The 71,322-nt window shown below is 42.7% G+C and overlaps 4 protein-coding genes across 7 annotated transcripts in view; 2 read left to right on the top strand and 2 right to left on the bottom strand.

Moving 5' to 3' along the window:
• The first annotated feature begins 10,786 nt into the window (after positions 1 to 10,786).
• Positions 10,787 to 13,346, top strand: LOC118213710 (C-X-C chemokine receptor type 4-like). The gene is given in 4 exon segments (XM_035392760.1): positions 10,787 to 10,861; positions 11,166 to 11,243; positions 11,676 to 11,871; positions 11,874 to 13,346. Coding segments are annotated over 4 exon segments (1,173 nt in total). The 5' UTR covers positions 10,787 to 10,822; the 3' UTR covers positions 12,734 to 13,346.
• Positions 13,347 to 19,251: 5,905 nt separating this feature from the next.
• On the top strand, positions 19,252 to 40,652 carry dars1 (aspartyl-tRNA synthetase 1). The gene is made up of 18 exons (XM_035394305.1): positions 19,252 to 19,415; positions 21,860 to 21,965; positions 23,627 to 23,656; positions 24,186 to 24,243; positions 25,416 to 25,508; positions 26,874 to 26,976; positions 31,623 to 31,725; positions 31,971 to 32,051; positions 33,030 to 33,089; positions 34,933 to 35,044; positions 35,368 to 35,502; positions 36,396 to 36,543; positions 37,203 to 37,349; positions 38,798 to 38,840; positions 39,022 to 39,102; positions 39,206 to 39,317; positions 39,529 to 39,600; positions 40,116 to 40,652. The coding sequence occupies exons 1-18, from the start codon at positions 19,393 to 19,395 to the stop codon at positions 40,205 to 40,207; spliced, it is 1,599 nt and encodes a 532-aa protein (XP_035250196.1). The 5' UTR covers positions 19,252 to 19,392; the 3' UTR covers positions 40,208 to 40,652.
• Positions 40,653 to 43,356: 2,704 nt separating this feature from the next.
• Positions 43,357 to 52,726, bottom strand: LOC118213869 (protein lifeguard 3-like). The gene is made up of 12 exons (XM_035393080.1): positions 52,557 to 52,726; positions 50,409 to 50,756; positions 49,416 to 49,486; positions 48,561 to 48,625; positions 48,210 to 48,263; positions 47,816 to 47,866; positions 47,664 to 47,703; positions 47,439 to 47,476; positions 47,168 to 47,255; positions 45,958 to 46,053; positions 45,285 to 45,338; positions 43,357 to 45,201 (listed from the first exon to the last, which is right to left on the bottom strand). The coding sequence occupies exons 2-12, from the start codon at positions 50,722 to 50,724 to the stop codon at positions 45,046 to 45,048; spliced, it is 1,029 nt and encodes a 342-aa protein (XP_035248971.1). The 5' UTR covers positions 50,725 to 50,756; positions 52,557 to 52,726; the 3' UTR covers positions 43,357 to 45,045.
• Positions 52,727 to 60,381: 7,655 nt separating this feature from the next.
• si:ch1073-416j23.1 (rac GTPase-activating protein 1) overlaps positions 60,382 to 71,322 on the bottom strand; it is an 11,336-nt gene continuing 395 nt past the window's right edge. Inside the window, exons 2-18 of one of the 4 annotated variants that reach the window (XM_035392951.1) lie at positions 71,127 to 71,197; positions 69,601 to 69,686; positions 68,013 to 68,215; positions 67,791 to 67,927; positions 67,622 to 67,694; positions 67,369 to 67,422; positions 66,979 to 67,077; positions 66,047 to 66,188; positions 65,572 to 65,717; positions 65,249 to 65,413; positions 65,048 to 65,143; positions 63,876 to 64,074; positions 62,715 to 62,820; positions 62,111 to 62,243; positions 61,761 to 61,887; positions 61,025 to 61,136; positions 60,382 to 60,825 (exon numbers count right to left, since the gene is read on the bottom strand). In XM_035392951.1, coding sequence (XP_035248842.1) covers positions 60,771 to 60,825; positions 61,025 to 61,136; positions 61,761 to 61,887; positions 62,111 to 62,243; positions 62,715 to 62,820; positions 63,876 to 64,074; positions 65,048 to 65,143; positions 65,249 to 65,413; positions 65,572 to 65,717; positions 66,047 to 66,188; positions 66,979 to 67,077; positions 67,369 to 67,422; positions 67,622 to 67,694; positions 67,791 to 67,927; positions 68,013 to 68,215; positions 69,601 to 69,682 — 1,929 coding nt within the window. In that variant the 5' untranslated portion in view covers positions 69,683 to 69,686; positions 71,127 to 71,197 and the 3' untranslated portion in view covers positions 60,382 to 60,770. Of the gene's footprint in view, positions 60,826 to 61,024; positions 61,137 to 61,760; positions 61,888 to 62,110; positions 62,244 to 62,714; positions 62,821 to 63,875; positions 64,075 to 65,047; positions 65,144 to 65,248; positions 65,414 to 65,571; positions 65,718 to 66,046; positions 66,189 to 66,978; positions 67,078 to 67,368; positions 67,423 to 67,621; positions 67,695 to 67,790; positions 67,928 to 68,012; positions 68,216 to 69,600; positions 69,687 to 70,778; positions 70,864 to 71,126; positions 71,220 to 71,322 lie in introns of those variants that run through there. The other 3 variants (XM_035392953.1, XM_035392954.1, XM_035392952.1) reach the window with 3 other exon arrangements.

Genomic DNA, 71,322 nt, shown 5'->3' on the forward strand with positions numbered 1-71,322 from the left:
TACAGCTATAACATGCTTCTGGTAAAGTTCCTCATGGTTTACTACGGTGACAACAGATGCTAATTTGTTAATGCGCACCATCTACTGGAGTGCGTTTATTCTGCTTTTACTTCTGCAGCACTGTGTTCATTAAAATAAAAAAGGCGTCCAGGGGGATCCAAACACACAGTCTCTTGCTTCAGAGTCCGGGGCCACCACCACACCCAGGACAGCCAATGGTGTTCAGTGCTGCCAACACCACAGCAACTAGCAGTCTTCCATGGTGTGCATCGGTGTCAAACCCCTCTTCAATGGACACAGATAAGGGACTAGCGGAATGATCTTCTGCTTACATCCCAGCCAAACATACAAAGCTATTGACTCAAGCTGTCAAACTGCTTAAACAGACACTGGCATTAGCTCCAGCCACCTTTTTGTTTACCACTGCAAATTGAACTCTGCGGTGATATTTCAGACAACCTTAAAAAATAAAACCGCAGATCCTTTCACAAACATAATTTTAGGTACTTCTCAACCGTGGTGAATTGGAACATGACTAATTCCCTTATGTTGGTTCCCTTTTTTTGTTTCAGTTTGTTACAGTAATTATATTATAATGATACCAGAACTGTGCTTCACATAAAAATTGAAACAAAAAAAAAATAAAAATAAATAATGGATAGCATCATGATGCAGGATCCAGGACCCGGTGATAGAAATCATACCAGCTTTTGTCGATAAATGCAAACTGCATGACGTGCCCTGATATAAATGCCCAAAGGTATTTTAATAAATAAGTACAACAAAATATGCAAAAAACGATTTAGCATACAGGTGCTCAGTGAGCAGTGGGCCCAGCTACATGAACTGGACCAGTTTCTGCAATTGCCCTCAAGGAGAGGGTCAAGAAAAAAAACACCATACCAAGCAAAATATCTGAAATCGTACTAGTCTTTACTCAGAAAATGAGGGTTCAATTGTATTTTAATCACTGGGAAAATAAACCCAGAGGCAAAATAGAAAAGGGAAGGGAATACCCAGCAAAGCATGAGATCCTCATCTATATGGCCACAAAAACCAGAAGCTGAACTACTTGGGCAGTAAATACTATCACGGGGTGAAGGAAGGTCCCGTTTGCCCTCTCAACCCCCTCCCCAGCCAAAGATTCTCACGGGAAACATAAATTAGAACTTTAACGCTTTCACTTCGCAAAAAAAGAGAAAAAAACAACACAATTTACACGCAAGCCACCCCTCTTGTGCTCATCCCTGCTGAAAAGCTTTAATGCGACACTAGGCAATTAAGTGGCAATTACTCGAAACTGCATACACAAAATACGCTAAATAAACTCATTCAGCTTCATAGTTCAATGTATTTGGCCTCAGGAAAAGTGTGACATTTGGCTCAATTTGATCTAAGCACAGATATTTATCAGGCATCATTTGAGTAGCTCAGGGAAATTTGTCAGATTTCACACAAAATGAACTTTGTGGATTATGACTCGGAGATTATTGTATTGCAATATGCATTCTATGGAACTGATGGTAACATATTCCACTATCTGTAAACAAAACAACTGCGACGTCACCGAAGACGATACTTAAAAGGCAAACCTGTGAAAAAGAGCCTACCATTTTAACATGGCTCTGCTTTCTTCCCCCATTCATTCCTTCTCCCCCTTTTCTTTCTCCAACAGAAGTACTGTAAAGCAACTATTTGTTTTCTTCTGGCCTCCAGCAAGATCCTAATGTCACCAGATGCCAGACTTCAAGGCTCCAGACTAATGTCAGTAAGGATCCCCCTGGCTGGGAAGAGAGGGATACATCTCTACTTCGCTCTTAACTAGCATTAGGTCCACTCAACCCTCAACATGTCAGCATTAATACACTACATGACATATATTTTCTATTTTCAACACTCAACATGTCTCCTCACCTGTTTAGACAAGTAGAATGTTACTGTGAAAGGCCATGTCCTAAATTTTGCAGTGTGCTATTAGAATAATGATTAAACAGTTAGTTGTGATTGTCGTGCCTTGTTTTATAATCAAATTCATTCTAATATAGAATATATTTTTTTCCTCAGAGATTCAGTAAAAACCATAGGCTACTGGTGTTTTTAATCTAGAATTAAATCTTTATCGTCACTAAGGGGCAATTTGGTTGGAGCCAAATTAAAACAATCACTTGAAAATACACAAGACACAACAACACACACGGGAAGGAACACAATCATATAAAAAAGAAAAAATATATACATGCAGTCTGTTGTTGAAAAGTAGAAATTCTATTATTTTGTCAGTATTCATAACTCAGAATGAAGATGATCTCAAATGGGGCCTAAGAAGTTTTTGTTAGTAGTTCTGTATTTTCTCATTCGTGACGAGAAATGATTATTCGAACAAAGGCACATACAGTATTATGACAAGAAACTTAGTTAACACTAAACATATGTGACATAAAGTACTCCATTTTCCACACTAAAGAAAAAACAAAACAAAGAAACTTTCTAACATACTATTGTGACCCAAAGGTAAATATACTGCATTTTTTTTCATATACATCAAATTGAGCATTTAATTTGTTAGTTAAAAAAAGAATGCATAATCATTTAAAAAATCCCTCACCAAATAATAGCACTGACCCTTACTGCTGTAAATCTTGTTAACCCAATTATGGGGCTTCCCTCAAAGACTTAAATTCCCTTGTGACAATGCAGTGTATTTAAACGTAATCGGGAGGAATAACAGCAGGCTCTTTGCTTTCATCTCTCAGATTGCCGAGCCATATCAGCCTTCTTATTGACTATTGTTTTATGCAGGAGTGACTCATTGCTCAGAGAGAGAGAGGGAGCGCAATCGAGCTTTCACTGAAAGCATCTGTGGCCTCGCAAGCAGTCTCCAAGCACTCAGAGCGGACATTAATGCTATTCATTGTCCTCTTTCGTAGAAAGGTGCTTCCAAAGTGTTTTTTTTTCTGCATCCCTGAAAAAAAATGGCTAAAAGTAGGCAATACTTGGCAGCGCTGTAGGGGTTGGGGAACTGTGCTGATAACCAGAAGGCTCTTGGGTGAGGCAAGTCCATAAATCTGAATTTCTTCAGTGAATATCCAGTATGCATAAATGCAAATTGTTGTATGTGAAATATGCAAAAGGGGAACAATTCATAAAGCTGGGTAACATTTGTCAATGTAGTTCAACTACATAAGTTAGCAGTATGAATCATACTAAAGTAAAACAGTTGTAAAACTTAATAAGATACATTTACATTATCATGATACTTCATCTGACTTCAGTTAAATCTGAATTTATCAAAACAGCTGTGTTGAATAACTCCAGTCCAGACCTTGCATAACAGTGCCTCTTCTTCTTGCTCTTCTTAGTAGTATGAGTATTACTATTGCAAATAAAGCACAATAATCATTGATTTAATCTACTAATTTTCTATATTTAAAATGTTCCAAAGAGCTCAGACTGTTTCTCATGATGTAATTATATCTTAACACACCACTGACATTGGGAAACAGGGGCTGGGTTCAGTGGCTGGCAATTTGATGTACTTGCACCATTACAAATAAAACCGCAATTTAAATGTTATGAAAACAAGTACAAAGAAACCATAGCATATTTATCACATGAAGACATCACACCCCCTACCTACACATTCTAGCAAACAGCGAACTGCACTACTTTCCTAACTATTCGTATAGTTTGTTGGGGCTCCTAGTGAACTGTGAATACAGATTTCTCATTGATAATACGATAGCCCAGGGGAGTGTGTGCATAGTTGTTTTTTTGGGGAGGAGACTGCTCTTTTTCCCATCTTGCTTAAGGAGATGACTCTGTGTCAGGACATGTGGCCGCAATGGCATTTTTTCAGGGCAGAGACTGTCTGCTTCCTGTTTTCTGAGCTTAGAGCCAGAAATAAATATTCAGAAACGAGAACGGCAAGAGGTTCTCCAAACACTTATTCATAATATTTACAGTGGCTGCAATGTCAGTTTGCCTCCTTCATGACCACTGCTGATCCTCCGATAATGTAGAGTGATCCTTGATGGAACACATACATTCAAGCTTTTCTGGGTGCTGTCTTCTGGAAATGAACAATTGCTAATGAGTGCAAAAAGACCGGGAGAAACGTTCTTTGTTAAAGCAAGCCCTGTTATTACAGAATGCTGGAAATCAACAGCATGTGAGAACTTAGCCCAGTCTTAGAATGTCCTGGGGGCAAAAGGCCATCTTCGCACATTCAGGGCCTGCAATGTTGCAGAGAGCCAAATAGGACACGCATGCTGGACTGCACAAAGCTTCAGTGGAAGTAGACCATGCCATTTTTCCCCCACAGAGCCAACACTGCTAAGTGCAAGCATCACTGGAAATCAGTGGGGGACCCAGCGGATATTGGAAATGTCCTGACCCCAGTTAAAGCAACTTTTGTTTAAGCACAGTTGGATTAATCACCTTTCTTGAAATAGATAGCAAATTCACAGTATGCACTGTGACTGAAAAGTTCTTATGACGTCTCTGCACATCCTTGCATTTCTCCACACACAGCTGCTACAGTCACACATAAACCTTACTGTTTTTGGGCTCACACTTCGGATTCCTTTTCTTACTTTCTTGAAGTGAGAGTTCATAGTGAGGTCTATAAATTCATCCTGAGGACAGTAGCAAGTAATTGGAAAATGTCTGAACTCTTGTTGATGTGCCGTCTGAATATTAATTGACTGTACCAGCTACTCTTTCTCCATGTTGCGTTTAGATAACAAATATGTTTATGCAGAACTCGCGCTGAAAAACACAAGACAAGTCTGACAGCGTTCTGCGCAGCTGTCTGGTGCTTTTAAAACCTTCGCACAGCGACGCCTTTGGCAATTTGAATGTGCAGTTTGATTCATCTCTCAGGATATAGGTCGACAGCACCTGTGCGGTGGCCTCATTTAACAGAGATGTACCGAAAGTACTGATCCATGCTAAAAATGATCATCTAATCAGGTCCATTTGGCTGTGTGAAGTAGCAGCAGTCTCAGAACCTGTTACAGGTCCAAATTACAGGTGTCGCACATGGATAACTGCACCTTGAGCTATCAGTATAACTATTCAGCAGGTATCATGTAGGATATGGAAGAATGAGAGCTAATGAAGTCTTCTGGAATAAAAATATGTATGGTGAACTGGCACACACTCACCTTTTGGTCATTATCTAGAGCCGCGTTTCCACCGCAGGAACTATACCCCGGAACTAGGAACCTTTTGAGGAACTCAGTGCGTTTCCACCGCAGGAACTAGGGTCTAAATTTAGTTCTGGGGGCTTTGTTTTACCCCCCAAAACGTTCCTCCTCGGGGGGTAGTACTTTCCGAAAGTACAGGAACCTTTTGGGTGGAGCTTGCAGCGCTGAACATTTCTGATTGGTCGAGTACTCGTAGCATTTGTGTTGTATTTATTTTCCGCCATTACCCGCCATGTTTGAAAATATGCAGCGGCAAACCAATTTATTTTCATAATAACTTCAAATCAAACTTGTATGTTATGCGGCGCAGTAGCCTACTTTTGGTTATAGCCTGTCAACGTCTTGGAATTATAACGTGTGCTCTTCTGTTCTTTTCTTGCTTTAGTATTCGTTTTATAAAATGCTAAGCATTCGTGCTGGGACAGCATATTACGTAGGCTACCAAAACATTCAAACGGATTAATTCGGTTGCTGAATATTTTCTTCCGGATTTTCTTTGTTAGCCCGTTGTAATTGACTCAAAACGTTTGATACAGTTATGTGAGGTATGCGGTAGTTCTGCATAATTAACATTGGTGATACAGTACAAGCAAACTGGAAATCACCTTCCGCACTTTATCCGGGTAAAATAACAGGTTAATTCTAGTAATCTTCCCTTTAGCTTTTTCAGACTGCCGTAATTTTACTGCCATTTTTCAATTCCACGAAAAGACCAGGAAGACTATGGACTCATTTATGGTGCATGGTTCGCATCTGGAGGGCACACTTCGCTGCTCGGCTAGCAGTAACTTCGAAGGAAAGCAAACGGTGGCTGTACCACTACTAATTTACATTTTCACGCAAGTCCGAGTTTTCGTTCTATTCTTGTCATTTTGCGATTAGCCTATATGGAATTGACGACGAGAAAGTAATAAAACAGCAAATTGTTTACAACGTGTGCATGTTTTCTGCTGTTAATGAATGTGTTTGAGAGGATATATGAAAATCAATAAATACAAAAGTAACCATATATAGTCATTGTTGGTAACCCGTTGTATATAAGTGGAATAAACCCCTCCGGGCTGTCCCGGTTATTAGAAAATAATGTAGGCTACTTCGGTGGTAGTATGGGGTTACAGAAGAAATCATATGACAGATGGACCGACGACAACGTCAGTGGGCTAATTTGCCTAATCTTCGCGGTACTTTAGACCCCGGTGGAAACGCAGACAACCATTGGCTGAAGGAACCTTTTAGTTCCTGGTAAAGTAGTTCCTGGGACTGAAAGTTCCGGGTAATTTTGGTGGAAACGCGGCTTAGAAGAAGGTACGTCCTTCCCTCAGCCCTGTGTGTCTTGCAGATTTTATGCCAAAGTCATATTATGGATACCACTTGTTGCTATGATCTTCCAACCAATGAGGAGGGCGGAAGAGATTATGGAAGATAGGCAATGGCTTCATCCCCAAATCCAAGAAGGAAGTGTCAAAAGGCACCCTCCCAAGATAACGCCTTTGTCCTGAACTAGGGTCATTGTTCAAATCTTTTTCTTTTTTCTCCCCACAACCCAATCAAACCCAATTAAAACTTTCAGAACGAGCCTCGCCCAAGCTGTTAAAAATGTTTATGTGAAATTTGGGCCAAATCTGTTTCTTAATGTGGGTTTATCTACACTTACTACTAAATCCACACTTACTACTAGATTATCGTATTCCAGTTTGCAAGAAGCGATTTAACTTGTAAAAACATTTTAAGGCATGATTAGTGCAACTGTAGTGCAATGCAGGAGCATCATATAGACCCGCAAGCATGTGGCATCCAAGGAATTCCATCCTGATTAGCATCCTCGTTGTAAATACATGAGGGAACAGCAGAGGGACATAAGAGTATTGCCTGATGTTAAACGGCAGCAGACAAAGATTAGTGTTAGGTATTACAGCCCGGTGCAGACAAGCACACACACTCTCTCCTGAAACTCACAGGGCTAGCCACCACTTTTTTTATTTTGCAGGCAAAACGTTACGCTCACGCAAGCACTGAGTCAGAGATGGATGCTTTACGTGCAGTTTTGTGCAGACAGTCTGCAAATGCCTGATTAGTCAGAAGGTTTCTGGCTCACAATAAGACAGAAATCCCAAATCCCTCCCTCCCTCGCTGTGGCCAATTACGTGTCGCCTCGCCAGGCTGCCAGCCGTGGTTAACACGGGCAGGACCCGGATTTTATACTGGAACGTTTGGCCCATCAACACAAGAACGGTGCCGTAACACTATGAGCCACCCGCAGCAGCACCTGAGTTTGCTTCAGGATGAGTTTTGTCTTCTTATCACGATCTCGACCGCCATAACAAATTCCCCGCAACTTACAAACATTGAGAGGATTTTACAGATGCTGCTCGTGTGTGGCTCATTGTTTACCTCAACAGCATTGCATTACCGCGCCGAAATTATTGTTCTGAAACTTCACTTCGCTCAAAAACACCAGCTCCTGCGTGACTGCGCATGGGAAATGCCGCTCCTTCCAAACAGATTCCAAATACGGCGCTTCTACTTATTTAGCACCGATGCAGCGCCTATCAGCGAAGATCAGAAGCGTGCACATCATCAGAGAGAGAGCAGGCTGAAACAAGCGGGGCGGATTGCTAAACATCGCCAGGCTTCAAACAGCACACTTGAGAGAACACAGACCATTAGCGTACAGGGCAGGAGCGTGCAGATATGATCAGGGCAGATTTCAGATAAAGTGCTATGCATTCTGATGTATACCTACACACGCCTGGGTGTTCATACAAGTCTGGAAAGAGGCATTCGACCCGAACCTCCATATTGCAGGCACCTCCTGCATGAATGATAGGTATGCCATCATAATCATCGTACACTTTGTTCACAAATAATGAATATGTTGCCAAACAGAAGAAATAATAATACCATCCTTTTATAGTCATGGGTAACACATCATTTACGGTTTCAAAGCCTTTTCAGCTTCAGATTGCAGAACTGAAATGATGCTTCAAAATAAGATAAAAACAAATAATTGTTGAAAACAGATTACCTGCCAACCATGTTTCCTTTCATCAAAATAAAGTAATAATTCATTATCTGTGAATATATCTAAATGACTTCTCATCCATATAAGGTATATGCTAGATATCACAGCTAAAGAAACTCAAATATCGGTATGACGCTGCCCAGGGTATATAGTGTACCACCAGACTTCACGTTTGTACTGCATAAGGGCAACAGACTCACCTGCATCTGGTTATGCTGACATATCACGAATCGTGGTATTTGACGTGACATAAAAATGTATATATTTGCATAAAATGTATTTTCAATTATTCAACTGTTCTTAAAGTTGTACATAAGCTCATGAATTGGTTGCAGGTGGGAAAAATCAGTTAACTCCATCACGGGGCTTGACACACTTTCTCTTTATGTACACTGTATTTTTCTTTTACTTCGCTAATGCCAGTCTTCTTCTCCACTATTCACACTTTAGGCTCATAGTCAAATGCGGAATACTTTCCCTGTATTCAAGCTGCGGCGTTTTAACTGAAACCCAGATGCACGCAAAAGCACACACAGCAGCGGGACTCTGGGATTTATCATTAACTAGTGAGCTCTCTGATAACATGAAAGGTATTTTTCAAATTAAAAACTTTACTTAACATGCAAAATGGCAGACGCAAACATTCCCAATGGATGCTGCAGAAATGGTCTGTCACCATCCGAGCATACCTCTCATCTCATTTACATCTACAAGAGTGGGGTATTTGGCAGATAAATTAAGTGTTCTGAAGTGATCTATACAAACAATAGGCAGGCGCATGCCATCCTACAGCTGTTTGTAATTCAATGCCTGGTACTAGAAGATTAAACTACTTTTACTGATTACAGAGTGATGAGCTGGTAAAAGCAACTTTGTAAGGTAAACAGTCCTACATTTTCTATTGAGGTTCAGCCTGAATGTAAACTAATTAGAAATAAATGCTTTGGGACTCGTAAAATGGATGTTTTAACGGATGCATAACCACTCAGAAACGATGCATTCAACACTGAGTGCAACTCTCTCAATGCCAGTTTATAAGGTGTTTCAAAACAGAACTGTGTAATTAGGCATTGCACTTGTGCACAAATAAAAGCTGCATTTTTACCTTTTGGTAGTCGCTCCAGTACCTTTTCCTACGCACCGTAATTTCTCTCATTTTCAATAGATCCAGCCCCTTAGGATCTCTGCACTCTTGCAAAGGGAGAGGGAACTACAATATCACAGGCTTACATTTCAAGTGGAGGCTTTGGGCTCCACATAGTGAAGACTCTTCCTATTGTTTCTGACCTGCAGAAGGACTCCTGTTCAACATCCCCTCAACGGGGTACAAAAACACACATTTATACAGCACCTTGGCTCACCTAATGTAAATACTTTACATGAGTTTTAAAATTTAAAATCTTAAACCATACCCCCTATTTTATTTGTTTTCTAATAAGATTATGCAATGACAAATATTGGTTGCAACTAGCTATGTTTCTGCACTATTTGTTGCATAAATGTGTATGTATGCATTTATGTGAGCCCTAAGTTGCTCTGGATAAGAGATCTCATAAATGCCTAAATGTAAAATTTAAGGACCTTGCTCAAGGGTCACAAAAGCTGCAGCCAACCTTGGAATCAAATCCACAAGCACAGAATTATAAGCTAAACGTCCTAACCATTATAGGCTATTATATTGGCAACACAATATTTGAGCATTTTTAACAGAAAGTGCCAATAGCATTTCTGTTTTTGAAGGAGAGTTAAAATAATGGTTATCTTCACAAACAAAGTGTTTAAGATAGTGAATATTTAGAGGAATGCAATGAACACAGGCACCGGTAGGCTACCGCAAGATCACACCGACAACCACCACAAGTGCGTTCTGTAATCCTTTTTGTCATAATCACTCCTCATTTGAGGTGATATGGAGCATGACGACAGTGCTTTTAAAGTTCATCCCCCAAAATGAAATCGCACGTACACGAATCACTTCTATCCGGACCACTTATGCATATTTTAAGCACCACTAAGTCAGTACGCATTCTCGTACTATGCGGCACAAAGAACATGGTTCGCCACCGGCTTGTGGAGCTGTGGATGTCGCTCCTCTTTGAAAACCCAATTTAAAATTGATCATGCATGAAAAGTAGATATTAACGCACAAACACATATAAACACATAGTGCAGATGCGCTTCGTGTTATATGAAGCCGACAAAACAAAAATAAAACGGCGTGTACCAGCAGTAAATATTACTAAGGGCCAATCAACTGAGCACGTATGCAGTCGTGCGAGGAATCGTTTAAAATTCAGCCTACGAGGATGATGTGTTTGTTTAATGTCTGCGTCTCGTAAATGATTTACCAGAACAGGAAAACTCATCTTTAAAAGGTACTAGAAACGTAAATAGATTATATAGAACAAGGAAATAGCGCAGCCTTTCACACGCGTTTCCTGCAGGTATAGGACCAACCAAGCGGTCCGTTTCATTCAAATCCAGGTGCATAATTGTATTTAGAAAGATTACGCAGTTCTATGGCATTCCATGTCTAAAGTCACAAAATTCATATCACTATCTTGCATGAACGGAAAAGGAATGTCACGAGGGTATGGCTATATGTATTCATTTTGTGATCAGATCGAAAGAGGTACGTACAGATGTGCGCTCATTAATGCCCTACGTTTTGCAAACTCAAATAAGACAAACAAAACGCATACTTAATTCGAAAATACTTTGCAGATAACAGTTGTTGACTTTCAGTTAGCTACCAGAATCGCTTGATCTAAAAAAAAAAAAAAGAATAAAAACAGGAAAAACGTATTTAGGAAGAAACACCAGCTGTGGCGTAGCCCATGATACAAAAACACTCACTTCACACGTAAACAAACTCCTCCTTTGGGAGGGGTCCCGACGGAACTTGAAGTATTTAAAATCTTGCAGTTACTTCTTAGGTGTCCACACAAGAAACTTGCAGAGAGTTGTCCCGAAAGTGGAGAGACTCCTTTGCCCACATCATGTCTTATTTTGAAGTAAGTATGCCTTTGAAAGGTTGTGTAAAATACAATTATGTGAATATATCTTTGATTAAATTGACTTTTTTAAAGATTTATGTATGCTTAAGATGTAGTGAAGGAAGTTTAATGTATTCAATTTTTTAATTTATTTCAGTTTTGCTTAGTATCAGGCCTATGCTATTTATGATATTTCTAGAACGGTTCAATGTAAAGCTACAGCCTACGTTCTGTAACAAGTATTGCAGCAACAAATCATTAAAACGTTCGGTCGTTTTTTGAAGTTGTGATTTCTCTTTAGACATTGTAAGTCTAGGCAAGGGATCATTTACTATACATTCATATAATCGGACGCCTACGTTTTACGGGTGGTTTGTGAACTGGGCTATGCAACGAAATCCATCTTCGCTTTTCATTTAATTAATTTGCATTTTTTAAATTTCTTTTTAGCACATCGTGTTTGAGGATGAGTTCAACAGCTCTGAATCTGGATCAGGAGAATTTGAGGTCTTTTTGGAGGAACCCTGTGATCGAGCTCGCAACAGTGAATTTCAAAGGATCTTTCTACCGACGGTGTTTGGAATAATATTTGTTTTGGGCATCGTCGGCAATGGACTGGTAGTTGTGGTGATGGGCTACCAAAAAAGTCGAGAACTATGACCGACAAATATAGGCTTCACCTTTCTGTGGCAGATCTGCTGTTTGTCCTCACTCTGCCCTTCTGGGCTGTGGATGCCGCCAGCAGCTGGCATTTTGGAGGTTTCCTCTGTGTGGCTGTGCACATGATCTACACGGTCAACTTGTACAGCAGTGTACTGATTCTGGCCTTCATAAGCCTGGACAGGTACTTAGCAGTGGTGCATGCCACCAACAGCCAGGCTCCCAGGAAACTCCTGGTGGAGAGGGTGATCTACGTGGGCGTGTGGCTGCCTGCCACCCTCCTCACGGTGCCGGATCTGGTGTTCGCAAAAACGCAGGAGGCGGGCTCCAGGACCATGTGCATCCACATATACCCCCTGGAGACCAGCTCCATCTGGATGGCTGCGTTCCGGGTCCAGCACATCTTCGTGGGCTTCGTCATCCCGGGCCTGATCATCCTCATCTGCTACTGCATCATCATCGTCAAGCTGTCCCGGGGCTCCACGGGTCAGCAGAAGCGCAAGGCGCTGAAGACCACGGTCATCCTCATCGTGTGCTTCTTCAGCTGCTGGCTGCCCTACTGCGCCGGCATATCCGTGGACACCCTGATGATGCTGAACGTGGTCCCCCACAGCTGTGCCCTGGAGCAGAGTCTGCAGACCTGGATCTCCATCACCGAGGCCCTGGCCTACTTCCACTGCTGCCTAAACCCAATCCTCTACGCCTTCCTGGGAGTTAAGTTCAAGAAGTCTGCACGGAATGCATTGACTACCGGCAGGGGATCGAGTTTGAAAATACTTCCCAAAAAGAAAGGTGGACATTCATCAATCTCCACAGAATCTGAGTCTTCAAGCTTTCACTCTAGTTAACAGTGACTTATTATTTGGGGGGGCAATTCTGTTAGGGAGGCTTAAGCTTTCTTTGTACAAAATTGGGGGGGGGGGGGACTAGCCAACACGTTTAACTGTAAATAGTTCTGTTATAAAGTTGTTGTTTTTTAAATTTTAATTTCTGTTCTTTGGTCTGTTTTTATTTAAGATTTTCTATCTCTTAACATTCACCCAAGAACATGTGGAATGTTCAGGCAGAGCCTGTTGGCCATTGATTGGCCATGTCCTTTTTGTAAAATCTGTAAATACTGTATGGATGTCAAGCTAAGGCCACTTTTTAAATCAAGCACCGCAAAAGTCAACAAAGGAAATCAAGTACTGTTCAAGTGTGGTTGATCAAACAGGCAACACTTCTTCAAAGCTGTGGTCTAATTAAAGTGTCTTATATCCACTTTATGGCACGTGTGAATAATTAGTTGTTTACCCTACTTTGTATGTTAGCACTTGATTGTCTTATTCACTTAGAATCAGTTACTTTTTAACACAATAGTTGACCCAGTATGTTTGATGGAGAGGTTTTAGAAGAGTGCCCAAATCATTTCATAATGTCTGCTTTTACAACTCAAACATTCAGAATAAAATCCAAACCTAATGATTGTGTCAAGTGTTTTTTTTTCCCCCCCTTTCCCCTCGAAAAAACGAGGATTCATCTATACGCTGCCCTATAGAAATGTGACCGTCAGATTTGACCCGAAAGGGGGTTCCCCCATGTTTCCAGCATCTTTGCCAACTGTGCCATTCACAGTCATTTGGTGCACTGAGGCACAGAAGTTTAACCACAATTCAGATCCCCAAAGACATGCATTGTCGGGCTGGAAAGCCCATCTTCCGTACAGCTCACAATGAAACCAATGCTACCTTTTTAAGCACAGGCAGCAGGCATGGGAAAAAAAGGCATAGAGGTTTTCAAGCATGTTCATCAGTCTGTTTTTTTTAAATCAGCTTTATCTGCAGGAATGCAATATTCACCACATGTGTCTGTCACTATGTGGCTGGAAAAGAAACGGAATCACACTGCCCTCTGTCATGTTGCTGTGGTAACAGCATTTTTTTTTCTTTTGCTGTTGCACTAGCCCTGAAAAAAAATCACAACTTAAATTAATCTATATACTAATGGGATTGATATCGATATGATTGATGTCATTGCCCTCAACCTGAATGTGCTCATCTCTAATAGCCACAAGGAAATAAGTCAAATCTTTGATGAATATCAACAGTGCATTTGATGGTAAGCCCAGCAAGTCGTCACCACTGCAGTTGTCACATGAATATACAGATCAACTACCAAACAATGCAGCGTTAGCATTTCTTTAGACTTAAAAAGGTGTCAAGTCACACACTTATCAGGCTTAGATGGTGTCTATTGGACTACAGTGTTCCACTTGCTATTGTATTTCTGTAAGTGGTTGTAAAGAGGAGGAATGGCCAGGTGGCTTTCATTTGGAAATGCAGCATGAGGCTACTGTCAGTAGCACAAAAGCTCAGTGGTATGTCCGTGCAAATTTTTATGCTTATCGTTAAATCTCAATTGAAATCAGCAGTGGTCACTGCTGTACTCTTACAGTAGGACCAGATGCTTTGATCCCAGAACCAATCCAATTTAATGACTTTGTCTGAAGACCCTAGAAACATTTAGTATGATTTGCATGTAAAAGACACTCGATGCTGATATTTTCCCACCAAGATTATAAAATCTTTGAATGTGCAATGTATACGCTTATCTAATCAGACTGGTTTCCTTCCGGGAAAAACCCCAACCCTATTCTGAGAGATATTTTTCTGACTGCCAGTCTTGAGATTGCCCAGCCAATTGGTACCACTGCCTACTGTACAGAAACTATCCTGTTATCCTCTCGAATACAGCACAACACAAGTGCAAACCAACAGACATTGCATCGGAAGTAGCCTTGCTATAGCCAAGGGGAGGTCAATTTAACAAAGTTTCATATGGCTGGTATGAACACACCCGAACACAAAGACAAAAAAGAAAAGATAGACGCAACATGTGCTTAACAAGTGATAAATAAGTGAACTCCTGGTGCTACAAGGTGCGCTTGAAGAATAAGGCTCTCATGAAGAAGAAATTGGTATAAAAAAAAAAACTTCACTATTGCAAGTGAATTAAAAACGGCACAAAAATGGCAACCGGTTTCGACCACAAGGCTTCTTTAGGGCATGACTAGAAGAGAACTCAAATGGATCAACCCGATCATTTATATATGAAGTCATCACAATCGATTACACACCAATGGTAGGCTACATCATTTGACGTGGTTATCCAGTACAATGCATCATTTTACAAGGAATACATAAAAACAGTCTGAAATCAATTTCTTCAGGCCTGGATATACCATGGCATCAAGTCTAAAATCCAATAAGTTCCTCGCTGTAAAAGACTGTTTAACCGATCCCTGCCTCTGATTTACTACTCTATAAATTCAATGCCTTCAATAAGCTATCATTATTTGTATGTTTATCATTAAATGGCAAGCCATAAGACAATCTAAACTTTGTGTACTAATGGCATATATAGGAGACGTGATTATGAAGTGACTTCCCATTACATTACATTATAGACATTTAGCAGACGTTCTTATTCAGAGCGACTAACACAACTTTTAACATAGCATTTACATTGCATCCATTTACAGCTGGATATACATTCACGCAATGCAGGTTAAGTACATCGGGGATACAACAGCAGTGTACTACCCAGCAACCTTTAGGCTACAATAGCAGTTTCTTACTCATTACCCAACACTCCCTTCCCAAATATACACAGCTCATCTGTGCCTCATGAACATTATTTTCACATACGGCACTATGAAACAACAACAATGCTAAAAACATAGCTGCAAGCAGAAATACATGGGGTCCAAGCACACAGCAAACATTAAGCCAATTAAACTGCCAGTTTATAGTGCCCTGATAGTGCATTTCAAAAGGTAATTGTGTTGATCTGAGACATCAACATTGGACATCCTTGAAAGTTTGGTTAAATGTGTTGCCATCATATTGTGTAATTATTTTCATTGCGTAGGACTATGTGAAATCCTTTGGGATTTATAAGCATTTGTGTCATAAGCCAGGATAAAAAATCTGACTGCAGCCGAGTGTTTTGATGCATACTCTTTTTTTTTTTTTTTTTTTACTTTAGCACCTCCTATTGGCTGATTTTCAGGAAATTTTGCAGGCTGCGACAAGAGTGGAGACAGCACTTTTTGGAGGGAGCACTTTTGTATCATATTTCAAGCAGATTGGACAAACAGAGAGAAAAATGATATTGCTGAAATACTTAAACGTTTGATGAATTACTGTAGAACCCCATATTGGCCAATTCTCACCAAGTTTTGCATGCTAGTATGTGGTGACAAGAAGCACATATGTAGCAAATGTGAAGATGATTGGACCTCGTTAAGTCCATTTAATGTGTCCAGAATCTTGATTGGCTGATGTCAGCCATGTCCTTTTTGAAGGTTCATGTAGGGTCTGTCTGAACCTTTGGCCAATACACTGCCTACAAAATTTGAAATTATTTGGTTCATGAATTATGGCTGTTTTCATATTGCCCCTGCAATAGCACAACTTGAAACAAAACTGCCCATGCTTCTTTGGTTTGACATGCCAGACATGTATCCAGTTTCATGATGACCCGAATTTGCGCTTAAATGTTATTAGCAATTTTGTGATGCGCCAAACCTACATCAAGTTTTACTGGCTGTTCATTGATACAGATTTTAATGGATGTTGGTTTACAGAGGGTGTACACCACATTTCGTACAAATTGGTCAATTTTTGTAGGAGAAGAAGCATTTTAAGCTTTTTTAAAATATGCAAAATTGTAAAAACCCAGTATGGTGGACTTCAAGGGTCTTTGAGGCAGATTTGTTTGTTATGAGTCAGAGAATTTGAGGGAAAAAAAAACATTTTGATGGTAGACCAAACGGTATAAAAGTTACTGCCCAACAAATAGCTCCTTCCTATAGTGCCACTGTCAGGCAAATCTGGGTAAGTTTTCTTAACCGAGTGATTAGGAAAAGAAACTCACCAGCCAAATTTGGTTGCCCTATATGATCTGATAAAAAACATGTTTTGAACATACAAAAATGCCAAGTTACTCACACATACAAAGCACTTTAGGAAACACTGAGTAGCATTGCTTTGGAATACAGCTTATTTGATTTGTGTGAGGTAAGATTGCTAATATCATTTCTTGTAACTTGGCGTGATTTTGATTTCAATACTTTTAATGACAGACCTATATTTTGCCAGTTTGAATTAATGACTAATAGACAGTGCTTTGTATGTGTGAGTAACTTGGCATTTTTGTATGTTGAAAACCTGTTTTTCATCAGATTATACTTCCCAGTGTGCTTTTCTATCTTGTTGTGAGAGGTTGGAAGCTAAAGATATCAGCAAGACAGGAAATAACTAATGTTTGTGTCCATTAGCAATCAGCATTACCATCTAACTGAAGAATCTGTTGGCTTCACCACAACAGCATTGACTGAATTAGTTTGTAAGCTTATTATTATGAGGACATTTACCCAAGTTGAGCTTTGGCAAAGGGGTCTTACAAAATAATGATAATTTAAAAGTGTTTAAGGCGGTATTGTGAGATGGGGCCCTCAGTAACACAAAAGGTCTGAATTCCTATTAAGGTTTGCATTGTTTAGTACAGGAAGTGACCAGTAAGGCAGTTTCCTGCTTCAACAGCTCCTGAGAGTAATGCTACACACTCCAAGTTGCTAAAGTAAAGCCAGATCCCAAACAGGAGCATCTATATCAAACCAAACATTTATTTAACCTTTCAGTACTCTTTCCCAGTTTGGTATAAGCTTTTTTCACACCAAGATAAGAAAGAGTGTTTGTGTAGTCCACTTATTTTCCTGACATTGTAATTTGTGATCACAGCTCAGAAGTTGGCTACGTGAAAAAAAAATAAAACAGGTTTGGAGCATTATTGGCTAAAGTGTATCACAATTTCTTTTGTATCCACAATATGACACAATCAAGTTTTATTCACTCCCCAAATAAGATACATTACAGGAAGATAAAAGTGAAACTTTTTGATTATTTTTGGTGGACCCAGGGAAATAAATGCATAAATATTGTCATGGCTGCAGATGAACAAAGACAAGCAGGTCTTATTAAGTCAGTCTGTGAGCTATTGCAAAGGTCTAGACAGCAATAAAAACAGGCTATAACACTCCCACAGAGGTTGGTGAAATGTTATCATTATTATTATTGTTGTATATGGCATAGGACAACACACAGATACACTCACTGGGGTGCCACTTGAATTGCTTTAATTCCCAAGCATAATGTTAAACTACATTCCACTTTGCATGAGTACCTAGACTAGTCTAGTTAGCTAGGTAGCTTAATGATTGGACAGGCAAAATTAATGCTTTCGATACCGTAATGCAGAAAGGAGCGCCGGCTCATCAACATGGTTGACAAAGGCCGTCAGATCCGATTGCAACTGACAGAGATGTGAATGTTGTATGATGTATTCCAGAATCTGTACACTATACGTTCTTGCGCTTCGTTTTTCTCAGCATTTGGCAATTTTGTTAAAGTGTGTACAAATAACACAAAAGGCTAGCATAACTTAAAGTTGACAGCTGTCATCCAAAGCTGCCCAAAAAAACGGCACTAAAAATGGAGGAAATCAATGAAATGGGAAATTAATAATTTGAGAAAGTCACTGAACAACCTAAGGGCGGCACAATGGACCTTTCTGGGTGGAGTTTGCATGTTCTCCCCGCTTCCTCCCACAGTCCAAAGACATGCAGGTAGGTGAACTGGAGACTCTAAATTGCCCATATGTATGATTGTGAGAGTGAATGGTGTGTGTGCCCTCCTCTTACCTGTTCCAGGTCCCTTGGTTGCCTTGCAAGCTCAAGTTTTCAAGACTGTGTCCTTCTTGTCTGTTAACCATTGGACCGTGGCCATTTCACTCTTAGTCGACCTCACTTTCGAGTGTTTGCACCTCAATCACATTGTTGGGGCCTGGTTAAAGAAATTACAAAACTGAGTCCAGCTGTAGCTAGTTGTTACTATCACTGCTTATTTTTAACGCATGACACTCAATATGTACATAACTGAGGGTGCTAACCTAAAAAGTTGCAGTTTTGAAAATCCCCACGGTCACAAATCCTGTGAAATGTTTCTATACTTTTGTTTCTTTGGTTTCTTAAATTCCTCACAGCCAGCACAGATTAACTCAAAATAATACTGAATGGCAATGATCATTATTGTTTAACCGTAATCACAATAATCAACACTAGCGGTATCCATTTCATATAATTACATATAATTTAGGTAAGGCTTATTTTATCCTGAATTCACGGCTGACCTACCTTTCTCACATTTCTTCTTTTTTCCTTTTCCCCAGTTTGTACTATGTTCAACCACATAGGAACGTAGTGTCTGAGTATCTGTTTCTACAGGAATATACAGGACGTTGTTCCGTTGTGTACCAAATAAACAATTCCTTCCACCTTCTTTCTTTCCCTCATGCTCCTGCAGCAAGAGAGGTAGTGGAAGAAGTTATTCGTGAAGCATTTAGAAATTTAATAGTCATATATTTGATATTTTTATAGTGTAACAGCTAAAGCGAATATTTTGTAGCTATGACTAATGAAGAAATCAAAGGGTAAGATTTGTTTTGGATTACTTTTAATTTGTCTCGTTTGTAAGCTAGCTAGCTAGCTAGCTGTACTATTTCTTGCACTTTATTGCATCATCGTAAGTTTGCTTGCTATCAATGAATAACGTAACGCTAGCAAGTTAGCTAACGTTAGGTAGCTAGCTAAATGAGATTTGCTAGTTAACCGATTTACGTGTGTTGTTGATGTAATAGTATGCTAACCTCAAAGAGCGGATTGATGTCATGTGCAGAAATTAGCATGCTAACATTTGGTTTACTTTTTAGCTTACAGCTAGCCGGTTGCCTTGTTAAACGTCTGTAATGTTAGTTGGCTAGCCAGGTTCGCTTTTATTGCAATGTTGTTGCTATAGCCCATAAGTGTGCCCATAGCTTTGCAGACTGTCTGTAGCTGTGTAAAAAATCCTGTTTTAGCATTCATCCCGTTGCATGTGGTTTCTTTGCCAAAAAAACCAACGTTTTGTCTTTATATATGTTTATGTAACATTGGGTATTTGTTTGTTCATCCGACCATTACTACTGAAACGCACATTCTTGGGTAGAAACAATGTTTACATTTTCTCTTTCTGATGATGATGATGCAAAGTTGATTTACTTTGAATTAAACCCAGTACTTGCATGCACATGTGTGTTAGTGAAAAAGGTTCAAGCCTCTAGGTCTGACTGAGAGGAAATCCGATCCTGTGGTGCGAGTTTCACTTTGGGGGTTGGGGGGGATCTGCTGTTTAAAATCAAGAGATAATTATTGAAATTAGAATTTGTTTCTGAAACTAATCACTCAGAAATCATTATTGCATGGCCTCTGGGCTCAGATGGTGCTGAATATTACTTCATCCCTTAAGTCAAATATTTAATGCAGCAATATCTGCTTAGGGCCCCGACTCTGCTTTGACAGTTTGTAACAAATGTCACAAACTGTCAAAGCAGTGTGTGTGAGTGTGTGTGTGTGTGTAAAGCATGCTCTTGACACCAGCTGTCCTCAGTGCCTGTTACAGTGCCTGCAACACACTGAAGGGCTATGTGACATTCAACAGTATCATACTTTAGAAAAGACATAAGACAAATGTGCATAGGCCTCCAAAACCAAACAAGAATGCAAAGCTGACAGTTCACTTCCAATGGAAACTAACACTGGTGCTGTGGCCATTGTTACTTTGCCATCCTCTTGCCTGCAGGTCCTGGATCTGTGTTTGTGGGGTTTTTTTTGTTTCATTTTAGTTTTTCCCAGACTTCCTCCTTCCTCCTTTCAGAAGGAGGCCATGCCAGCATTGGCGATTAGTCACTCGAGGGCCATGGGATACTGGAGCAGCTTGAGCAGTTGTGCGATTAACTGAATGGTCTTTGCTCTCAACAATGCTCGCCAGTCACTCACAGCATGACAAGCACTACAAACTGAGATAGCAACTGCTGAAGCAGCTTTCAGGAGGTTGCGCATGCTGTTGCTGAAAACGGTCCTGTCGTTTTCTTCACTGGTTGTGCGGCCTGAGCGAGGCCTTGGCTGACTCCTGCGTGGTGCTACTTGTCGTTCTTTATGGCGGTTTGTAAGGACCTGAAGTGATTAAGGAAGGCAAAGTGCAGTGCGTCAGTGAATGCTGATAAACATGTTTCCAAACGGCCTGCCGAAGCAGCCTTTGGAATGTGAAGCATGTGACCTATGCCTAGATGTAGAGTCCTTGTTCTTAATTCATGTTGCTAATAATTATGCAGATGGCAAAATCTGAAATATTAAGCAGGTTGCAACAGCAACAAGCTTCATTTAAAAGGAACAAGCAACAGCAACCAGTGGTTTTCAGATAACACAATCTGAGCCCTAATGATATTAACAGAGCAGAAGTCTGGGGCAAGACATTTGCATTTTACTTTAAGTGGTAATAAATCATTATGTATTTGTATCTTAATCAGTTTTGATCCTATTACCTACAAAATTAGTATTTGTATACTCTCCTAGAGACAGCAGCCTGTACTTGCTTGACTCACTCTCAAAAAGGATGTTTTAAGGTGCAACACATTTTGAGTTACTATCTTTGAGTTACAAATCTACAAATTGATGCGTTACAAAGGGAGACCTTTTAACACAAGACTGTTAAAAGTAACTCACAATGTGTTGTCCTTAACCAGACATGGGGTTGTGTTGACACGTTATGTGTTTTTTTTTAACACATCTGTTTTGAGTGTACAACTTTAATCTCCCTGACATGGCTGGACACTTGAGTGTCAGCCATCGAGCTCCAGCACTCTTTTTGTTTGTTTGAATCTTGCGAGAACAATGGGATTAAAAGGTAAGGCCGACTTGAAACGCTGGCGAAGGCTGGGTGAGGGACAGAATTAATTTTCCCACAGGTTAAAAACTTCCTGAAGGAAGCGTGAGAAACAGACCTGGAAGTTTAGTCGGATAAGCGTTTTGTTTTATGGGGGGGGGCTTCCTGTTTCAGTGCGGAGGCAGAGGAGGACCAGCAGGCCCAGTCGAAGAAAGGGCTGAAGAAGCAGCAGAAGGAGGCGGAGAAAGCGGCCAAGAAGGCTGAGAAGCAGGCCAAGCTGGTCAGTGTGTCGGACACCCCCCCCCCCCCCCCCCCCACCCCACTCACACCCTGCGCAGCTGCTGACACCGATGGGGGAGGGAAACGCTTAGTGTTTACAGATGAAGGATGTGCATTGTTTCAGGATTCCTGTGCTTGTGATCTGTTTTTGTCATCCAAAACAACGACCTGTTTTTGCTGAAAATCAGCAACATAAACTAAGATAATTGGGTGAAAAGAAAAGTCCACTGTGATATTTTACATTGTTAGAAGTCATTTTATGTTACATATTAGGCTATGGCCTGTCAGTGTTACATATGGGCCTATATTTTCACTGGTTATCTGTGTCATAAAACAAATACAAACTAATTCACAACAAAATGAGGGTTGGCCCAGCACTTCTTGACAGTTTTTTTTCTGATTTTGTGAATGGGCCTACTATATTCAAGCATTGTAGATGTATTACATCCTTACTGTGTAAAGAGTTCAAGTAAATATCACTACCCAGCTAAAAAGTATGAAGATTTGATGCTGTTCCAGAACTAGGAGTGAGCACAGACCATATGCTCCATTTCGTTCCCTCACGCCCCGGGTTGTGGAAACAGCCCATGATAATTGGGCGATGAAACTGCTCCTGTTTAAATGGCATCCGACTTTTCTGCTGTATATGAAGTCCTAGCACCAGTGCAGTTTGGTTATCTCCTAAATAGCAGGAAAGGCAAAGAATAATGTCCAGCAATAACCAATATCAAATGCATTCTTTCAGGCAGTATGCATGAGACCACTGCCCTGCAGGTTTGAGGTATAACACTGAGTAGCTAGTAGACATGATAAAAATATGGTAGCGTATTTCACAAAGCAAATTGAAGGCAAAAGGAAACCTCCACCTGTGTCTTCAAGTACACTAATAGGCTACTTGCAGTTCGTTTGTACTTGCGTTCGTAATGCAAGCTGGGACTGCTTGACCGGTGGAACATCACCCCCACCCCCTCGCGTGCCCCATGTGAATGATTTTCCACGTTCACTGCCCTGTGAAATTGAGCGTAACGGTTTGTTGAACGCGTTCAAATGAGCACAGTTACATTTTTAAATTGGGTCAGTTGCAAGGCGTATCTTAATTTTATTTAACGCGTTATGCGAACTCTGTTGTATTGGCCTCCCCTCTGTTCCCGTTAAAGTCTGTTTTGCGATAATTTACTGTAATACCTGACTGACATTAAAAAGGTCCAGCGAAAACAATACAGACATGATTTTGTAAGTCATTTATTTATACAATGCGTATTCTTTTTTTTGAAGGCTTTGACTTTTTCCACCAAACTAAACACTGATTTCGCTCTCCAGTTAGGTGTAGCTATATGTTATATTGAATGATATGAATATGGAGTTTCCGAAGAGTGGCATCTTTTAGCGCAGAACGGCAGCTTAGCCAGTCCAGGATGTCGCCAGACTGGTTGGGTTTGAGGAGCGCCTTCACCCTGTGAGGCCAGAAAGTGTCCGTGAAGCTGCCAGTAGCTGCAGCATTTATGGAATGTAGCAGTGGCACAGATTCTTTGTTGATTAGTAGAATAAATGTTGCTACTCGCGTAGATTTCCTCTTCATAACTTCTGCACAAAACCGCTTTTTAAAGTCTTGTGGCCCTCATTGAGTTGTTTCACTGAGCTTTTCTCTCATTTTGCTTCCAGGCAGCTGAGCAGCCCGGTGCAGATGAGGAGGTACGGGTTCTCCATCACGCATCCTCAAGCAAGCGGAACACACCGTTGACCTTTGACATTTGACCTCTCCCCCCCCCCCTTCCTGGTTTTCCGATACTTAGTCTTCAAATGCCTACTAGTTTCGTAGAACCGTTCCCATCCCTCCAGATGCACAACCTCCACCACTGTGGGGTTTTTTTTGTATCCATCTGTCTCATCTCTGGGGAGGGAGTGCTTTGTTAATCATTTGCCCTGAGCAGGTCTCTCAGGTTTAAGAGAATGCTCAAGCTAGTGTTAATTACAGTTGTATTTACAGACTTGCTGCATGGATCTAGATTAGCCTGTTTATCTAGATTATAGATTTGTTTCATGTAAACAAGGCCTAAATGCAATCTCAGCTTGTCCTATCTGACTAAATAGCTTTGCTACAGTAACCCAAACATATTCCTTTCCTGAATGGAACGGTCTGTGGAACGTTTACATAGTTGGACTCTGCACACTTCCAAAAGCTATGGTGCACACAGCTTAACTTTCTTTTCCATTCATGCAGGATTTTGCCAAGGACCGGTATGGTGTTCCACTAATGGTCCAGTCCAGAGAGAAACTGGGTCAGTTCTGCTCTTATGGTCCTTGTATTTGAATCCAAGGCATTTCTGAGAAATCCTAAAACGCATTACTGTCCACGTAATGCTTTAGTCGAAAAGCCGTAGGACGCATCAATTATATCTTCGCCATGTGAGGACTTGCTCACAAACACAATTCCTCTCACAATTGTGTTTAAAAGCTCCCGTAGGGAGACGTGGATAATTGTTTGCGATGGTCTGAATGGGTTCTATTCCACCAGCCTCCCACACTGACACCGGGGCCTGTCTGCTAATTGTGCTCGAGTGCCACAGAATGAAAGGCTCACATTTTCCAGACAGAAATAACGAGACAGACCAAATGGGTAACTGGCCCCTTTAGGGTGAATGAGATTTCCTAACCTCACACTGGTAGTAGCACTGATAGTAAAGTTAAGCTCCTGTCAGTGCGTAACACAATCACCTCCGCAGGCTAGAGTGAAATTAGGCCGTGTACACATTTTCAGCTGGATGGCTTTTTGATTAACTGCACCTGCTGTGGCTCAAAGCGAGAACACATTTGCACTTTCAGTATTGACTGTGCTACACAGTCTTAAGTCATTCTTGTATTCGCCACAGGAAGCAGTGATTGTGAGACTTAACACATTTAACAGTTTGCCAAACCAATAAGATGCCACAGCTAAAGAAATTCCATAGCAACGTTAAAAAAATAAAATAAAATATTTCGCTCCCTTGCGTGGTTTTTGTACCACACTGAAGCCTTGGCAAGCAGTGACACTTCCCCTTAAATGGTCTTGTGTCTCTATGAGCATAGTTATTCTTAATTACCCTAGGCCCTTAAAGATAACTTTCAAACAACCACTTAATATTAATACGCTGGATACTTTTCTGCTGGCACAAACACTCTCCAAATGACATGTTTCTTAGTACAAAGAAGAAAAAAAAACCTGTCCAGCGATGCCAAGATCCAGATTCGCTTAACAGCGTCCTCACAACGAGCTAATTAAAAGCTCAGTTGAAACTAATGCCAGCACAATCCGCGGTGCTGGGAAAAGGCCTCTCCACAGAATGAGAGGACTAATGGCTGCTCAGAGAGCCTTGTGTATATTTTCCCCCCTGCGAGATGACAGCACACAGTACTGATGATGAGCTCGTTGATGCGCCAGTTTGAAAAACAACGCTTCCTCTCTTTGAGACAGACAGGGTGTTGGTCCGTGTCCAGGACCTGACCCCGAAAAAGGCGGACCAGCTGATCTGGGTGCGCGCCAGAGTTCACACCAGCAGGGCCAAAGGTGAGTCCTCATAGCCTCCTCAACGAGCCAGGCCGCATCCTCTCGGCACAGCCAACTGTCCCAGAGCGTCCCGTCTCAGCTAAACGGAAACGCCCAGACGAGACGCTCATCCAGAACCCTCTCCCAGCCATTACTGTCTCTCAGAGTGCGAGGGCTGGCAGCTTGCCTTGGCTCTCTCTGCAGGGCCACTCCAGGGGAAGGGAAGACTGAACAGCATGGGGTGGGGGGGGGGTGGGGGGGAGACAGCCTGCCGGTGCGAAGCCCCGCGTTCTCGCGCGCGTCGAGACGAGGCCCCGCTCGCCTGTCACGTGTCGCCCCGACACCGTTTCGGCTCGTCGAACCCTCGCCCTTTAGCCGTGCCTGCTAGCGCCGCCTCCCTCGTGAAATTACCGTCAGCCCGTCAGCGCCTTTCCACCGCGCTTAAGAAAAACCGTAGCCCCGACAGCTTGCGTCGCCGTCGGCCGAAAAAAAGCCGGACCCCGGGCTCGGTTCAGGCGACGGGCGAAGGTCGTCGGTTTTGATCTCGTAATCGGGCCGTTCGGCGAAGCCGCAGAGCCTCGCTGCGCGCCCCGAAGCTACTCGAGTGGGCACGTAGGCCTTGCTTGTTTTTCGGGCGCTAAAAATAATGCTAATGATTAAACCATTCCGATTGCGACCCTATCACAATGGCTTCCTTCCCGAGACAGCTTCCGTGTCAGGGGGTGATTTCCTGCAGCTCCATTCAGTCGCTCAGCTGTACGGTGGAGGATGTCCTTGAGGGACGGCGGAGTGCCGTGATTCACGCGCTGGCCGAGTCGCGGTCGCGGGCTTTTGGCCGCCCCCCCGAGCCGCGCGGCTTTAACGGAACCTGCCGGAAGCCTTGGCCCAGGGCCCGGTGGGGGGGCAAGGAAAGTGCCAGCTCCGCTGAAGTGCCTAGCGCACATTGAGTGTGTGTGTCACTCAGCGCTAGCATGGGCGCGTGCTAATTTTGAATAGTGCGTGGGAGTAATTGTGTGTATGTTTGTGTTTAAGTGTGTGTGCTTCAGTGTTTCTGTGTGTACTGGAAAAACCAAAAAATTAGTCTCAGCAGTGTTAGTCTTATATTTTTAGACCTATTTCTGTAACTTTTCTTTTGCTAAATAAGATGATTATATTGCCAATGTTCAAGATTTGCCAGTGGGGTTAGAAAATTTCACTTGTCAAGTACAGTTACTTAAAACAAGCTAATACGCTGTACTTGAGGGAAGAAAAAAAAAAAAGACTCATTACAAGACTTTGCAGTGTGTGTGTGTGCGCACGTGATTGTGTTTGTGTGTGTGTGTATCAGCTCGGTGCGATGACTCTCAGGAGCAGGCGTAACAGGTGTCTTGCTTGTTGTTGTTCCAGGGAAGCAGTGCTTTCTGGTCCTGCGTCAGCAGCAGTTCAACGTGCAGGGCCTGGTCGCGGTCGGCGACCGTGCGAGCAAGCAGATGGTCAAGTTCGCCGCCAAGTGAGTAAGCGACCGCGCTTCCTGCCGGCCCCCCCCCCGGCGAACAATGGTGGGAAAAAGCCGGGTCCTGGCGAGCGGGGCCCCATTTTCACACATTCGCGCCGACCCCGTCGTCGTTTTTCATTCCGCGGGACAAAAGCGCCGTTTTCCCACCCGGGGGGGGACGCAGCGCCCTCCGTAATGGAGCTGTTCCTGTTAAGAAAATAAACAGCAGATGTGGCTCACGCAGAGGAGCGCTTAAGAGCTCATTGACTTGTCATTACCGAGGGGGTGGATTTTAACTTGAGGGGGTCTGTGCGTCAAAAAAGGAAGATAACGCTGTCTCACAAGAGCCAAATGCGCCGGGGGCGTTTCTGTAACCGTCTGCCACATTGTAGAGTAAAATTTATGCCAGATACACAGCACTGGGTTTGCATCGCATATACATGCAGCGCAGTGCAACATAGTGTGTGGCTCTGTACTCCAGCACAGTGGATTTGAAATTAAACCCTTAAAGTACAGACTGTCAGCTTTAATTTGAGGGTATTTACATATCAGGTGATCTGTGTAGGAATTACAGCACTTTTTTATACGTAGTCTCCTTAAATTAAGGGGCCGAAAGTAATTGGACAAATTAACAATCTTTAAATAGTCACCATATTTAGTACCCTGTTGCAAGTCCATTGCATTTGATAACTGCCTGCAGTCTGCAACCCATAGATACACTATATGATCAAATGTATCTGGGCACCTCTTGGGCTAGGCCCTTTAGTTCCAGCAAATTTTAATGCTACAACATACAGACACATTCTGGACTATTCTGTGCTTCCCCAACAGTTTGGGGGAAGGCCCTTTTCTGTTTCATCATAACAGTCCCCATGGGCACACAGCGAGGTCTATATAGAAATGGTTTCGCTGAGAACAGTGTGGAAGAACTTGACTAGCCTGCACAGAGCCCTGACCTCAACCCCATCCAACACCTTTGAAATCAACACCTATTCACTCAATCAGTGCTCAGTCTCACTAATGCTCTTCTGGCTGAATGGAAGCAAATCCCTGCAGCAATGCTCCAAAATCATGTATAAAGTCCTCCCAGAAGAGTGGAGGTTGTTTATAGCAGCAAAGGGTGGACTAACTCCATATTAATGCCCGTAATTTAGGATGAGATGTTGGATGTTGGTGTCCACATGCTTTTGGCCGTGTAGTGCATCACACTGGGTGTCTTCCGTGCCGATGCTCTGCCAGGCCTGTACTGCAGCCAACTAATGATACGACGGCACACCGCCAAGCAGCCAATTGTCCAATTACTTTGGTCTTCTAAAATGGGAGGAATGTGTGTAAGAAGAGCTGTAACATGGATCACCCAATATGAACGACTTCAAATTGGAGCTGACAGTTTCTGCTCTTTAACCTCACAGTCGTTTCATTTCAAATCCAATGTGCTGTGGCGCAGAGCCAAAACAACAAAATTATATCACTGTCCTAACACTTACGGACTCCACCGGTCAGCCTTCCTCCAAAGCAGAGATTCACACCGCCGGCACACGGGCCACCGTATCCTTCATCTCCTGTGACTCGGGGAAAGGGGAAGTCGCGTGTAAAGATAATGGCCGCTAGCGAAAGGTCACGTGGATGCGGGCAGCAGTAATTTGTCTGGTTTAAGCGCTCCGCCATTCGTGAGATCTCTGCGGCCGGGTCGCGCAAGGGTGTGGGGCGCTGGGTGTTTCCCCGCGTGACTTTGGGCGGCCCAGCCGATTTGAGGAAGCTGCCCTCTCGTCGAGCCGAGGTCAGGGAGAACGCGGCTCGCACCTCGGCCCGCCCTTTTCCGCGACCTCTCTCGGAAGAGTCGCGGCGCAATGCTGACACGACGCAGGCACAGACTCGATATTACAGCACGGTCTTTAAGCACGGGGAAAGTGAATTCTGGAAGTTGCCTGAAGCGGAGTGAAAAGCACAGCGCGCTTTCATGGCTGTGCGACGAAGCTCGGCCGCAGATTTTCCTTTGGTTACAGGCGCACTTTTCAATACGAACCAGAACCAGAGGGTTTGCTTCATGGTTGTCACACCAGAAGTAAGTAGCGGTGTGCTATTGCGGCACATGCTGTGAACTGTCCACAAAGACAGACGGACGAGGGACCAGATAAATAAAAGCAGAAGAATTGACCCTGAATGGTTGCCGCTCGACGCTTCGTGCACGATGATGCAACCTGTTTGTTTATGAGGTCAGCAGCGAGCAGCGAAACCAGCCAGTCATTCTACTCGAGTTCAGGTGCTGCACCATGGGTTTCTTTATAGGTGAGCGTCTAGAAATCGCAGAACCACGGGCTACACGTGCGGAATGGATCCACCGCCCCCAGTGTCAGTTACCCAGCGAACAGACGCCGAAACTTCACACTTTGAATAACGTCAGCGGCACTGCGCACTCTGTGGCAACAACCGCTGCGGTCTGCAGAATGTGCTGGCAAAGTTGTTTACAGTCGCAAGTTAGGGAAAAAAAAAAAAAAAAGTATTTCAGGTACTTTCCTGCGGAGAGCCGTTCAGAATATCAGTAGACAACCTGGTGGGGTGTAGAGTGAGCTCTGTCAGTATATTATTTCTAACACTCCTGCCTGGCAGAGCTCATCATGGAGAGAGCTGTGTTTGCCCAGTGTCCAGGCTGATCACTTGGCCTACGTTTAACTTCATCCATTGCATCACAGGCATTTAGCAGACACTCTTATCCAGAGCGACTTACACAGCATTCTACTCAGCATTTACATTGCATCCATGTATACAGCTGGATATATACTGAAGCAATGCAGGTTAAGTACCTTGCTCAAGGGTACAGCGGCAGTGTCCTACCCGGCAATTGAACCCATGACCTTCAGGTTAAATGACCAGCTCCTCGCCCATTATACTACACCGCCGCCCCCGTTATACATTTCCCAGTGTTGCTCATTTGGCGCTATTCTTTATTCTCCTACTCTTTTTTTTTAAGCTCCGCATTCTGCATCAGCTGAACGGGTTTTATTTTACCGAGAACATTTGAGCTCTTTTTTTCTTTTTTTTTTTTTTTTGGATGGCATGCCCTGCAGCGCGTGAACCGGCGCTGAGAGTTAGCTATTTGCTAAAGGAAATCCCCCCCTTCCATATTTCTGTCAGCTTTAATAAGAGTGAAGTGAGCTGCTTCCATTTGTGTGTGTGTGTGTGCGCGTATGCGCGAGAGTGTTTACAGTATGCGACGGTGTTTGTGAGTCGCGCAAGCGCACTCATATCCACGAGTGTTTACTCCCAAACAAACCTGAACGACAAAACAAATTCTCTCTCATAAACGCATTTTTATAGACATGCGTAAACACATGCCAGGAGTTCCCCAAGCACCAGCTGTCAGCTAAATGGTTGACTACAGACCTGTTTGGTGGCCTACTTTTAGATTAGAGCAATCACTACATTTTTTTACCTTTTTGAGATGTTTTGCATACAGTACATATTCAAGGTTTGCTAATTAATTCGATATGAAGTCATCTGAATAATTTCTCTAGCTGACTACTTTTCTCAGCAGGCTGACCACTCTACATACCACACCTACTCTACACACTCCACACTTACTCTACACACTCCACACTTACTCTACACACTCCAAACTTACTCTACACACTCCGCACTTACTCTACACACTCCAAACTTACTCAACACACTCCACACTTACTCCACACACTCCGCACTTACTCCACACTGACCACATGCGCTACTTCACACACAGGAGCGATCGGGCGAGCTCACCTGAGCCTGCAGCCCAGCCGACAGTGTGGAAGAGCCTCCAGGGCTCCACCAGGTTTCCGTGGAGACCCCAGAACAGGGGGAGCTGGAACACATGGGTCAAACTCACCATTAAAGGGAGCAATTTAGCAAGCAGTCTTGCAAAATGCACATTTGACTACGAACCTGTGTGTATATGTTTGGTAGTCAAGCGCATCAATAGATTGCGAAAGACTGTGGTTTGTCTTCATAATCATGATCTGTTGATCTACAGTAGCGTGAAGAGAAACAAGGAGTTGTAAACATATAAAAAGTGCAGGATGAGACACTCATTGTAGCCAGAGTTGCACAACACCCTGGCCACAATGTGAGAACTTTCCCAGCAGATATGATCAATGATGCGCTGTTCCTCGCCCGATAACTGTGGTAATTTCAGGATGTGGTTCAAAGATGCGAAAGTCAGCTCTTTGCTTTTCGACAGAACCCCCTCTCCATTTGACTATGCCATATCTTAGGGACAGTCTACAAAATGTCAGCGGTGTAGCAATGCCCGATGCAGTGCTGTTAAATCAAGGCAAGCAAAGCTTAGAGATTCAAGTTATTTTACAAGATGGGTCTCAGGGATTGTGAGGTTAACGGTAGTTCAGATACTAAATGAAATCCTATGTAGGAAAGCTCAGCCTGACTATCCATTTCCGAAGACATTCTTGAATGTTTAATTGGATAGTCGGGAGCCTAGGTCGGTAAAATGGCCTGTTCTCTTCATTATGCTTCCTCACCTTCTTACGCAGTGTATATTTATCTCATTTTTCCCACGGCAGTGGACGTGCAATTGCGGACCTGCAGAAGACTGTGGATGGTTCATCCCTGTGGGATTCTGGGTTTTTTTGTCTTTGGGGTTTGTCACCTTGCTTTGTTGCTTTCCCCAGCATCCCCAAGGAGAGCATCGTGGACGTGGAGGGCGTGGTCAGGAAGGTGGAGCAGAAGATCGAGAGCTGTTCCCAGCAGGACGTGGAGCTGCACATCGAAAGGGTGCGGACATAAATGTTGATAATTATGAACCATGAGTCTAAAAATGAAACAATTGTTATTTGAGTGATAATTCCCCTTGATACAGAATTTCAGTTGTTCAGTGCTGTCCCTTTAGGCGAAATGCTCAAGTGAGCACATTGAGAGAGAGCGTGTTCACAGCGAACGCTGTACGGACGCTTGTTGTTGTTTGGGTTCTCAGTTGGGAAATGCGTTTAAAGATGCCCCCCCCCCCCTCTCTTTCTCAGATTTTTGTGATCAGCCAGGCAGAGCCTCGTCTGCCCCTGCAGCTGGAGGACGCGGTCCGCCCAGAAGGAGAGGGGGACGAGGTGCGGAGCGCTAACGTTTTAACATGAACGCACACCATTTCACTGCCAGCACGGCAGGCCAAGGCTGTGCCAAGTCTGTCACACTGACCCGCGTTCCCCTCCGGTGCCCCTCCCACTCACACCCGATGCTCCTCCCACTCACTCCCAGTACCCCTCCCACACACCCCGATGCCCTTGCTCCCTTTCATGTTCCCAATATAGCTTAGACTCTGAAACAGTCATAACTGCAGGTGTTCCTTATGTAATGTTGCAGCCCTTTTTTTTTTGGTCGCACAGGCACACAATCTGTTTTTTGTAATAGGACAGCTATGTTCGGCCCTGTGAGATATCTACAATGGTGGAGTCACTGTTACGTCCTGAGGCCACATCTGTTAGACTTCGCTACAGTAATCTGTTACAAATAGGACATGTACAGCATGACCGCGATAACATCCCATCAAAGACTGTCACAGACAAAAAATTCTCCCAGCATCCTCTCGGGGATGTTTGTCACCGAGATGTGAGCCCTTCTCAGCTGCAAGTGTGGACCAGGTGTTTTCAGTGGGGAATTGTCCTGTTTTTCAGTTATCGCACCTGCCACTGGTGTGTGTGCGTGTGCGTGTGCATGTGCATGCAAGAGCGCAAGGGCATTCTTGCGTGGAGCAATGCGTGGAGCCTTGCCCATCTGTGACCATCAGGTGTCAAAGGGGGAATATTTGAGACAATTTAGCACTTTACTCAAACATCCAGCACTCTGGATTTGTGATAATCTTATTTCAAAAATACATTCAGTCCCCATTTTTGTGCTTTAAACATCTCTATAGTTATTTTTTGTCTTGTGAATCCATTCAGTCAGAATCTGAACATTGCACCTGCATGAAAGCTGTGAGATTTTCAGGTAACTTCTGTGAATTTACAACTTTAAGTGGTAGGATCTAATTAAGGCAGTGTGGTTTTCCTTGCGTGTTAAAATATAATGTCGTGTTTCAACTACCTCAGGAGGGAAGAGCGACTGTCAATCAAGACACCAGGCTGGACAACCGAGTGATAGATCTGAGGGTAAGTGTGTTCTGGCCACTACAGGCAAAATCACGCTTTTTATATTATTTGCGCGGCTTATTCGCGAGGCAACTAGTTTGTTTTTTAGGCGCAGTCCACTTGTTGAGCCAGATGTTTTCAGCTTAAGTGACAAGCTCCCGCCTTATGACGGCAGTGCCCCACCCAGGATTTGAATACGTTAGCCTCACCTTTCGAGCTGGCGCCTACAGGTTAATAAGCTGGTCTCCCCTTTAGCACGTGGGAGGAAATCACGGGAAGGTGCGCGTTGCGTTTGAAGCGGGTAGCGCGCGACGCATCTGATCCCGAGGTCGCTAATTAGCGCCGTTACAGCGCAAAAGCAAAAAGTTTCCCGTCCTCGTTTCTCCCGCCTCTAATACGAACACGGGCTTCCAGACAGCGTCTCTTTCTCAGCGGACCGAGTTCGGCGGGCGCGTTTCACCCCATTGTGTTTAACGAACATTAAACCTGCCCGCAGGTTTTCGCAGGCAAGGGGCGTCTGTCTACAGGGCGCAGATTCACCGCGCAGTTACCAAAATTGGTGTTTTTGTCTTCATCTTGCGACACAGATAATGCGATACTAAAGCGGAATGACATTTCCATTGTGTTCGGGCTCAAGGATTCAGTCCTAAAAAGCCCGAACGGCTGACTGACCGCAGGCAAAGTTATAGCTTTTTCCCAGCAATTTTTTATTTTTATTTATTTTTTTATACAGCATTTTTATATATTGGTATTGTGACTAGGGCAGGAGTATATCAGATGGCAGTACTCAAACGGTCTGGAGATTTTATTGATTTTATATGCGGTCGGTTATAAAAGCTTATTTACCAGGACGCCGGTTTTAAAACAGCTGCAGATGTTGACGCGCTGACTGACGATTCTGCCGTGATTATTAAGTGCTTTATCTGAGCTGACTATGTGATGTCAACGCACAGCGCGGTTGAGTTATTCAGTGTTTATGGATTCAGTGCAGGCACTGTTTTATCCTGGCAGAATGGTTACACCCATGCTGGATGACAGAACTGTGAAATAGTCCATAGAAATAATCATCAGATTAATGAAAATGGAGATTCTGCCTTCTCCTTTATTTTTCAGAATGGCCTGAGGGGAAAAACTGTAAAAACAAAAAAACAAAACTGAAAAACAGCCTACGCACTGAAGATGAGAGAGCTTTGTATGAGAAAGTGCATGAAAGTGCACCTGTCTTGTGGACTGAAATGTTTATGCTTGATAATTTGCTTAAGTTACCTCCAAAAAACTTCAGTGTGGCACTTGAGCACTTCACACTTTTCCTTTTCCTAAACTGGGAAATTCCCTGTTTACAAATGGGTTTTGCTCTTATAAAACATTCCTGTTAACTATTCTCCCAACAAAAATATTTTTCCATTATAATTGAAACTCTTGTGTACTGCCTCAATAAGTTAACATTTGTAATTTATTAAGATACTTAATGAGCACAAAATTGTGATACAGCAATTTCGCTTCATTTCCATGGAAATATTTGATTAAAAAAGAATAGATTTTGGTCTGCATTAGGGTTTGAGTAAAAACATCAGAAACTACCATTGTGTGACATAAATGCATTTGTGCAATGTATCAATTTTCAGATTAGTATAATGACTGCTTCTTACTTGAAACCTCGTGCAGACATAAAAGGTGAGAATAAGCGTCTCGCTAAATCTTTAGAAATTTGCGTTTCTCAGCCTCGAGCACACTGACAGGTCTAGACTGTAGCGTTAATTAGCGCGTCGGACGGTATTTTTTGTTTTTGCCTGTGGTCCTCTGGGTGCGTTGTGCAACGTGTGCGGTGACGTTACGGGTGTGTGTGCGCTCGCCCCTTCCACAGACGACGACCAGCCAGGCCATCTTCCGCCTGCAGTCGGGGGTCTGCCAGCTCTTCAGAGAGACCCTCACCAACAAGGGCTTCGTGGAGATACAGACCCCTAAAATCATTTCTGGTAAGGCCGGTTATTTTCAGCGGTTATTTTTAGCCCCCCCCCCCGCTCGACATTTCTCTACAGTACCCAGGCCATGCACCAAGGCCCCAGCTGTCAGAGTTGATTATCACATATTCTGTGGAAGTCACACGGGGATACCCGGAGTTGTAAAAACAGAACAGAAAACAAAAGGATGCTGAACGATGTCTGAGAAAGGAACGGGTGTCAAGGAAACCCCCTCAGCCCCTGCTGCGGAAGATGTATGTGCTGTAAATGTAATTCTCTCGCTCTAAATCTGGTTACACCCCCCCATGGTAATAACTTGGGCTGCTTCTCGTCCACAGCGGCCAGTGAAGGGGGGGCCAACGTCTTCACCGTGTCCTACTTCAAAACCAGCGCCTACCTGGCCCAGTCTCCTCAGCTCTACAAGCAGATGTGCATCTGCGCGGATTTCGACAAGGTCTTCTGCGTGGGTCCAGGTGAGGCCCGCGCCCGTCTCAACAGCGCCCCCTCCTGTCCTGGCGGCGGTATTGGAGCGCTGGTCGGATCTCGGAGCATTGTTCCGGTTCGCTGAAATACTACAAGGAAAGAATAACCCCCCCCCCCCCCCCCCCCCCAAAAAGAAATCCCCCATAGACATGAAAAACAAATAATTTAACTCTTGGTTAGTCAATTGTGATTGTTAGAAAACCAACAACTTCACCAAAAGCCCCTGAAATTTGTGATGGGAAATCCCTTTGAGTGCAGAATTGGAGGGAGACGCAAATCTAATTGCCTGGTTTTAATCTTTTTGAAAAAAAATGACTCAACAGCGCCCTCTTCTTGCGAGGTCATGACAGAACAAGTATCCGTTTCCAGTGCGTGATTATGAGCTGTCCAAATCCCATTTTCCTCCTTTATTTTATGCCTTAGTCGGACACATTCATCTCCGGTCTTACAGAGTACCGCCCCTGCATAGTAAGATCCCTGCCTGTTAGGCTTTTTCAGCCATTTGCAGAACTTCATTAGTGCTTATTACCTTTCCCCTAGTTTCCTTATATATGGTTCATCATTGTTGTTATTACTGTGTACAGAGTAGCTGGCCTAATTCTTCCCTCAACAGTAATAATTTTATTTGAACATTTAGGTGGCATTTGGAAAACAATTTTTTAAAAGTTTTTTATTTTTTATTTTTAAACTTAGCTGTTGAGTGTGTAGCTTCCATAATTATTATCCACTTATCATTAAAGTGATAAGAAGGGGGCTTATACCATACTGTAGATAGTTATAGCCAAAAATTTGAAATACACAAATGACTTATGTGCAGCTTCGCTTTAACCTCTCAAGAACTAACATTTTGAACTTTCTGAGAAACTGGTTCCCTCTCTTTCAGTGTTCAGGGCAGAAGACTCCAACACACATCGGCACCTGACCGAGTTTGTAGGTCTGGATATTGAGATGGCGTTCGACTACCATTACCACGAAGTGATCGAATCCATCACTGAAACCATGGTCCAGATCTTTAAAGGGCTGAGAGACAGGTAATACTCAAGTCCTACCTGGCTGAAAAGTGAAAATGAAATTTTTTTTTTTGGTCAGTAACACTCAAATAGTGTATTTTACATTGTTCTACTGCCATCTTGTGGCGGAAAAGGATCACTGTATGTTTGGCAGCAGGAAAAATCAATGACTGTCCTGGATTCATTTGTCCTGTAGTTAAATGCAATTTTTTTTTGTTCTCAGGAATTTTGAGTTAATTTTCATTGACAAGAAACTCAAAATTCTCTTTTGGAAAAAATACTCTGGAGTAGGACTGTAGCTATTGTCTGTTACTCTTTGACTTTGACTGTGACTGAGAGTCTACGTGACATCACAAAGAGACCAAGTACAGCCAGGGGAGTATGTTATAGTCAGCTGTACTTACAATCTTATTCAACAGCAAGAGAAACAAATGTAACAAACTGTAACAATAACGGTGACTTCATAACAGCGGAAGAGTACTCTAGTTCTCAGCGACACTCTGGCTGTGGACTGTGACTACCAATCTCTCGATGGTACTGACCTTTGCCTCAACAGGTAGCTACACGCAGCACTAAACAGGGTTTGTTATGAGGCAGAGCCCTGCTGACGGAGTTGTGTTTGAATAAAGGTAACCCTGAGCATATTTCTGGGGGCCTAAACTTTGACTTTGTGGTCGTAGGTTTCAGACGGAGATCCAGACGGTGAATAAGCAGTACCCCAGCGAGCCCTTCAAGTTCCTGGAGCCCACCCTGAGGCTGGAGTTCACCGAGGGCGTGGCCATGCTGAGGGAGGCCGGGGTGGAGATGGGCGACGAGGACGACCTCAGGTCAGGAGGGCGTCAATCTCACACTGAATTTGCTTCTGAATTCTGCATGTCCTAATTAGAAATTACATTACATTACAGGCATTTAGCAGACGCTCTTATCCAGAGCGACTTACACACCTTTTACATAGCATTTTACATTGTATCCATTTGTATACAGCTGGATATATACTGAAGCAATTTCGGTTAAGTACCTTGCTCAAGGGTACAACGGCAGTGTCCCACCCGGGAATCGAACCTGCGACCTTTCGGTTACAAGCCCAGTTCCTTACCCACTGTGCTACATGCTGTCCTATGATTCTCTGATTCATTTCCATGAGAAATGATTTGTATGTTTGTCTGTATGTAATATACATAAATCGCTTCATAGAGGGAGTGACCATGAAGGTTGAAACGCCATGAAGTCACTTAACAGAGCAGCGGGTTACCACATGCTGCCACGTGCAGTGAGACATAGTCTGCTGGCATCAGCAATTCTGCAGAACGATTCCATCACAAGAAAGCCCGTTAAATCCTGCCTTGTTGGAAGTGGAGAACTCAAACGTCATTCCAGAATCTCCCAGAATTCTCAGTTGGGTTCAGGTCTGGTGACATGGAAAGAAGTGTTGTGACGGATGGGATGGGATAAAGGTTGGTCGCTCAATCGTTAAGTAGACATAGCCTTGGCCTTGCTTTCCAAGGGGGATGAGCACACTCAAAACTATGGCAGAAAAATGCACCCCCCAACCTCACATTTCACCACTGCTGGCTAGCCCTGCACTCTTTTGCACTCACACAAGTGCATTAGCACGTAATAAGTTGTTTTTGTGTAGTCCTGCTCTGTAGAGTTCTCCACAGATGGTCTAGCTCACACCCTGGGCTGAAATTAGCAGGCAGATGATTTAGAGTCGCTCACCTTTAGCCTCGCAGCTCAGGCTGATGCACGGACGTCGTGATCCAGGAGGTTGCTTCTTGCCGATGACGTCCTCCCCCCCCCCAGTTCCGTGCTGTCATCACCCTACACGCCGTGGAGCATCTTCAGAGTCTTCACTGACGCTCCTGACAAACGAGCCTGAACAGCCACGCCTCTTTCAGCATGGCTGGTCTCCTGGCCAGGCTAGCCGTAATTACAGCCGCGACCAGGCCGTTCTGTACAGCCAAGAGCATGCTGGGATGGTAATGGGCAAATTGACTCGGGAAGCAGACCTGTGTGGAAGCACTTTATTTCAGTGTACTTTGTGACGCACGCACTCACTCAAGTGCCTCCACTTTTTTGGCCACCCGCCTGTGTGCAAAATGGTGTCATCGTGGTTTCGGAGCTGTACTTCTAAGTCAGAGGTTGTAGTTCCAGTTTCAAGGTTGTGCAAATGGTTTGTATGTAAAAGAGTGTGAGCTATGCAAATGACTCTGGATTTAATTTAAATGTGAGGTTTGTCAGTTCCTAAGTGATGTTGCTTTTTCTTTTAATGCAGCACACCCAATGAAAAGCTCCTTGGTCGCCTTGTCAAGGAAAAGGTAATCGGTGCTTAGATCTTTTCTATGATTAGGACCTTTGTGAAGTATATGGCAGATAGCAGAAATTTAAAAACAAAGTGACCGTGTCTTAGCATGCACAGTGTATTAAAGCCAGTTCTGCACAGTGTAATGATAATGAGGATGGTCAGGCCCTTAAAAAATCTCTGGTCCTACCCCTCAGTATGACACCGACTTCTATGTGCTGGACAAGTACCCCCTGGCGGTGAGGCCGTTCTACACCATGCCAGACCCCATCAACCCCGTAAGTGCGCCTCACCACGTGCCCCGCCTACCTCGTGTCACGTGACCACTGTGTCCCCGTCTCTGACGTGACCGCCTCCCTTCGCTTGGCTCCCTTTCTCCAGAGGTACTCCAACTCGTACGACATGTTCATGAGGGGGGAGGAGATCCTGTCGGGGGCTCAGAGGATCCACGACGCCCAGCTGCTCACCGAGAGGGCTGCTCACCACAGCATCGGTAACCACGGGCAACCACCTACTACTCCCATAGATACTACTTACTGCTAGAGATAGGGAATGCTGGGAGATTCTGCTCAGATTAAAAGCAAGGCTGTTGCAAATTGGGGTAGCTGGCATTGTGGAACAAGGGGAATGTGGAGACTTGGGAAGGCGTTTTGAAGGGGCTCGGAATGCAAGGTGTGACCATGTGACCTCTGTGTCTCTGTCAGACCTGGAGAAAATCAAGGCGTACATCGACTCCTTCCGCTACGGAGCCCCACCTCACGGCGGCGGTGGCATAGGTAAGGCATCTCTCCCTGTAGTTCATATTTACAGAAATAAAGTAAATAAAAACCGGGGTAGTAAGGGAATGGGGGAACTCCTCACACAGAATAGCCTGGTAAAATCATCCTAATTATTCCTTCAAGCAATAGTCCTTTTGAGAGTAATGTTCATTAATTTTGAATTCTGTCTCAATGCCTTTCAGGCAGTAAATGTAGTTAGAGAAAGTCACGCACCTCACGTTAAAATGTGCATTTTGTTTGAAAGCTATTATTAACCAATGATTCAGCATTACATACCTTCATTCGGGTGTCCTTACTTTTTAGAAACCATACTAAAATGCACGGTTAATTAGAGAAGCGTGAGACTCTTAGCTCTGAATGTACAGCATTAACAGCTCCCTAGCCTTGGGTCTGCAGTCCACACCACCCTGTACTTAGAGCATTGAACAGTCGCACTGACGTTGGTGCTAAAGATGGACCCCCGTGGAGTCACGTGCGGGGGAAGCCCTGATGACCCGAGCCCTCTCTTCCAGGACTGGAGCGAGTGACCATGCTGTACCTGGGGCTCCACAACGTGCGCCAGACGTCCATGTTCCCCCGCGACCCCAAACGCCTCACCCCGTGAGGTCGCAGCTGCTGCCTGGGAAATTAACGATCGTCCTCACAGCCAAGAAAGCTCAAGTGCCACACTCATCCACAAACATTAAACCCTCTAACCTTAGACGGAAAATAAAGATAATATAAGTCTGACTTAGGAAGTTGGTGTAATGAGTAATATATTATTAAAGGTTTACAGGGAATCTATTGAAGGGGAAAAAATGAGAACTGCAAGATAAGGGCCATAATCTGAGGTGATGCAGACCCATGTGTAATAATGATCTTTTGTTGTAGGTACCTATGTGCTTTTAGGCATCCTGCACTTGATTATTTGTGTCTCACTACAGGGATTTGGTTGTTTAATTAAGGACAAATATTCTACAAATCATCCCATAGCAATAGTTGTTGGTCTTTTTTTTTTTACTAATTTGGAAAAAAAAAATCAGCAGGGGAATAAAAGTATTTCAGATTCAGCTGCGTGTTTGTGTGTTTATGTAAAGAGCCTGCGTTTCATTGGTTGTTACTTTCCCTTGGTTATTTTTTCTTTTTTATAAAAACTGACATCAAGTAAATATTTCACCAGTTAAGCTGCTTGTATTCCCAACATGTCTTGTCAGTCTATTGTAATAATAAAAAAAACTGTGTTACATCGAAGAAATCATGACATGACAACTGGGACCAAACTGGCAAATGGCCTAAATTCAAGTGGCAACAGGCTGACAATTGACAGTGAGGTAAATGTCATTTGTCTTGTCAGTCACTCTTTGTAAAGTGTATGGTGACGATTCAATGATAGCATTTTTGTATTGTTTCTCCAGAAACATACTATTTTAAGAATTCTGTGTTGGACACACAAAGAATGAAGTCTGTTTTCACTGTGTGCAGTTGGTCTCTTTCTACTGTACACAAAAGTGCAGTCTCTGGGTGTTTGAAATCGCGAGTGAAACGGACAGTCTTCTTTACATTACAGGCATTTAGCAGACGCTCTTATCCAGAGCGACTTACACAACTTTTACATAGCATTTTTTACATTGTATCCATTTATACAGCTGGATATATACTGAAGCAATTTCGGTTAAGTACCTTGCTCAAGGCTACAACGGCAGTGTCCTACCCGGGAATCGAACCTGCGACCTTTCGGTTACAAGCCCAGTTCCTTACCCACTGTGCTACACTCCGTCCTCCGTCTTCGGACAGTGTTTGCGTTTAAACCGGACTGCGTGACGAGACGCGGGTGCAGAAGACGAGCTCGGGCGTTCACCTCCTCGCCGTGCTGCGGGGCGCGAGGAGGAGGCGCTCTCCACGGGAGGGACCAGGAGGAGGTAGGGATGCGGGAGAGACGGAATTCGCAGAGGGGCACGAGCGGGTGTCTTATTAAAGGCGTAGCATTTGCGCTTATTGGCTGCCGGGAGAAAGAGGAGATTAAAATGGCCCCCGTAGTCTCCCAGGCCAAACTTCCAGCAAGCCTATCATTACCAACTTGATGCTAATGTCAAACGTAAAAAGCCAGGCGAAGTGGCGATTGTGCTCCTAGGTGCCCTTTAAAGCGTACGCATCAGTCCCCCCGTGGACTAGCATCCTGTGTGCGGGGCATTTGCATCTCACGGCTGAACAAGCGAGGAATGGGAAATACAGGCACTAAGCGACCTTACTTAACCACGCTAATTTCTAGGGCTGGTCAGCCAATGAACTCTCGACAGGAATGCGCGCGAACAGAATGCATGCGTGCAAAGCAAAAGTGCTGCATAGTGTGTATATGGATTTACACAAGGCGGAAAAGTAGTTATTCCATTTCCAAAGGTGAATATAGAATATAGTGCTTAGGGCAGCAGTGTAGCGTAATTGTTGGGCAACTGAACTTACAACTTAGGTTGCAAGGTTGTAGGTTTGATTCCCAGGTGTTGCACTGCTCTTGTGGCCGTGAGAAACTTGACCTAAATTATTCATTAAAACATCCGCCTAATTAATGGATTCTATATAAACATAAGTTGTCACTCTGGATAACAGCATCTGCTAAATTCCTGAAATGTACATGTAACCAATTTATATTTTTAGGATCATTTGAATTGTGCAGTTTTTTTTTTTTGCTAGACTCTCGCACTGAGCCACTTAATGGATTGAATAATCTGGTTTGTGTGTAATTTGAATGCAAACGGGTACGGCGACAGCTAAACGGCAGTGTCTGATTTCCTGACAGGTAACCTGAGGAAGGTCTTGCCTATAACCAAAACGACAATGTGAATTATTAAAAGGAAGCGCACAGGGAGAAAATGACATAGTGGCTTCACGTTTCTTTGAGAATGACTGGGAGCAAAGATTCAGACTACATTACCCACATGCCCTGTGTGGTTAAAGAATCATTGTGTTTGTATCGTTGCAATGTTGTTCCTAACTTTCCTCATGTAAAACCGCTAATACTGCTTGGTCATAACTTAAAGACACACAAGGAACTAGTTAATATTTAGATCCAGGGAGAGACTAAATGATAACATGCTCACATTTGGGGAATTTGTATGAATTCAAAACTAGTATTTTCACATGGTTAGATACGCAGTTTAAAATGAAAATGGAAAAAGCCAGTGTACAGAAGACTGAGTGACTCAGACACTGATGTGTTTTGGGTTGGTGTTCAGGGATGCATTCAGCACATGGAGAATTGTGGGAATTGTAGTCACAGAAGCCAAGTCAAATTGCATAAACTGAGAATTATAACTCAAGTTGCACTTCATGAAAATTCAGTTCGGCTAAGTCAAAGGGGCACTCCACCAAAAAAATATGTTGTTACACTATTAACAACATATTTTTTTGGTGGAGTGCCCCTTTGACTTAGCCGGACTGAATGTTTGTGAAGTGCAACCTGAGTTATAATTCTCAGTTTATGCAATTTGACTAGGCTTCTATGACTACAATTCCAACAATTGGTGAAAGAACTAATTCATTATTTGTCCAATTTCTAAGGGAACAGTAATGTTGTTGTGTGCTAAATGTAAATTTCAGACTTAATTTCACTCTTAAATTGCAGACGACCATGAATCTGGCCCAAAGAAAAATGTTGTAATAAAGTTGTACCTGAAGGAAATGGAATCTTGAAATTGATTTTGGAGGAAGGGCTAATTAACAAGAAGACAATAATTGGGAAAAAGTCATCCAATGACTGGTTCATTACTTGAAGCGAACACGCTGTTTCCATTACTCCTCATTGCTATACGGTTCTGATTCAGTTGGCCCAGTAATTGGCTGGCAATTGTACCCAAATGGAATAATTGTTTTCTCTTTCCGGGCTACATCAACCTGACAAACGCTGGACCTGAAGAGCTCGGGGGCAGCCGAGTTGCAACAGGAGGGAGCGACCCAAACGATTGACCACATATCAGTTCCTGCTGATGGTGCGAGAGAATGGCACCATGGACAGAATGTGGGAGGAGCCACCACGTTCTGCTATAAACTAACACAGAAGTTAATACATAGACTTATTTCATAGTACTCCACAGTAGAACACTGATGAATTCAGATTGCTGAGTCGCCGTTGATAATCTTTGGATTTCATGAAGCCTCATTTTTCCCATTATTTTCTGGCATGCCAACAATTTGCCCACTTAAACTGAAAGAGTGACTTTCTCGCTGTCCTTTCTCCAGGCATTTTTCAAATTACTAACAGGAATGAAACATTTAAGACTTTTTAATTATCCATAATAACACTGCGGGGCTAATTGCTTGCACACGTTTTAAACGCACTCCGCTTAGGAAGGCTAAAGGTTAGGTAAACGTAAAGCTTTTATTTCTGTACAAAGAACAGGTGCTCCTTGCTCATGTTTTTATGTTCCCATTTCTTTAAACCTCTAACATGTAAATTTGATAGCAAGGTGGTTTTATTTTAATTTAAGAGAGTAATATTTATATATGCTGGACCAGGTCAATGTTTCTAATTTTGTATGTAACGATATCTTGAAAGGTCACAATGAAATCATATGATATCTCTTTGAAATAAATAGCCTGAAATAAGCTTCTCACTACTTTCTATAACTACATGCATGAAGAATTACAATTAAAAAAAAGGTCATGACCAAATATTTAATCACTATACATATTCCCGCCTTTAAATGAAAGCCATTTAAAATTTAATTATTTAATAAAATTACGATAGGGCAACAGATCAGGCACTGCAAGCTGAACATGCACCACAATAAAACAGTACAGTACAGAACAAAACAATTAGCATTTCACTTTCTTGACTTTCTTAATTTAGAAACTACATTTCTGAAAATGTACATATGAAGGGCACTATATATACAAACTCTGTCAGTAACCAAACTTTGTGTACCTTTTTAAAGGGCAAGGCACCTCCAATCCACACCTCCAAACTCACTGATTTGAGCACCTGACTCCAATTAGCTTCTGGCCATTAGCCTCGAGGTTCACACATTGTTTCCAGCCTCAACTGTGAATGTTTAAATCATCCATTCAGTATTGACATGAAGAAGTATATTATAACCTTAAGCAGATTTTGTTAGTCTATTATTGTGATAGATGAAGATCAGAGCACATTTAAGCAGTTAATACAGAAATCCAGGTAATTCCAAAGAGTTCACAAACCTTTTCTTGCAACTGTATATAATTATACATACATACGCACTCTCACACACATAAACACACACGCATCACTTTCCAATTTGGATATCAAGATAAATAAATCATCTCTCCAGTAAGAAGTAATAAAATTGTTTTCCACTGATCAATAGTTATCCTGGCAGGATCAGAAGCTGGATCTTGCCAAGCACATCCAGAGCATATTTCCTCAATATCACGAACACACTTTAGAGAAACATCCGAATAAACACGAATAAATAAAACGAACGCGTCTGTACTTCAGTCATTGCTCGAAGACACCGAAATGATCTGCAGGAGGAACAGAAAGATCTGGACGACGTCGAGGTAGATGGAAAGTGCAGCAAAGACGTACTCCTCTGGGCTAATGGAGTGCTTGCGGTTTCCTATCAGAAGCTGGGTGTGGAGGGCGAAGAACTAAAAATAAAAGACACCGAAAGGTCAGTACCCCTTTAACCTGCAGCGGCACCACACACGAGGGAATATTCAGAGCGACTCACCAAGGTGAAAACAATGGTGCCTACGGCTGCCAAAAGCATATCGAGCCACGGGACCTGTGAGTGTAAGGACAAGCCTTAAGATTCAACTTCAATACAAAATTAGAATCAACTGATAAACAAAACTGAAAGGAGTCACTCCGGCCTGTTTCAAAGTTCAGTGCTATATTTGCTATAAGTATAAGTACTTGCTGTGCACCTTATTCAAGGCAAATAGTCATGAAAGTGAATCCATGTGTATTCTCACTGCCCTTCTGAAACCATATTCAATGCCCCCGTTATGAATCCACTGCAGGCTTACTTTAGCCCAGTGAGAACCAGCTGTTAAACTGGTCACAATTTCTGATGGCTTATATTCAAAGGGCCACTACAGTACTGCAACAGAACTCACTCCTCCAACTCACAGCTGAGCTCATCAGCAAACTAACGCTCCAGCCCTGCTCCCCTCACCACCTCCTCGTGACGCATCACAAGGACAGCCAGCAATCCTTGTTTCTCTTTTCCACCAATAATACTTTGGGGCCTACTGGCTGTAATGGGAATGATTTGTTTGGAAATATAAATTCAAATAATTTTTATAAGGCCATATTTTAGTCAAATAAATTCAGCCATGAAGAGTCAGGAAATAGACACCATATGACTTTTGGACATTTTGACACTGGCCAGGAATACTTACATAATGAAATGAGAGCACAATGATGGAGATTATTCCTGTGACTACGAAGACCATAGCGAGGACACAGAAAAGACCTCTGCATTTAGTAAAATCCACCTGAGAATGGACACATACCCCAGTCAATAACTGACAGTACCCCTATAAACACCAATACTACTACTAATAATAATAATAATAATAATAATAATAACAATAATTACAACACAAATAATAATAACAATAATAATAACAATAACAACAATAATAATTAGTAATAACAACGATGATAAAAACAGCACCAATAACAACACCAATAATAATAATAATAATAACAATAACAATAATGTACCATCTCCTGCAGAAGAGGAGGAAGAGCTAGAACCCTGTCCATGATCCCTCTCTCTCTTACGAGAGTGGGATTACATCACACACATTGATGAAAGGTGACAAAACAAGAACGAACCTACCTTTGTCCATATCACCGAGAATACATATTGTTAGACGCGTTTTAATTGGTAGCTGGCTGACTATGCATCATGTGCACATAAAAATGGACAGTATTAAAAACAACTATTGGTTTATGCCATAGCAGTAATTTTAACATTTTGCTCTGCAATTAAATATAGTATAATAAATAATTATGGGCCATTTTATCTTTTCTTATAAGCAATTTCAGCTGTAATATATTAGCACGTACACTGCAGTCTGGCCGTGCACTGCATATATCGGCCTAGTTTGCATGCAAATTCCTTAAATGAGGAAAAACAATATGTTAATATATTAATATTATTACTAGATAATATGTGACAATAATAATAACTGATCCCCAAAACAGAGGCTCCCCCTTGGTGGTGTTCTTCAAATCTATCAAATGGGAGAAGTGGAGTCATTGAGCAGATTTATTTCAAGCCACCTTTATGTCTGCTTTGTTGATCTTCTATCAAGACTTATGATGGGTACAGTATGTTAATCTGATTTATTACCTGAAATAGCCTGAGGTGCACTTGCATTTAGAACACCATCTGAATCTGCTTAGTCAGTCTATAAGACTTAATTAAGATTTGCATGGCAAAGTGCTTTTCCACAAAGACTGTAAATGCAACGTTGCGGGTGAGGTGTTTTCAACCGTGGAAAAAAATGCACATCCTTCAAGATTATGCACCTAATTATGCATTTATTATTGCAATTATTTATTTATTTTACTTTAAAAAAAAAAAATTAAAATTCTTACCTTGGTCTGAAAGCAGAAGACAGTGACTATGATGCACACTATCAGTGTGATTCCAAGAGCCAGAAACACTGCTTTTGTGTCATAATAACTAAAAAACAACAGAATGTGATGATTAAATGACTTGCCTGCTCACATACCAAAAACTGCATGAAACAGTAATTGTAGATCTATTAATAATTTTGTATTTTATTATGGACTGAAAAATGGTTAACTGTTTAATAAATTACTTCCTGGGTTGCACGGTCTGAAACAACAATAACATTGGACAAACCTCGATATTGTTCCTGTCATGTAGGACATGGCCAGTGTCTTATGAGGAAAGAAAGGGAAATGTCAGCTTGAAGTTTCACAATTATCGCAGTGAAACCAACAGCTATTATTAACAGGAAACCATCTTGTCACAATTAAGTAAACAAATAAATTCATCACTTTCAGTACACCACAAAACTCCCACTTTCTCTAATTCACAAAGAGGCAGTCAGGGACCTCGACTTACGAGAACTGCAAGGAATATCAGATTTGATGGAAAGCGTCTCCTAAAAATAGAGGAAGTGATTTAGCACTATAAGAAAACGCTCTGTTTTGACCTTGAAAGCAGCATTACTATTGTTCAGTGGCAGGGGAGATAAGATTTGGATTAAAGCTCACCTTGGTCCTTCAAAGCAGGCCAGTACAATGTAGCACACCAAGTACACAGCGCTGGAGAAAAACAAGCAATTACAGCCGACAGTCGGTGAGCACTCAGAATTGAACAAATGTCTATTTTGAATGAAGTTTTATTTTCCTCTGAAAACAGTCATTGAACGGTCGTGAACTCAATCATGTTTTTCTGCCACTTTAACAAGGAGCGCTGCACACATCTATTAATTTAGGCTACAGGGACAACTTCATTCAGATGCTTCGTTTGCACAGCTCGTTAACACGGTTAATTCTGTAGGTCAGGTAAAAAGGATAGTTGAAGAACTTATGTTAAATGGCCCAACCAAATTTACAGAATGTCAAACCAAGTGATCATGCAATACAAGCAGGTGAGAGTTCTTACTATGACGCCCAATACACGCCTGGGTTTCTGACCACAAACAGGCGAACTGGTTCCCTGCACAGGAAAAAAAAAAAAACACGCATACATTTTCCACTACATTAACCCTACATCATTCATTTGACCCAGACACATTCAGTAAAACAAATGATTACAGCATGCAATGAATATACAAAATGTCTTTGAACACACAAGAGAGCTACTAACTTCAACTCCCAGACAATTAAAAAAAAGTATTTTTAGAAAAACATCTACAAACACCATTACCAAGTTGATGATGCAAAATGCTTGCACTGTAGACATCATGATTAGATTCAGGTCCAACTCGGACACCATTATTGTTTACCCACTTACACAAATGTGAAAACTGCCACAATGGAGACTGTGACGAGAAGTTGAGCCGCCAAAATAAGGTAAACCTATCGGAAGAGAGCAGTTGTTATAGTCTTATCTACTGTGAGACAGAAATACTACTCAAAATCAGTTCTTTTCGAGCTTGCAAAGTGACATGATATAATTGCATTTTTGTAAAAAGATCATAACCTCCAGAAAGCAAGACATGCAAACAAACAAAACCTAAGGACATATCTATTAAACATATTCCTGCATATTCATTTATTTTCGCTTCAGATATACTGGAATGTGAGAATTAATTCCAGGGAGGAGCCACACACAGATCACTTATCCTAACAGAAGCTAATATATGGCAGAAATGTCAGTGTCAGATCAACTCTTCAGAAACAAATAATCATGTACATAAGTGTTTATTTACAATCAACTACAAAATGACATGTTCACTGAGGTGTGAAAGCCTAAGAGATTACTTATTACGCTACATAAGTCATTTAATTTAGCCTACATAAATAAAGGGCCACTTACGCATGATATTATGCACATAAGGTGCACAGATATTCCATGTTCTGCCCCCTCTCAAAGCTCAGCATCAAGATAAGGGGTGCGTGTCAATTTGGTGGCAATATAAAAGTGTATTATAGCACCAAAACCAGATATGTGGATATCATTGTCAATATAATTACTGTATCCATACAACTACTGCAGTGCCAAATTAACAGAGCAGATCTCAGAATTGAAACGGTGTTCACTATCACTAGAAAAATCATCGTTAATTTCCCGTAATGGCACAGAGTTACGCCCCCGGAAAGCCTGGCGTGAACTCCGAATGAATAAAACACCGGGACTCTCTCTTACTTTTTGGATGAATGCATGCCGAACGGCCGTGCTGTTCCAGCTGCCAGCCGAGGCGAACCCCTCGGCGTCTCCTGCGGGCCAGAGTAACAGCTCAGTTAAGCCCGTATTTCTCAATACCGGTTCCTGGCGGAGCACCGGGGGTGCGTGCCGGTACCGATTCATCAGACCTGACCGGGCTTTTAACCGGACGGCGGCGTGGCCGTTACACCACTCGACAGGTTATCAGCTACAAGTTCCCAGTGAAAAGCAATGTGCAGCCTGATATCAGGCTCCAGCAAATGACTTACAGCAGGCAATCATCAAGATATGTGAAATCCAATTCGCAAGTTCAGTAACATTGATTAGCCCTGATTAATTGAGGCCAGCCGAAACTAAATCCACCATAAACAACACTTCCTCAGTAGCCTGTCGGTTCACCAGGTCTAATACTGAGAACCGCTGCAGTGACACATTTCCCTCCAAACACCGCAGATCTAGTCAGGCTGCCACTCTCTTATCTGCCGCTTGTATCGTATTATTTCATCCATCAGACTGTGATGGGAAGCAGTTCTGTCTGTTCCCAACGGGATTCAGAAAGCGTGTCTTGAGCCAAAAACTGACTACTATGTACTTATGGATCCATAATGCTTCTGTAATAGACCTGTGTGATAGACATTAATTCCCATGAGGAAACTGATTTTAAAAGAAGTAGCACTATGTGTAACCCCCTCAACACATTTCCGTACGTGGACACAGTATGTTGCTCAACGATCAGGCCATATGGATAAGAAAACAACTGTAATAATAGGAATCATGTTGATCCCTTAATTAGAGATGCATGGAAATGACACCTTCCTCATCCATTCCACATTTTGGCCACACTAATGGGTGTGTTTCTTGGCATAAGTATTAGAGGCAATTATTGACACATCTATCAGTATCACAAAACGTTATTGCAGGGATCCATATTAGACAATAAATAAATAAAACATCATAATGTTAGACGCCATTTACCGGAGTTTGGGTGGGTGGTAGGTGTCACTGGAGGAATCACTGGGGGCATGATGTGTGGCATTCTGGGGGTTTGGTACCCTAGGTCCCCACCCCGCCAAGGCTGAGGGTACAGGCCTGGTTGGGCTGGGTACGGTGTGGGATGCTGAGGCTGGGGTCCAGGGGGGTACGTCCCTGGATATGGTGGGTACGGCGGGTACGGGGCAGGCTGCGCCTGGTCTTCATAGGCAGGGGGAGGGTACGGTGGTGGCTGCGGGTGAGACCCAGCCTGAGGACCAGGCCAGTCATCGTAGCTCGGGGGCAGATCCAATTTGGACATGGCGGCCTGGGAACTCGAGGCACAGAGGAAGACTGAAGACAGAAGATGTTTGTTAAAGTACTAAAAATGACCATCACTTCCTATTTAAAAGAAATTTCAGAATGGGAAGTCCTTAGTTCCCCTATCATCTCAAAAGTAAATCTGTGACACAGTCAGCCTTCTAAAATGTGTTACGCTTGTAGAGTTAAAGAAGCATTCCGACAGGGTGCCCTGAGGCGGATACCATCACACATGATGATGATGATGATGAAGATGATCAGTTCACACTGTTTTCATGTCAGCACACTTCACTGGCCACCCCACTACCATCAGTCAGCCTTCGGTCACACACCATGACTGCAGTCTGGACAAACTGACTATGCACAAGTTCAGGCAGATTTAGACGGACTTCAAACTCCTTTAAATGGTCCTAAAACAAACCCTTTTTCTCCCATGGAAGACATTATAAACAAATAAGGAATGTATACGTTTCTGTTTCCTGTGCAGTCTCGGAAAGACTTAGCAACAGATCTTCTCACATGACCGAACTACACAGCTGGACTTTTATTTTTTCAATCCCACAGTGTGATAATTCTACCATCATCTACCTCAGTGGTCTCCAACCCTGGTCCTGGAGAGCTACAGGGTCTGCTGGCTTCTGTTTGCACAAAATCAGCACCCAACTGAGACCCAAGACACCAGGTGAGTTGAGTTAACTGTGTAATCAACTGCTCTAATTCAAGTGCAGAGTCACTATGAAAACCAGCAGACCCTGCAGCTCTCCAGGACCAGGGTTGGTGACCACTGATCTATCTCTATTAACCATTCTGATTCTCAACCACTTTTATTACTTTTATTAATTCATCAACACTTATCTTCTAGCTCCCAGTAGGCCTAATTGTTGGGGAAATTATTTTATTCTAATCTAAACACTTAAATCCCCTTCTATAAAAATGAATGGGAAAATTAAGGACAAAATAAATGCTTATAAAAGTTGCAAAATAAAAGTTCTGAAAGAAACGGTCAACATAAAATGCATGGTCCGCTAAAGAAACATGGAAACAATTTCACTTCAACTTAATCCGAAGAAAACTGCGCGTGATTGCGACTGCATGTTTATTCGACTATGCGATTTTTAAAATTCAGAAGCCACAAGATTCACAATTCATCACAAAATGATGGGCTCTCAGTGGCAGACCATTACTGGCTATGTGTATTCCTTAGAAAACGCACAATTGTTCGTGTTCGTTTCAATCGTCATTACAGTTGGCCTACGAAAGAAAAAAATAAACTATATTTGGGCCTTAAATACGTAAGTCATAACATGATAGAACCCTACGCAATTCGTTAATTACGTTCATACAATTCAGCACGTTCCATGAAATTAAAAAAAGAATGTAAATATCAATAGCATTTCAGTACATAAATAGCTTACTTTGCTGCGCACCTGTGTTCTGTTCTGCCGACCACAGGTGCGCAACCAAATAAGCCATGATGTATTATTAATGAGACCATTTGCAGGTTACGTTTCAGAACGAAGAATGGAATCACGAGTAATCAATTCTTTGAACATTCTTCACACCTAAACACAATGCCAAAAATACCAAAAACAAAGGCGTATTGATCGTTATTCAAGAATTATCACGGCAATATAACTTTTATGGCGCGATAAACCAGGTATGCTTTTGAAACATAAACCGATAAGGCTACTCTAGCCTACCCGAGAAGATCAGTCTCTCTTCCTCGTACGATGCCATAAGAAGTCGTTTTACAGTCAAGTTCAAACCACATATCAGCATTACATCACAACGATTGAACCTACCTGGCCTACTTACAGACGAAAATTTACTCACCACGCGTATGAAATTTGACGGTTCTTGGCAAGGGACAGGTTGACCTTACGCTAGCGGTGTTGCGCTGAATAGTTTGCTGGATAAACTACCGGAGCTGTCCGGTGGCACGTCTGTAGGTGGAGTAACTGGACGAGCTACTGGAAATTTCCCGGACAATGTGGTAAATTACGTGTCATCACAATTACATCGCTTAATTATTGATGAAAAGGCCTAGATTGTATACTCAGCGATGTATTAAATCAATGAATGGCCCACACATGAGATGTCCTGTAGAAGTGACTAAGATTACAATGGTTTCAGAGAGCTGTAATTACGATATAAGCAAAGTTATTTATTTACCTCCACCACCGTTTATTCTAATATAGCAGGGGGTTCCCAACGCCGTCCCTGATCCTGGAGCGAACCTCAGCGTATTCTGGACTGGTTTCCGTTCCAAGTAATCACTTAATTAAGGTCATTTGAAACACTGATTTAAGTTCCATAAACGTGTACAGAAAGACATTGGAACACAATACAAATTTGGCTCGTTACCGATCGGTTTTACATCAAGATCAATTTCCCACAAAATGTTTGCTTCAATGATCAGCTGCTGTCCACACTATCAACATTTAAAAAGTTCACCGATTTCAACTGTAGGTCCCTCAACCATTGTAAAACAAATTGTAAGGGCTTTTAAAAGGAACCATTTTCCATAGCTCATTACAGAAAATGAAAGCACTTATCTTACTGATTAAAATCTGTAAATTGATATGGAATTGCCATTTGTTAAATTCCTGACATCATAAGGCATTAACAGAGAGAGCCATCCCTCATTAGAATTAAGGTTGGGGAAAAAACCAGGATACACAGGTTTTCTACAATGCCAGAGCTGTGAACCCCTGTAATATATGGTTGCCACTAGGTGGTTGCCATTATTCAAGGTAAACAAACACAAACAGCAAACCCAGCATTTAAGGAACTTCAGATTCATGGTGTATTACATTTATCCCAGACAGCATTATGACCCCAAGTATGTATACAAACAGTTCACATAATGCTGAAGATTATCACAAGTACTGTCATGCTCTTTGGGTTAGAATGTTGTGAAATAAACCTGTACTAGTGATTATAATTTAACCACAACTTTAACAGATTCCACTGAAATCCTCACATGAATGTGTAACCGGGCCAGGAAAACATGTTTACTGTAAAACATTAGCTGCCAGTTCTGATGACTTTTTATAGTGCAATGTTCATCAGTTTGTAACTTATAATATTAGTGAAGAGACCGAAATGAAAATGAAGGGATTGATTGGCAGCACTGGAGCTTTGATAGACAGAGTCCTGTCCGGCAGGTGGACCTGCACGGTCAGGCCACTTCCTGCCACACAAATATGCTCCAAGGCCATGAGCAGAGGCTCTGCTCAGAGGACTGGGGAAGATAAATTGCCGTGCTGCACGTAGTTTTGAAATACAATCAATATCCCCGCTCTCTACGGAGCAACCCAGCATCCACTGTCCATTTAATCTGTTCACACCATTTTGTCGACTGAACAAAGTGTGCTAGTCACAAGGCAACAAGCAGACACGGATCTCCAGAAAAGTTAGCATCTGCGGTGTACCAAATGCAGATGCATTCAGATATATTTAACCAAGCAGGTACAGTCAGTGCCCTCTACTTTCCTCTACGTCAGGAAACCTCCAGAAGATCCAATGCATGAGATAGTAGTTTTGTCATTTTTGATAATGGCGACATAAAAAAAATAAATTCTGCGGTCGCACTTCTATTGCTGCATACATGTGCAAAAATGACAATGTGAAGAATGAGTTTTCAGGTTTTAAAGATGACAGTGGAGTAGGATGACCCATCTCTTACAGAAGGTGTGGTGTTTTAAAATTTATTTTATTTATTTTTACAATCGGGCTCTACTGCTGTATTCACAGCATTACGGTTACAGACAAGAGTGGTGCCAGACCAGAATGCTAGGTAAGTCATTGTCACTGAATCTTATCAGGGCAACTGTTCAACAGAATCTCCTTAGTAAACATCCAGATTTATAAATGTGTAAACTGTGATTAGCAAGGTATATCTATTTTGATTTATGAAAATTTTGCTAGACGAAGAGCACACATTTTAAAAAGGGGGGGGGGGGGGCTTTGACGGCGCAGCCAGAACCAGTGTACGGCAAGAATACCAAAAGCGGTCCTCATTATTATTCCCGACCCCGTGGAAGAGCAGCTTATCGGCAGCCCACAGGACCTGCTCGGGCTGAAAGACTCCTCATTAGCACTCCTGTGAAAACCCCTATCATCTCCAGGTCTCACCGCCAGCTCGCTCAGTCAGTGTATCAATTCTGAATATTTCACGGGAGAAAATCGCTCCGTACGCCGCCCTCCACCACGCGTGTGCGAAATCAAAATATGCCCCGGCTCGCCCGCCCGCTCACTCGCTCGCTCTCGGACGGCCTCTTTGAAGTCCGCGGAAGCGGGATTTGCGGAGAACGAAAGGCACGCTAGATTACAGCCGGGGCGGGAGAGAGGCCGGGCGGGTGTCTCTTCTCATAGTCAGGATAAGGAGTCTCCCGCTTCGGATGAAAGCTGCAGAGGGGGGAGGACGGTGGGGGGTGGGGGGAGTGGGGCATGATCACCGTTTTCACAGGGTGAGGTCGACTTTACTTTACTCAGAGATCACTGACGCTGCTGAGAGGCTGACTTCAGCAAGAGCCACCCCAAACTACAAGACAAATTATACATTTTTTTTCCCCCAATACAGGCAGAAGCAGGCCTGTGTTTTTGAGAAGCAATTTTCTTCCGTTTTGCCCAAGAGAGAGAAGGTCTTGCATTTACATTAGGAAGGAGATGGCTGTCAAGACTCCAACCTGTAAAATGCAAACGAGCAGTAATAGCTGTGCAAAATCCACAAAGTTGTCCTGGACAGATTCTGCCTGATTTGTGCCCAGGTTTCAGTCGTTTGTCTTTTTAGTACCCCAGACCTGTACTCTGCAGCTCCAGAGCGGGTGCAGCATCGGGGAGGAGCAGGGAGCCAGCCGGTCCCTACTTACTGGAGCTGCACAAGGCAATTGGGCTCCTCTAGGACTTCTACACGGACAGAAACTAGAGTTCTGGTAGAGCTCTGGAAGTGCAGAGAGATCTACAAGGATGGGTAGTGACCCTTTCCTCTCCTGCAGATCACCTGGGATTGGGATTAGTCAATTTCTTTTTCCAACACCGTTTTCTCTGTGGTATATTACTTTTTATTTTTATTTTATTTTTTTTAGAATGCCCTGCAGTGTGCTAATTCTGGACGTATACAACACCAATATGATACCCCATGCCCCAGGATGAGACATGACACACAATCCTCTCCAAGGCCACCACAGAAAACAGGCAGCTGTGTGTGTTTGTATATACAAATATTAATAGATATATGATACATTACAAGCATTACAATCTTTCTAGCTTCTACAGCCCTCACCACTTAATCTTGTGGCTAAACCAAGAAACTGAAAATGTCACAGTATGGCTTCTGGAGTCCTCAACAGAAGCTGTGACTTCACATACAACTGCTTCTCGTCGCCACCTAGTGGTTAATCTTGCAAGCTCATTTTGAAAGATGATCAAATCTTTACATGCAAATGCATACATTAAGTCCGTAATATAATGTCTTTATATTCAATAGTCTTAATTCCAGTGCTGTAACACATCCTAAATTCATAAATTAATTTGGAATATACTGGGTTAATGAATAGGCTATTCCTGAAGCGTTACATTAAAATAAATAATTTAAAAACCATTTCACCACGCTGAAGCACTTTGGTATTAATCACTAGTTCATGAAACCACAATTACTGATTACTAATTATGAGGCAATTAAAACTGCAAACAATTGTTTAACCCTCCTGTTCTGTTCATTTTTTAGGTACAGCAAAAATGTTCCCGGGTCAATCCCCATACAGGGGGGGTTTGCAAATACATGAAATGAACCATTTTCATTTAAAATGTTGATTACACTAATTAAGGCCAGTAGAAGAAGTTTCATACTGAAAAAATAATTTTAAGTATTTTTCCTAGATTTTCAAACTTTAAAAAGGGTCAATTTGACCCGCAACATAACAGGAGGGTTAAAGAGACATTTAGTAGCACTTGTAATTAAACAACAAAAAAAAAAAGGATTAATTAAAAACAAGGTTAATGTGTAATCCCAAATGCTTGACTTTAGGGGACCTTGTTATTTTGACAGGGTGTGAAAGTTTAATGAACTCCCACTGACCTTTCTGTCTGTTAACTGACAATAGAAGTTTTATTCATACGTCAAGCTCTGCTTGACCAAAATGCCCCAAATGTTTTTCCATCTTTTTGCCAGACAAGAATCAAAGCATAATCTGGTCCATAATCCATATTTCAAATTAAAATCCAAATCAGCAATTGCATTTCATTTTCATTCGATGTGTGCCAGAATCATGACCAACTTCAAATTCAAATGCATAAGCCTTCTTTGTGTTTTAATTTTCAAATTAATGTACGTGCTTATAACAATGAAAATTTAAGTCCATTTCATGTTTAAACTTTCTCCCTCTCTATGACACAACCCAGTCACAATTTCAAATGAAAATGAGTAGAAAAAAATAAGAATTCACATTTTCCATGACAAAAAGGAAATAATTCAATCTTCCATTTAATATTTCTTTTTCGTGTTTTTGTTGCACACAGGGGACTTATCGAAACCAGTAACATTGCTTCCATTTACACTACCCTTTGCACATGCTCACACATCTACATGACAAAAGTCAAATGCGAAATGCAATCCACATGGAACACACATGCATACTAGACAGTTTGTGACCAGGTTCTTGACTTTTTCCCAACAGCTGTGTCACGCTGCTCAAACCATGGTCATGCAGCATTTTCTTTCCCCGTCAGTGGGCATGAGGGTTCACATACATCAGCCAGGTGCGGTGAGAACTTCGATAAACAGCTGACAAATCAAAGTAGCCGCTGTATTGATTTCATTCGGCATTTGGGTGTTCGTGATGAAACTGACTTTCTCTGGGTCTGGACAGAGGCCTTTTGTGGTGAGGAGGTGGCCCACGTATGATATAGACGCAAGTTTCTGTCGGAGTTTCTTTTTGCGTCCTGCACAGGAGACTGAAGAGTTTTTAGTTGCGATCTTCCAGTACTTAATCATCGGTGTCACCACATCCGTAGACCAAAATGGCATCAACAATGACACTTACACGCTGATGTTCTTCAGCAGCTGGCATGAACACAAAAGGCATTAGCAACCGCTTAGATTAGCCTAGTGGTGTCCAACATGTGGTTAGGTATCCACTTTGTGTCCAACGTCACCTGCCTATAACCATCCTTGGCATCCAATACAGAGAAGACTCTGAAATGCTTGGCAGCCTCCTATCAATGGTTTGCATTTGATAGTGCAACCTCCAAAAGGGCTTTGTTTAAAGCACTGGGATCTAAGCATAGGCAGGCTTTTCAATAACGACCATGTCATTGATCCATGTCTTGTGTGGTTCTCCCTTTAAGCGGTATGGGAATCCTTCTAGGGAGCTGCTGCATGGAACAGATGCTTCATCAACTGTTAGGTGCAATTCATCTGGGAGGTAGCCAATCTGCTTACAGATATCCTCATATTCTGCTATCATGGCTTCTGTTGTTGGGTATGGAGGTGTGATGGTTGCATTGCCTATGTGATGCAACACAAGTATGATTTTTTTGTAGCAGGCGAAGCCTTTCACAGGTCTGAGCTGGAAACTATGGAGACAATGGTCAGCAGTGCCTGAAACTTCAGTTTGTAAATGTTACTATCATGATCTGCCTCAAGTTCACATCACATTCTCATTTTGGTTTCATCCATGTGCCATCAGAGCATTAGTTTGGCTTTAGCTTTGCATTTCCATCTTGTATGATTCGTTGTACATCCCAGTATCCAATGACATTCATGGTGGATTCTGTATCTAGTTGACATTTAATCATGTGAGCAGGGTCATATGGAAGAGCTTCCTCACTGTGCAATGAACCATTTGTTAGGTGTGCTCTGGGCTGAGTTCACATGTGATATGTACAGTATGTCATCTCAAGGGTCTACCTCTGAGTTTCTTTTAGTCATGTTCAGCTGAGAATTTTTTGAGCTTGTTTGCATACTCTAGCAGTTTCTTTTGCTGATTTATTTTGCCACAAATTCTGCATCTAGCACTGTATGTAGGACATTGAGATTTAAGCCAGTGAAATAAGGGGCTCGATTAGCATGCAAGCTCTAGCATGTCTTTTGTGCCAATCAGAAGCCTCTCCCAAATTAAGTTCTCTCAGTGCTCTAAATTATCAAGGGTCTGCCGGTTTCCTGAATTTGGCAACGTCCTGCTCTGCTGAGTCATATTGGCTACATGTATTGAATACATTTCCAGTCTTCCTAGGACATGTGGAGATGCCGTTGCTACGTGACATTCATTCTCCATTACGGTAAGTAGTAAGGCAATGTGAATCTTCACATCTTTCGTGTCTAAGCTGGTTGCTATTTTGTGGTTTTCCGACTGTTTATTATTTCAATCATTATGAAATTATTTTTAATCTCTATTTATATAGCCGGCTCTAGTATTACAGAGAATTTTAATAGACATGCAGGATTTGGCTAAATGGAATGTCCACCGGCATTACATTCTGGTGTAACCATGCATATCGGCAACCCCCTATTTAGGGTTCTGTCACCATTGTGATGTGTTGACCCCTTATTGGATACAACACTATCACATTTTCATTTAGGACATTCTTAGCCATTAGGAGTGGCAATGGGGGGGGGGGGGGTGCACAAAATCAGGGGGCAGTTGCCGTTATAGGAACAAATTCCAGTAAAATGCACTGATAGGCCAGTGCATTTAACGGCTTTGGCCCATCGTGGGAAGAAAGAGCATACTTTTTTTACCTTTCTTTTTTTTTTTGTTCAAAACTTATGTTCAAGTTGCATTAAGGCCCACTAGAAAAATAAAACAGGGTGGGGCTACAGTGTGTCCAATTTTAATTTCTTTAAAGTTTTTTTTGGCACAACATGTAGTACATTCCAAGGTTTGATGAGGTCTTTGATGAAGCACCTGCTGTCACTGACGTTACCGTAACTGGGCAAGGAGAGCTCAGCAACAGGTCTTGACAGGGGTCATCTCACATTTCATTATAACAGCTGACAACGATCAGAATCTTGATCCCAGAACATTCTAGAATCTAGATTCTCACACTTTGTTTCTCCCAGCATTTGGCAGTATGGTTGAAATTCTATAGATCTAGCCTATAGGCTACAAACCACACTGTAGGCAATATTACATTGATACTCCTCATCCAAAACTCCCACGGGAAGCAGTAAAAATGGAGGAAATGCAGAAATAAACAGGGAAAGTCAAGGAACTGCCAAAAATGGCAAGAATCACCCACAACCAATGTGTGACACCCACAACTTCCAGGACAAACACCCAACCATATATTTCATTGATTGTAAAAGATTTTTTCCCCTCCGGTATATATATATATTTTTTTGGCCACCACAAATGGAGGTAATTTAAATATTCTGTAAATATTTTTGGTTGGTTTATCACACCCCCACCCCCCACCCCCCTCAATTTGCATTTTAATTTCAAATACGACCGGATTACGCATCCATAGACAAGATGCAGTAGCCAAAGTTTCAATTTTTACAGCTGGTACCTCAGCTAGACCAGTACTGGATACCATGTACACCAAGCCTTTCTGTGTGTGCATATTAATGACCCAATTACCAGTGATCTCTACACCTTAAGAGTCCCAGTTTTGTTACAGTTAGTGACATTAACTAAAGTGGACCAGTCTCAAGTGGTTTTCAATGCAGTTTTATTTCACAAATGCCCCAAATAAACCCCAGTGCTCAGCTCCCTTCAAGGAAGCCCAATGCCAAGTGAAAATTATTCTACCATACAATGGATGAATGGTCTCACTGAATTCTGAACGCAGTGCATTAAATTGCAATAGGTAGAATACAATAACAACTGAACTGCAGGGTTTCCATCAGTTCGATCATTAAGTGCTGCAAATAAATACTTTGGCACACCATTCAAGTTACCCACATAGAAAAAGAGTACCCAATATAAGTCTTAGTGATCCATGCAGGTTATTCTGTGATCCACAGTGACATATAGAAGATATAGGCAATGTAACACCATCCACAATTTAACACGGGGTAGAAAGTCTAATTACAGTACTTAATTAGCTTGGAGAAGTAAAGAACCTTTTCTTGCTCGGATCAGTCTTGCACTTGGCCCTGTGAAAAAGTACCATCACACTTAAAATTGCTTGTGGCGGTTAGTACGTTTACATTACAATTACTGATCCAAACTAAATTATGCAGTACAGTACAGTACCTGAACTGTTAGGCCAACAGGCTTCACAACTTGCAGTAGGGATATTTCCCCCCCCCCCCCCCCCCCCCCCTTCCATTACATGATAATTAGTGTGCTTACGGGTTGTTAAAGGCTGTGCCCAGGGTCTTGAATTTGCCCTTCAGAGAGCCACTGGCGGGGGTCTTTGGGTAGTGGCTGAGCTCAGGAGAGGTCAGCGGTTTGAACAGTCGATCTAAAGGAGGCGATTCTGTTAGAACTGAAAACTCCCAAGCAGATGATGATGCCAACGTCAATGAAGGCTAGATACTTAGCATTCCCCATTCGGCCTATCAACCTCTAAACCTTAAGGTCTTGTTAAGATTTTTCAATCTAAGAAGTTCTGGTGAGATGATAACGATAATAATGATGATAATGATAATAATGATAATAATAATAATAAAGTTGCCCAAATGTTGCCCCAGCCATTGTACTACAGCAGCGGTGCATGAACTATTGTTTGGGTCATGGAAGACGTCTATTGGGTCGTGAATCATCGAATGAATCATTCGACTACGCTTTCTGTTATTAACCGCCTGCTAACTTTGTCCTTTCATTTAACTGTTAGGTATTCAAAACATGGCTATTGTCAGCAGTTCAACCATTATTTGTTAATTAACGTTTATTAAAGAAAATGACATCAGTTTAGGTCATGAAAAGCATGGATTGATATCTTTGGGTCATCCCTGAAAAGGTACAGCACTAAAAACCGTACAGCTGAGGGAGATAGATGATCAGTACGCACCCTGAAGGTTGAGGTAGCTGGAAACTTCTACACAGTGACTCTCGGGGGCTAACGGCTACGCCGATCACTTCTCACCTCGATCCTTGCTGTTGCCGTCGTTATTGATGTTGGCGTCGACCACGGAGGAGATGACCTGGTCCCTCTCCACCATGAGGAGGTTCTTCCAGTACTCGCATGGGAAGGACAGCATTCGGGCAACCACCTGGGAAATGAACCATGACCATCAACACATTAAATCAGCCAAGAATGGCACAAATAAAAAAAAAATGGAGTAGAATAAATACATAATAAAATTTAAATTTAAATTGAAGACACATGGAATTTGAAAAGTTGAATAAAAAGACAACTGTGCATTACATACTTTCCAATAATATTTGTACTGTGATTAAGCATGCAAATTACAGATATGGCTTTCAGACACCAACTTTGGGCTGGATGTTTGTGTCCTTCATGATGGTCATGGGGGAGGGTTCTGGCATGCCGTGTCCGACAACAGTGGGTCCAAACACCCGGGCCAGGTTGTTGAGATCCATTTTACACAGCGGGCTCTGAATCACCCTACAGGGAAGTCAGAGGCCATATTCACAGCTACTCAGATTCATTACAGGGAAATCAAGTTCTCCTGTGAATTCTGTGAAGCTACACCATACATTTCTGTCTTTGTAAATATGGAGGGGGGGGGGGGGGGGGGGGGGGGAGAACTAATTTCAAATAAGTTTGTTTTCAGTGCTAGGCAAGTGAGCAGGCACTGTATCGAAGAGACAAAGTCAATCAATCAATCAGCCAGTCAGTCAGTCAGTCAATTCCATCTTGAGAAACCATTGAGGAAGAATCCTCATTTACAATGGTGTCAGCTGACTGTGATTGAAACACGAAGACAAAATTGAAAGACAAATAAGTCAACAGATGTGGCAACCCTCCAGGAAGAGCACAAGAGATACCTGGTGGACGTTGGCACCACTGAGTCACTCTCTCACATGTGCATGCACACACGCACGTGCTCTCACACACGCACACACACACGGGCACCTCTGTAGGTGCAGCATGAGGAAAGCCAGTGTGTCCCTGTTGGGCTGTGGCAGGTCTCCAACGGCCTGGTACATGGCTGCAGCGCTGTTATCATCGTCCAGGATCTCTGAGGGAGAAACACAACCCCAGCACCTGTATCAGACCCACTGCCCTGCTACAGCAGCCTGGAAACAGGCCTGGAGAGACAGCTGCAACGAGCACAGAAACAAACACAGGGGTGCAAACGGCCTATGGCGCAGTCCAAATCGATCGCGTCCAATCAGAGCCCTCTCTGATTTACACGCAGGACTGAAGTGCAACAATTACCGAGAACACCAACCGGCCAATCGAAGCACGTTTAGCAGGCCGGCTACACTCTTTGGAAGAGGCGCTGCAAAGACGCCTTGAATCTCTGACACATTTGCGCGCGACTGCCAATAACGAACAAGGAAATGAAACATCACAGCCCCCCTGCCCCCCACCCCCCACCCCCCACCCCCCAGACACCAGTTTCAATTTATCATTTAAAAGGATGTGCGGGGGCCCGGGGGTCAGCCTGCTGAGAAACAGATTTACTTAGGATAATGCGGGTCATGCTGGCACATCCCGATCGCTCCTCAATTCCACATTTATACTGCTCGAGTGCACAGACGGGCCCCAAATTAATATGCCGAAACATGATATGAAATCCGGCTGGGCGATAAGCCGTAATTGTTCTGCCGTCATTGGGGAAACGGGCAGATATCAGTCAGGAGGAAATGACCTGTTGGCCTAAATGAGGGTTAACCGCACACGTCTTCCTCCTCAAATGAGAAAATGATGTATTCCCAGCTAGCAACGCAAGCCATTACTGAAAATTCTCATTCAAACCATCAAAACCATTTTTCTGTCGTGTGTGATATACCCGTATTATGCTTCAGTAGCATTTTGCCAATGCATCCAGTAAATGCAGCAAAACTTGATGGATTTAAAAGGGAAACGTAAGAAACCGACGGATTCAAACAGGAAGCGTAATCGAGGGGAAATGTAATTTTACAGCTGACAGTAGCTTCACAATCAGAAGCGCTCTTGCTAAAATCTCCATACATCCAAAGCAGCTTAACTGAAGGAGTACACGGTTGCCGGAGCTGCCGCTGATAAAAAAAATAAAACAAAATGAAAAAAAAAAAAGAGGAGGCCAACCGGAAGCTTCCATGAAGGCTCTGTGCAGCCTGAAGGTGACGAGAGGCTCCTTGAGCTTCCGCAGGAAGTCTTTGAGGAGCCCGCAGACGACGTGGATCTCCTCCACTTTGCCGAGCGCCAGAGGCCCTTTTCCCAGGACGTACTTCTCCCTCAGCTCCTTCACCGCACGCTCCCCTCCAGGCACCCGGTAAATGCCTTTCTGCATCGCACGGGCACAGAAAACACCAGCGGTAGGCAAGATGGTCTACGGTTGGAACGACCCAAGTTGGGCAACAGCAGAGACAACCAAAACAGCGATTAATGCTGGAGACAGGGCTGTGGTGGTATCAGAATTTGCAAAGCTGATTACACCGTGCTTAAAATAAGAAACAGTTAAACCAAGGCAGGGGACACGCATTTTCCTTTGATTCAATTTTTATTCAGACAATTTTAACTCAGTGTTGCACACATTCGTTACTTTAAAAAAAAAATTACACATATACACTTTCCATTACAAGCAGTGTAAACAGCAATGCTGCATACAATAATTATAATAATACCTCATTTATACAGTGCTTTTCTCACATTGAAACTGCTTTACAGTGATGAGGGGCAAACTTGACACAACCACCGCCAATGTGTAGCACCTAACCGGGTGATGCATGGCAGCCATATCAGCTGAGGTGGAGAGTTAAAGAACTATTTTTTAGCCAAATAAATAAGGGGACGATTAGGTGGCAGGTTGAGAAAGGCAGGTTTTGAATTCAGCCAGGACACTGAGGAACCCCCTATTCATTGCGATGAGTGTTGTGGGATCTTTAATCACATGACCACAGTGAGTCAGGACCTCAGTTTAACATCTCATCGGAAAGATGGCGTCACCTACAGCACAGTGTCCCTATCACTGCACTTGTGCATTGGGGTTTATTCGACCTGTGGGAAGAGCACCTCCTACAGGCCCACCAACACCACAGTAACTAAATTTTCCAAGGAGGTCTCCCATCCAAGTGCTAACCAAGCCCATACTTGCAGGCTTCAAGTATTCTATGATGGAGGCTAAAACATTGATTGGCCAATAAAATGCTTTTACGTCCACTGCAAAAGAACTATATTTGGTTCAACTTGGTGAGACACTTGACAGCACCACTCATGTTTCACTGATGAAAGACCAGCCTCCTGGCAGTAATACTTACTTCTTCAAGTCCCCTCTTCTCAATTTCGTTCACACACTGTACAATCAAGGGAGGGATCCGAGGCTGAGTGGCAGGAGCAAAACTCTCCAAAGTGTCCTATATGGGGGGGGGGGGGGGCAGGGGGGAGGAGAACACTTGACAATGTACATATCTGAGAAAGCGTGTGAAAGAGAAAGAGACAGAAAGGGGTATCGGCGGTACCGTCAGAGCGTTAGGGTTGGGGACGGCAGCGCTGGGACTGCAGGTCTGCGAGCACATGTATTTACACTCTGGATGCGCCACCAGGCGGCAGTCCCGGCACTTCGCCGCAATCTTCCCGAAACGGATCCTCTTCCCGCAGGGCACGCACACTTCAGGCCGGATCACCTGAGGAGGACTTCAAGGTCAAACAAGCTGCCTCCTCCCCCTAAACAGGCTCAAATACCCACAATGTACATATGGCCAGAATCCTGGTGCGTGCTAATGTTATTTGGGAATTTTACATGTGGTGACTGCAATGTGGCGAATCCAAGAAAACTTCTTACCGTTTTGGATAAGAAGACGTGGTGCGCTGCTCTGTCTATGGTTGGAGTGAACACCTGATGAAGTTTGGGGTCCGTGGCGGTTACCTCCATCTCGGTGACGATCTCTGGATTCATCTCTTCTGCTGGAGCCCAAACGGAGGTTTGCTCTGAAAAAGGTGCAAATGAGCCATTTATAATACAATTGTATAGAGAACCGCACACTGACCAGTGTGCAAGGCATATACAGTGTAGCTGAAGTAGAGTGTACACACCAGAACTCAAAACAAATATTTTTAATGGGATCGAGCTACATTTCAATTAATAGCAGATCTCGGTCAAGTCAAAGGTTTGATCTGACAGAGATCCACTATAGATCAAAACATTCTTCTGGTGTGCAGGCTCTACTTCAACTCTAACAAAGGAGTCATTTCCCACAGGACACTGGGCTAGTTTTCAGGGGACAGGGTTTAAGGTTTGGGGGTTGGGGCTCCATTACCTGCAGCGGAAGGAAGGCTCCCGCTCCTCAAAGTCTTGACTGTTTTCTCCGGGGTTTCTTGGGTAATGTCTATGACCATGTGAATCTGACCTCCACTCTCAGGCGTCGTCACTGAGGCTTTCACTATAGTAGATTCGATTTCCTTAAAAAAAAAAAAAAAAAATGCATTAGTCTCGTTGAAGACATTCTGTTTTGAACTCTTATGCCCATACTGCAAAAACCAAAACAAATAAGTCTTGTCATAACAAGTAAGACTTAAAATTCTGTCTTAATGAGACTAAATTAATTTATGAATTTCACCCTCAAATACAAAATATTAGCTTGTTTTTTAAATTACAATTTGCTTGGCACATGAAACTCTTACCCCATTGGCAGATCTTAAAATGAGTCAAATTGCCCCACCTCTTAGGGAATCTTTTTTTTGTCTTATTTAGCAAAAGTATATATTAATTAAAATAAGATTAATTAATGTACAAGACTAAAAGACTACATATTTTTAGGTTTTTACAGCATATTGGGTTGAGCATTTCATCATGTGGCCACAATGTAAAGACTGCTTTAGTGACAGTTTGCCTGCCATTGCTCTCAAGGAGCATGCCCTCAAGTCTGTGGAGAGCTAAGACTGAGGAAAGGACAGAGAGAGCAAGGTGTCAACCACAGTGTTTCTAACTGAGCAGACAGAGTGAGAGAAGACCACACCCAGCAGAAGGAGTGGGGACTGATGAATGAGATCTCTGATAGGAAGTGACATCATGCCACCGACAAACAACAGGAACTTCAGGGAGGCCTTTTTACACTGGCACCATCTTAAATCCAGGAGCCATTTCCCCTCCCCCCCTCATGTCCACCTAAACTACCCGGACTGCTCATCATTCCTTCAACACTTCCATCTAAGAGGAGCAAATATTTAATTTAAGTCAGAGTGCGCTCACCTTCTCCACCGGTCTCTCCCCCAGCACGTCTCCAGGGCGGCCACTGACTCTCCCCCGTTTCAGGACAGGGGGGCCCACACACGGGCCCATGGAGGAGCGCTGGGGGTGGCAAATAAAAAGTGTTCATCAGGCTTGCTGAACAATTAATTTGTGAAGAAATTCCACAGTGATTTTTTGCTTTTATTTGGCGGTGAATGTTAACGGCAGCTATTGAGTAAATTCAGCCCAGCGGTCTTACTCACAAGTGCAAAGGTAATTCCTCCAGATATCCAAACGCTTATTTAACCAAACCCAAGCTCTAAATCAGATCCCTAACTCACTGCAGTACACAGTACAGTGACCCCAGTGGAGACTGTGGTCTGTGAAAGAGGAATGATGGATGGGTCTTACCCTTTTCTCCCTGGCTCGTGACTTGAGTGGCTTGACCACAGTTGAGTCCAGGTCCTGTTTCAGATCAAACACATGCATTTCTTCTTCTACACAATCTTTTCCTCATTCTGTCAGGAGCACTTATTTTTGTTAACATCTTTTTATTTATATTTTCACTAGTACACATCAAACTAGAAGGAGTTAATGCATTTTTTGCAGGCTTTTACATGTATTATAATTATTAGGAAGAAGAAGATTTTAAATGGTATCATACCAGGTCATCATCAGTTCTGTCATAACTAATGTCAGTGTGAGACAGGAAGGAAGACTCGTCAATCACAGATAATCTGGGAAGGAAATAACAGGATCCATTCCGATCAGTAAAAAAATGATAAACCGTTAAAAAAACGTAAAGAGAAGAGGGAGCAGTAGATGCACGGTACCTTCTGCTTTTGTGCTGAGTCGCGTTGCCTCCTCTGTGATTGAAGTTGGCCAGCATGGACCTCTGCTCGTCGTTCAGGCAAGCGCTGGACTTGGTGTCGTGCACCAGAATATCGCAGATCAGCTGCATCTGCCGCTCCTCGAAGAGGCACACACAAAGGGCCCGTGGGTAAAGTAAAAATTAACCTAACTATCTGAATATGCCGATTCCACGGGGGATTTACCAGGTACTGGTAGTCTGCCTCGGCTTTGTGCCGTTTCTTGATCTCCACGTCCACCTGGTTGCGGGCGTGTTTGAGCTTGACCTCCAGCGCCGTGCGGGCCACCTCCGATTTCACCAGGGTCTCCTTGTGCTTCTTCAGCTCCTGGTCCGCGAGCAGCCAGCGCCTCCTGGTGGCCTCATGGCGCTTCACCACCTCGATGAACTCTGAAAGGGAGCAGCGATCAGCTAGCGGCACACAGTGGCTCTGTCAAAACAGGTCTTGGTTTGTATACAGTACCATTGCACAGGAAAGAGGATGCAATTTCAACATGCCTAAGTTAGACTCTCTAAGAGTCCGTACAAGAGTACCTGGTTAGGCGGGGTGGGGGGGGGGGGGGGGGGGGGGTCCTGTCTTCCAACAAGAACAGGGTTTAAGAAGATTGTGTGTGTCTCTTTACATAGTTTGAAACGCATTTGTGAAATTCCGTTTCAGAGGCATATATAGCAGTAAAAGATACTATTCTCCACTATAATATGCTATTTAAGGTCATATGGTTTGTATTCCAGTGGATTCTGTCTCAGTGCTTCTTCCAAAGATTTTTCATATGCCACGGTTTAAAATGGTTCTCAATGACCGCACCACAGAACAACCCACGGACCTGAGCGAAGAGAAAATGACAAATGAAGGTACGCCAACATTTAATGCCAGAGTTGAGCTCCTTTTTTAACAAAAGCAATGCATACATTGCTTCCCATCCCAGAACACAAGCCTCTGGCTGCTTCAGATGGTAGGTCTGGGTCTGGCACACGGTGGAAAATGGCTCCATAAAAAAAAATGATTTGAAGGACTGATTTTCTGCAGTTTCAGGGTGAGCGGACATAGTGGAAGAATGTAATGATAAAACAAGCTTAGCATGATGTGCGCATGCGTGCTAGGTGCATAATGCATCGGGAAATGGAGTTAGTCAGCGGCACAAAAGGCACTTCAATGCACCGGTAACTCTCTTCCAATTACAGCCATCCAAGGAAAGTAGACACGCAGAATTAAAAACATACATCTTAAGAAAAGGAAAGGGCCATTCAAGTTCAAAAGACGATGACTGAAAGGGAAGTAATAAATAAATTGCATTTTAATGTATTTTGTTGCATGCAAAGCAAATCAAATAGACCAAAAATATCTTGAAATGAAATGCGTAACATATAACAAAAATTTAAGTCAAAAAGCAATATTCAATATTAACCACGGTGTTTAGAACGAGAGGTCATGGATTACTGGTTATCCAGTAATGCAGCTCGATAATGGTCAAATGAACGCATGTTCTAACTAAGAGCCTCTTAACAGTCTAGTTGTGGTTGCATTTGCAGTCTGTATTCACAACTTAACACTATAATTTCTGCTTTATTAGTAGAAGCTAGAGCAAGTCCTCGTACATTCTGCCTCATACAGGAAGATGCAAGCACTGGATTTACATATACAGGCACATTCAATTGTGATTGCAGAGTTTGCATTTTAGCCGCAGGTAGTTCCACCACTGTAGTTCCAAAGTACCCAAGGCTGTGACTCTGCCTCGCCAAATGGAAGGGCTTTCGTTCAGGGCATCCGAACTCACCAAGTTCCACATTTGTACTCTCAGATATAGCAATCCTCTGGAGACACAAGTTCAGAAGCTGTTGGATGAAGACGGACTCCATTCGTCTGCAAGAACACGGTAAAAAGGCAAAGGTTTCATAAGTCCTCACGCTGTAATCTGGGAGTCATTAAGATCACATCACAGTGACATGAGTATGCAGAGGACGGTTGCTACAATCTGGAACAGGGGTCCTCACTCTTATCCAGAAAGGGCCGGTGTGGGTGCAGTCTTTTGTTCCAACCAAGCAGTGACACACCTGATTCTATTAAGGTCCTTAGCAAAGAATACTCTAGTGGTTGATTAGTAGAATCAGGTGTGTAACTGCTCAGCTGGAACAAAAGCCTGCACCCACACCGGCCCTTTCTGGATAAGATTGAGTACCCTTGTTCCAGATTGTAACACATTGAGTCAAATATTAAAAACACAATTCAGTCACTACCTGCCAACACAACCAGAAATTAATATTTTTGACCCAATCCAGTCAGATGTGACATTTTCTACAAAAAAATACCCATAATCATGATTAATCCTGTAACCTTGCAAGAATGCAAAATTTAAGAATAAACTGCCACCAGAAATTAAGCCTTCTAGAGAGGCCTGTGCACATAAATACAAAGAAGCAGATGTTTTTTTGGGGACCACCTGCATTTAAGCAACCAAAGCAAACATTCCAACAGGGAATGTAAAATAATAATAATAATAAAATTTTAAAAATGAAAAGGGTGTGGGGGGGCACACGTGGACTTGGAAATACATCGAATCAATACATATATCTACATTATGAAACAATTAATGGTTTAAAGTATTAAACAACTCTAGTTAGTAAATATAAACAGGTTTGTTTCAATCTGCCAGGTATAAAATTACAGACAGTGACAGTCAGGATCACGTGACACACTGTAACCAATGTTAGCAAATAAAAAGGGCTCAAGAAATATGACGCTCCCGTTTAATAGGAATGTCATGAACCTACTCATTACTACTGCCGTACGAAAGCGGTATTTGTTTGAATAAAAGGAATAACCTAATTTCGACAACGCCAGCATACTAATGACTTTAGACCAGTTCAAAATGTAGCTAATGGATGCATGTGCAGTACATAGGCGGTGCAGGGATCTCGTTTTTCAATGAGTAAGTAATGTTGGGATAAAATGTATCAGCAAATAAAAGACTGTTTAGCATGGAGAGATGAGACCGATGCCTATGGGCTATCTCCCGGAGTGGACACAGATGCCCAGTTCCTTCTGAACACCTGTCGGCTTGTAAACTGAAACTAAGAGCTTAGACTAGTTATTATTCAGCACAAATAGGCTACTCAAAATTATCACAATATACATTGTCTGAATTTAAGCGTAAGGTTAACACAAGTAATCGGAAAATAAGGGTGCCACACCAGTCTTTGTTGTGCGTTTTACAAACACGCATTGTTATTCAAAATAAATAACTTGGGTCTTCAACAAAGTAAAAAAAAAGACATTTAAAAAAGCAATTGAATGTGTCCTTACGTTTGCTAGATTTTTCTCCCGTTTCTCAAACAGTCTCTTCGTGCCTGAGTCAAGATCCGCCAATACCTAGGCTACACCAGAAAATGCGGAGGTCTGTAAATCATGGTCCGAAAGTGATTCGAAGGCGACATTATTGGATCTCCTCATCAAGAGATTTAAGTTGATGTCGATTCACTCGCATGATTTGTTTAAATGG

The sequence above is a fragment of the Anguilla anguilla genome, chromosome 15, assembly GCF_013347855.1.
Source record: "Anguilla anguilla isolate fAngAng1 chromosome 15, fAngAng1.pri, whole genome shotgun sequence".
In the NCBI taxonomy this organism is placed as follows: Eukaryota; Metazoa; Chordata; class Actinopteri; order Anguilliformes; family Anguillidae; genus Anguilla; species Anguilla anguilla.

What these genes read in the sequence shown, in the direction of transcription:
- dars1 (XM_035394305.1), top strand. Translation starts at nt 19,393, where the DNA reads ATGACTAATGAAGAAATCAAAGG. An exon ending in CAGAAGGAGAGGGGGACGAG is followed by an intron (nt 32,052 to 33,029) that starts GTGCGGAGCGCT and finishes CAACTACCTCAG; the next exon opens with GAGGGAAGAGCGACTGTCAA. An exon ending in GGTCTTCTGCGTGGGTCCAG is followed by an intron (nt 35,503 to 36,395) that starts GTGAGGCCCGCG and finishes CCTCTCTTTCAG; the next exon opens with TGTTCAGGGCAGAAGACTCC.
- LOC118213869 (XM_035393080.1), bottom strand. Translation starts at nt 50,724, where the DNA reads ATGTCCAAATTGGATCTGCCCCCGAGCTACGATGACTGGCCTGGTCCT. An exon ending in GGCATGCATTCATCCAAAAA is followed by an intron (nt 48,626 to 49,415) that starts GTAAGAGAGAGT and finishes CTCTTCCGATAG; the next exon opens with GTTTACCTTATTTTGGCGGC. An exon ending in GCCTGCTTTGAAGGACCAAG is followed by an intron (nt 47,704 to 47,815) that starts GTGAGCTTTAAT and finishes CTCTATTTTTAG; the next exon opens with GAGACGCTTTCCATCAAATC.